This window comes from Neofelis nebulosa, chromosome 6 (genome assembly GCF_028018385.1).
Source record: "Neofelis nebulosa isolate mNeoNeb1 chromosome 6, mNeoNeb1.pri, whole genome shotgun sequence".
NCBI classification, from domain to species: domain Eukaryota; kingdom Metazoa; phylum Chordata; class Mammalia; order Carnivora; family Felidae; genus Neofelis; species Neofelis nebulosa.
Genome location: NC_080787.1, coordinates 82,571,718 through 82,643,806, shown reverse-complemented (window position 1 = coordinate 82,643,806; position 72,089 = coordinate 82,571,718). Strand labels below are relative to the sequence as shown.

General features: G+C 39.3%; 1 protein-coding gene across 3 annotated transcripts; it reads left to right on the top strand.

The window, feature by feature from the left end:
• The first annotated feature begins 36,945 nt into the window (after window positions 1-36,945).
• Window positions 36,946-62,137, top strand: CNR1 (cannabinoid receptor 1). Of its 3 annotated transcripts, none has more exons than XM_058734684.1 (2): window positions 36,946-36,967; window positions 56,620-62,137. In XM_058734684.1, exon 2 carries the CDS (start codon window positions 56,683-56,685, stop codon window positions 58,099-58,101), a length of 1,419 nt encoding a protein of 472 aa, XP_058590667.1. In that variant the 5' UTR covers window positions 36,946-36,967; window positions 56,620-56,682; the 3' UTR covers window positions 58,102-62,137. The 3 variants fall into 3 exon arrangements, with proteins under 3 accessions (XP_058590667.1, XP_058590666.1, XP_058590665.1); XM_058734683.1 differs by lacking the exon at window positions 36,946-36,967 and adding an exon at window positions 37,484-37,591; XM_058734682.1 differs by lacking the exon at window positions 36,946-36,967 and adding an exon at window positions 38,266-38,378.
• Window positions 62,138-72,089: the final 9,952 nt, after the last annotated feature.

The following is a 72,089-nucleotide window of genomic DNA, read 5'->3' as shown; positions in this document are numbered from 1 at the left end:
TTTAAGACCCTCCAGGAAACTTTTCCTGTGTTTCTTTTAAAAAATGTTTATTTGTTCTTGAGAGAGAGAGAGAGAGAGAGAGAGAGACAGAGTGCAAGTAGGGGAGAGGCAGAGAGAGGGAGACAGGGAACATGAAACAGGCTCCAGGTTCTGAGCTGTCAGCACAGAGCTTGACATGGTGCTTGAACCCACAAACTGCAAGATCATGACCTGAGCCCAAGTCGGACGCTCAACTGACTGAGCCACCCAGGTGCCCCTACAGAAAGAATTCTTAAAACTTAACAATAAAAAAATAATTTGATTAAAAAGTTGGCAAAAGACCTTAGCAGACATCTCACCAAAGAAGATATATAGATAGCAAATAATATGAAAAGATGGTTAGCGTCATATGTCATCATATGAGCTGCAAACTTAAATGACAACAAAATACCACTACAGACCTATTAACAAGGCAAAAATCCAAAACACTGACAACACCAAATGTTGATGAGGATGAAGAGCAACAGGAACTCTCAATATTTGTTGATGGGAATGAAAACTGGTACAGCCACTTTGGAAGACAGTTTGGTGGTTTCTTACAAAAGTAAACATACTCTTATCATATGATCCAGCAATTGCTCTCCTTAATACTTCCTAGAATCAGTTGAAAACTTATGTCCTGCACAAAAACCTGCACATGGATATTTATAGTAGTTTTATTCAAAATTTCCAAAAACTCAGGAGCGCCTGGGTGGCTCAGTTGGTTGAGTGTCCAACTTCTGATGATTAGGTCATGATCTCGCAGTTCGTGAGTTTGAGCCCCACGCCGGCTCTGTGCTGACAGCTCAAAGCCTGAGGCCTACTTCAGATTTTGTGTCTCCCTCTCTCCCTGCCCCTCCCTTGCTTGTGCTCTGTCTTGTCTTTCTCTCTCAAAAATAAATAAACGTTAAAAAAAATTTTAATTCCCAAAACTTAGAAGTAACCAAGATGTCTTTTCATAGGTTGAATGGATAAATAAACTGTGATACATTGCTGTGGTAATGGAACATTGTTCAGTGTTAAAAAAATAGATGAGTTGTCAAACCAGAGGAAACATAAGCATATTATTAAGTCAAAGAAGCCACTCTGAAAAGGTACATATTTTACGAGTCCAACTATATGACATTCTGGAAAAGGTAACACTATGGAAACAATAAAAGAATCAGTGCTAGGAGTTAGGGAAGGAAGGGCTGAATAGACAGAGGATTTTTCCATAGAGGATTTTTAGGGCAGTGAAACTACAAGCATACCTGCTTCACTTTATTAAGTTTCACAGATACTGTGTTTTTACAGGCTAAAGGTTCATGGCAGCCCTGTGTTGAGCAAGTCTATTGGCACCATTTTTTCCAACGATATTTGATCACTTTGTGTCTCTGTGTCCTATTTTGATAATTCTCATAATATTTCAAACTTTTTCATTACTATTATATTTGTATGGTTACCTTTGATCAGTGATCTTTTCTTTTTTCTTTTCCTTTTTTTTTTTTTTTTTTTTTTTTTAGAGAGAGAGAGGGTGCGAGTTGGGGAGAGGGCCAGAGAGAGAGAGAGAGAGAGAAACTTACGCAGGCTTCACACTCAGTTCAGGGCTGGATCCTATGACCCTGGGATCGTGGCTTAAGTGGAAATCAAGAGTTGGATGCTCAACTGACTGAGTCACCCAGGCGCCCCTGATCAGATCTTGGATGTTATTATTTTAATTGCTTTGGGGTGCCATGGACTGCTCCCATATATGACAGTGAAGTTAATCAATAAATGTTGTATGTGTTCTGACTGCCTTACCAACCAGCTGGTCTTCATCTCTCTCCCTCTCTTCAGGTCTCCTTATTCCCTGAGATGCAATAATATTGAAATTAGGCCAACTAATAACCCTACAATGGGTTCTAAGTCCCAGGTTTCTCACCTGAAATCAAAAGCTAGAAATGAGTAAACTTAGTGAAGAAGGCATGTGGCAAGCCAAGATAGACCAAGGCATTGCATCAAACATTTAGCCAAGTTATGAATGCTAAGAAAACTTCTTGAAGGACATTAAAAGTGCTACTATAATGAACACATGACTGATAAGAAAGTGAAACAGCCTTATTGCTAATATGGGGAAGTTCTAGTGTTCTGAACAGAAGATCAAACCAGCCACAACATTCTCTTGCCCCAAAGCCCAAACCAGAGCAAGCCCCTAACTCTCTTCAGTTCTATGAAGGCTGAGAGGGCTAAGGAAGCTGCATAGCAAAGGTTCATGAGGTTTAAGGTGAAGCAGCAAATGATGTTGTAGAAGTTGTATCAGGTTATCCATAAGATCTAGCGCAGACTAAACAAAATATTTTCAGTGCAGTTGAAACAGCCTTATTTTGGAAAGATAGGCCCTCTAGGACTTTCATAGCTAAAGAAGAAAAGTCAATGCTTGGCTTCAAACTTCAAAGAGCAGGCTGACTCTTGTTAGGTGGTAATGTAGCTGGTGACTTAAAGTTGAGGCCAATGTTCATTTACTATTCTGAAAATCCTAGAGCCCTCAAGGATGAAAATTATTAAATATACTCTGCCTGTACTCTGTAAATGGAACAACAAAGCCTGGATGACAACACATCTGTTTACAACATGGTTTACTGAATAACCCACTGTTAAGGGATGCTCAGAGAAGAGATTTCCTTCCAAATATTACTGTTCATTAACGGTGCACCTGTGCACACTGACTCTTGATATTGGTTTAGGTCATGATCTCAGTTGTGACATCAAGCTCTGCATCAGGACCAGGCTGGGTCCGGAGCCTGCTTAAGATTCTCTCTCTTTCTCTCTCTCTCTCTCTCACAAAAAATGCACTTGTCACTCAAAAGCTCTGTTAGAGATGTACAATGAAATTCATGTTATTTTCATGCCTGCTAACACAATATCCATCCTGTAACCTATTGATCAAAGAGTAATTTTGACTTTCAAGTGTTATCATTTAAGAAATACATTTTGTAAGGCTATAGCTTCCATAGATAGTGATTCCTCTGATGGATCTGGGAAAAGTAAGTTAAAAACCTTCTGGGGAGGATCCACCATTCTATATGCCATTAAGAACATTCATGACTTATGGGAAGAGGTTCAAATATCAACATTAACAAGAGTTTGGAAGAAACTTTTCCAACCCTCATGGATGACTTTGACAGGTTCAAGACTCCAGAGGAGAAAGTAACTGAAGATGTGGTGGAAATAGCAAGAGAACTAGAATTAGAAGTAGAGCCTGAAGATGTGACTGGATTGCTACCACCTCACGATCAAACTTGAAGGGATGAGGCATTGCTTCCTATGAATGAGCAAAGAGAGTGGTTTCTTGAAATGGAATCTACTCCGGGTGAAGATGCTGTGAATACTGTCAAAATGATAACATAGATTTAGAATACGACATAACCTTAGTTGATGAAGCAGTGGCAAGGTTTCAGAGAATTGACTCCAATTTTTAAAGAAGTTCTACTGCAGGCAAAATGCTATCAAACATCATCCCATGCTACGAAGAAATTGTTTATGTAAGGAAGAGTCACAATGCAGCAAACTTCATTATTGTTTTATTTTAAGAAATTGCCTTGCCACCCAACACCTTCAGCAACCACCAGCCTGATCGGTCAGCTGCCACCAACATCAAGGCAAGACTCTCCACCAGCAAAAGGATTGTGACTCACTAAAAGCTCAGAGGATGGTCAGTATTTTTTAAGTGTATTTATTTATTTTGAGATAGAGAGCTCAAGAGTGAGTTGGGGAGGGAAAGAGAGAGGGAGGCAGAGAGAGAGAATCCCAAGCAGGCTCCCCACTCTCGGGGAGGAACCCAATGCGGGGCCCAAACCCATGAACCACGAGATCATCACCTGAGCCAAAACCAAGAGTTGGAAGCTTAACCAAATAAGGCACCACCCAGGCACCCCAGCAATAAAGCATTTTTTAATTAAAGCATATGCGTTGGGTTTTTTTTTTATATGTAATGCTATTGCATACTGAATAGGCTACAGTACAATGTAAACATAATTTTATGTGTACCTGGAAACCAAAAAATTCACTTGACTCATTTAATTCCAATATTTGCTTATTGTGGTGGTTTGGAACAGAACCTGGAGTATCTTCAAGGTATGCCTGTACTCTGTATAATACTATAATGGTAGATACATGTCATTATACATTTGTCAAAACTCATAGAATGTACAATGCCAAGAGTTAACTGTAATGTAAACTACGAACTTTGGGTAATAATGATGTAGCTTCCTCAATTGTGATAAATGTACCACTGTGGATATTGTTAGAGGGGGAGGCTGTGCTCATATACAGGCAGGTAGTATATGGGAAATTCCTGTTCCTTCTGTTCCATTTTGTTGTGAACATAAAGCTTCTCAAAAAAATAATTTGTGTTAACAAACAAGCCCTAGTCTTCGAGACAAAGATTATTCCTCTAGCAAGGTATTCCTGGCACTTCTTGAGACTGACCTTCATTTATCTCTCCTACTTTATCTTCCACCACATCCCTCCATAGCACCGTTCACCCACCTACATGTCTATAAAATATTTACTTAGGTTCTTTACATGTCAGATTTCTAGGTGCTAAAGCAAAATGGTAAAAAAGCAGACACCGTTATATTTATAACAGCAAATTGTAACCATCGATTTCTTTTTCATTTTAAGACTTTGAATTCCTTGAGGACAGAGATTTTATCTTGTTTACCAAAAGACAGATATGCAAAGAAAGTTTGTGGTTAGATATATGAATAAATAAATACATGAAGTTTCCCTTTCTGACATTTAAAATTTTTGAGTTCAGTTTGCATATTTGCAATTCCTTCTGAAAATTTTCTTCTGAAGTGTATTTTAAAGTAAATGGACACTTATTAAGTATACATACGTTATTAAATTATTGTCCTTACTATTCAGAAACTCCTGAGAAACTACCCAAGGGTGAAAGAGTATGTTTCGTGTCTCATCAGTACAGCTTGCTATTTGCAACAGAGTTTATCCCCCTTTTGGAAAAGTGCAGAAGTGGATACCTTCCCTAACTGTTCCGGTTGACAATGACTGACAGAAGTCTTGGCAGAAGAAGAGTTTCAGAAATAGTTTAGTTTTGACTTTACTAATTAAAACAAGTCAGATTTCTGAGTCATCTCTCTTAGAGATCTTCTTACTTGGTCATGGTTTTCTTTTTACTTCCATCTACCTAGGTTCAAAAAAAAGATATTAGAACAATTTTTAAGAAACTTTAAAAAATACTTGCAGAACTTTTAATTATGGAAAATTTCAAACATATGCAAGAGTAAAGAAAGTAAAATCATGAATCTTCATGGATAAGCACCCGTTTCAACTATCACCAACTCATGGTGGAATGTGTTTCATCTATATCCCCACTCATATCTCCAATCTCTGCTGGCCACCTGGATTGTTTTGAAGCAAAGTTGACCTGTAAATACATAATTCTAAAAGATAAGACCTCTTTTTAAGGAAAGTAATATGTGATGCCATATAATACCTAAACAAATCAATCATAATTCCCAACTATCACCAAATAACCTGTTAGCATTCAAATTTTTGTTTTACCCCCTAATTTTTAAATTTTTCAAATTTTCATTTGAATCAGTATCAAATAAAGACCATTTGCAGCAGTTGGTTGATGTCTCAATACTTGTTTATTTTCCTCTCCTTCTTTTTTCCTTGCAATTTTTTTATTAAAAAGAATTCTGGTTTGTTTGTCCTGTAGAGTTTCTGGATTTTCTAATTGCATTCCACATCCCTGTATTCTATGTATGTCTTAACTTGGTAGCTATAGGTAGAGGGTGATTAGATTCAGGTTCAGTTCATGGCAGGAATACTTCATGGGTGGTGGTGTGGACTTCCATTAGGAGGCACACAATATCTTGTTGTCTCTTGTGTGATATTAGCAGCTCATGGTAATCATTGACCAGATCTATTATTTCATTAGGGATTGTAAAATGATGATATTCTATTATTCCTTCTACAATTATTGGTTGCAATTTTTTAGAAAGAAACTTACCTTCTTCAACAATTTCATTATCCAGTGGTACAGTTTATAGAGGAAAATTAGAATAAATGCTTGACTCCTTCCTTTTATTTACCAGTGCTCAAAAATTATAAATTGCTTCCCTGGTTCTTCTCCAAATTAACCAATGCCATTTTTTCCCCAATGTCATTATGAACTTGAGAATTTAAATATATTTAATGTATTTCTTGTTTACTAGCTCATATACTTGATACTCCAGTCATCCCATGTTTGCATGGGAGTGGAGGCCCCTTCAAGTTGGCCCCTGGCTTTGCAGATATGACCTCAATATACTTTAACAGCTTCCCAGCTCTCACATAGGACACGCCAGGCTCTTCTTGCCCTGGACCTGAAGTCAGCCATTTCTCCACTAAGTCATGGTTCATTTTGTTGGGAAATGATTATCTAGAGAACAAAATCTGGGTACTAGAGGTGTTTATCGCTATTGGGTTTGTCACAGTTTTGAGGTCTTTCCAGTAGATAGAGTTAGTGTACAAAATATATTTATTTAAGAATATAAACAAATATGGTAAATGCTTTTTATCTATTCTACTCAAGCTATCTGATTTTTGGAATGGACTATTTTAACATATACTTTTGGAGTGACATTATTAGAGACTTTCAAACTTCAGACTACAATAGTAGGAGATACTGATGAGAATAGATTCCACTTAAAAAATTGTTCTTCTGATATGAGGTCCCTCCTTTAAATAAACTGTTCAGTTGAAAGGCACTTTCGAAATCTTACCAATGAATTTATGAAGAGTAAAATTGCTTGTAATATAAAATTATTTTAAAATCATCTTGAAGACAAAAACAAATACACAATTATATTTTGTAAAAACATAAAGTAGAGAAAGAGAGTACATACACAGCAAAATGATTTTGGAAAAGCATGATGCCACTGAAAATAAATGTACTTAATTCAATATCCTTTGAAAAAATATAAAATTCCGGAAGTACATTAAGTTTTTCCTATAAATTCTTACCATGTGAAAGATATGTATACATAAAATTCTTGTATCAATTTTCTTCTTTAAAAGTTTGAAAGCTTATTTTAAATAACAGTATTTCCAGAGAGGGGGAAAAAGGCCTCTTTTCCACATTATATACTATATCCTTAGCCTAACTAGTTTTGTTTCCAGAATAACAGGCTGATTAATTTCCAGCTTTATCAAATTTCCTGGTTATATCAGATTTGGATTAAGTAAAATATTTTTTAAACATCCCTGTTCATTTCTCTTATATTCTGTTACATCATGGTACATTAAGATTTCTGGGTTCATAATTTTTCAGCATTTTCATCCATTTTCAAATGGATGAGAGCAGAGAAGAGCAGAAATAGCTTTACCCCAGAGTCAATTTCCCATACATTCTAATTCAGGAGTGTGGAGGAGAGACAAATTATGAAGTCTCTATTTTTGTCACAGCCTTGCTCCCCACCATTACCTTCTCATCTCTGAAAGCTTCTCATCCTATCATTAAAAGGACTGCCAGCAATGTGTGCCTATATTTTGGCATTTAACTCATAACTATTGAGAACACGTACGCATTTCCCCTCCAGCTAGAGGATGAATAAATCCTTAACTGATCTAAAAGGAGCCCAGTCACCAAGTTCAGTGCCCACCATTTCCATTTCTCTGTGGCCTCTGATGCTACTTGCCTGCTGAGAAGGTAGTATGGATCTAAACTTGCACAAAGAGCACTTGTAGATGCCTGGACTGCAAGCTGCCTGGCAAAGCCAACCTGACACGGACAGCAAACGCCGCACTGGGAATGACATCTTGCTCATGTGTGGTACCCAGGGTGTGGACAGAGGGGGAAGGGTCTCTCTCTCTCTTTTTCATATATATATATATATATATATATATATATGAAAAATGAAAGCAAAGATTAAAGAAATGTGGGTAGCGCAGTTTGGCAGGAAAAAGCTGGTTTTTGTTGGCACCACACCTGGTCGAGGGGGCTGAGGATGGAAAGGGGACACAAGGGTTCAAGAATCAATTGAAAGTCCAATTTTTAAGCTATGGACACCCATTTTTTTCTCAGAAGACATGCCTTCATTTCATCCTATCCATTACTCTAACACAGACTCATTTCAAATGCACAATTAAATTTCACTGCAGTGTTGGGGCGCCTGGGTGGCTCAGTCGGTTAAGCGTCCGACTTCGGCTCAGGGCACCATCTCGCGGTCCGTGAGTTCGAGCCCCGCGTCGGGCTCTGTGCTGACTGCTCAGAGCCTGGAGCCTGTTTCAGATTCTGTGTCTCCCTCTCTGTCTCTGACCCTCCCCTGTTCATGCTCTGTCTCTCTCTGTCTCAAAAATAAATAAATGTTAAAAAAAAATTAAAAAAAAATAAATTTCACTGCAGTGTGAAGGAATTTAGTAATAAACAACATAGTTGAGGGGGAGGAGGGGAAATCACAAATATAATCTTGGGTTAATCAAATCCCTTAGCAGAAATCTGAAACAATAAACGCTTTCAGGTGGTCCCTGTTGACATTTCACTTTCAGATCCTAAGAACTCCCTACATAAGTTTCATTGTTTCACTTCTGGGTCCGTGGCTTGTTGTTGTCTTTGTTGTTTTGTTTTGTTTTGTTTTGTTTTACCAGGGAGAAGAGAGGAGGGTGGAGAGGAGTCACCAACTCCTTTTGAGAATCTGATGCCTGCTAAGGATCTGATCTCCCCAGAAAAAAATGCAGACACACACACATTTTTACACACAGTTCAGAAGGCCATGGACCGCTACACCGTTTCATTCCATTTTTACTTCCCAGTCCAATTTATCGTTTTTAGCCCTTTTCTGCTTCTGAGAGAATAAAGCCTTCTCAGACTGAGCCTGGTCTCAGACGGATCCAGTTTGGTTCCTTCCTGTCCCCTTGAATCACGGTCTTTTCATTCCCGTCCTTACCTACCTGGCCAGTGGCCACGGACCTCTGCTCCAGTCACCTGTCTCTCCAGCCCGACCTAGAATGGATTCCCGTGCTCTTCCTAAATTGCTCTCTCCAGAATCCTCAATCCTCAGGGTGGTCCCGCCAGACTCTGCCTGACCAGCTCAACTCTGCAGGAAGCCCCCTGGCACTTAGAGGTTCAGTTCACACTCCCACCCCACCCCCATCTTTGTAATGGCTCCTGTGGGAAGCCACAGTAATGACACCATAATGACAATTCCACAGTCTTTCCTCACAAATTTTAAAGCACTCAAGACTGCCCCATTTACATTTTAACACAAGAATCATTAGTCCCTTGACAGAGAGCGCTCAGCTCTTCAATTCACAGCACTTTTTTTTTTCTTTTTTACCAGTAGGGAACATTTTATCACAAGCCTAGATAAAGAAGATAAAATATGACTTAATGGTTCCCTTCATGCATATGTTTCATTAGAGATTACTCTATTTTCAGAGCCACCAAAAACTCACACTATTTTCATGACTTAAAAATAAGCCAAATCAGCATATTTCTTATCCTACAGTTTATGTTTTCCCACAAAAGTGACAGCAAGTGAGAACTAAGATTCTGTATATTAAACATGGAAACCTCTTGCAGTTTTATTTTTTTTGAGAAACAATATAACAATGATTACAATTACATCGTATAAACATGACTTCATACCTGGCATGCATAGAGTATTTATTATAAATTTAATTATAAATATAATAAAAGTCCTGTTTTTCCATGGGTGAAATAACGTTGAACAGTTCTAATTAATTATTGGCCTGAATTTCAGGTTATATGTAGTTCATTACCAAGTACATTTTTGTGATTACTTGCTTTCTTTGTGCTTTATTAATCTGTATGTCTCTTAAAGAATTGTTAAGAATGTCTACTAAAATTCATGCCAATTTGTGATACACTTTTTATGTAGAATTATTTGAAGAACTCCCAATGTTTTCTTCATTTGAATAAATTTTTTTTTTTAAAAAGATCCTGACAAGACATTCTCTCAGTAACTTTACTTATTCAAATTTCTGGGAAACTTAATGTTAGCTGTAGTACTTCTCTTAAACTGTGATAAATCTTAGTGGTGAAAAGAGAAGAAAAAGTGGAGACAGGAGAGTTAGTAATGCCAACTTGCCGACACACCTTCAAGAATACGATTCATTTCTTTTTTTTAACTTTTTTAAAAATTAAAAAAATTAATATGTATTTATTTTTGAGAGAGAGAGAAACAGAGCGTGAGCAGGGGAGGGGCAGTGAGAGAGGGAGACACAGAATCCGAAGCAGGATACAGGCTCTAAGCTGTCAGCAGAGAGCCTGTTGCAGGGCTTGAACTCACAAACCATGAGATCATGACCTGAGGCGAAGTCAGATGCTTAACCGACTGAGCCACCCAGGCACCCCTAAACTTTTTTAGAGTTTATTTATTTTTGAGAGAGAGAGAGAGAGAGAGAGAGAGGAGAGGGAGGGAGGGAGGAGGGAGGGACAGAGAGGGAAGGAGACAGAGAATCTGAAGTAGGCTCCAGGCTCTGAGCTGTTAGCACAGAGTCTGATGCAGGGCTCGAACTTGTGAACCACGAGATCATGACTTGAGCTGATGTCAAAGTTGGATGCTCAATCAACTGAGTCACCCAGACACGCCAAGAATATGATTCTTATTGACAAGGACAATATTAAAATGAAATTTACCACTTCATTTAGAGTCCCTCTAAACATAACATCATGTTTTGAAGACAAGATGATTTGGGAGCCAAATGCAGCACACTAAATCAAACCTCTTGCCATCTCCTAAGTGAGAAGATGAGGCATCTCTCAGCACCTGCACTTTCCCATGCTGTCCTGAACACACAGCTGTCAACAGACAGCTCTGGTGTTAGGCTTACTGGCTTCCCTCTGGTACTGCTCAAAGGCATGGGATTGTATGTATTTTACTTGTTTACTTGTGTCCCCGGTGACAGCTTTTTAATGGGTGATCAGTAAATCCTTCTTAAATATAGGTATGACATCAGTTCCTGCTGTGGCCTGAATGTTTGTTTTTCCCCAAAATTCATATGTTAAAACCTAAGGCTCCATGTGGTAGTACTAGGGGGTGGAGCCTTTGGGAGGTGATTAGGTCATGAAGGTGGAGTTCTCGGGATTGATATCAGTGTCCTTATAAAAGATACCCCGGAGGGCTAGCTTACCCCTTCCCCCATGTGAGGTGCTAGAGAAAAGATGGCCTTCTAGGGAGTGAGTTCTCACCAGACACCAAATCTGCTGGCGCCATGACCTTGGACTTCCCAGTCTCCAGAACTGTGAGAAATAAATGTTTCTTGTGTACAAACCACCCAGTCTCTGGTATCTTGTTATAACAGTCCACACAGCCTAAGTAGTTACCTATGAAAGTCTTCTTAGGACTTTTAATTAGACTATTTATTTATTGTTTATTTATTTATTTTAACATCTATTCATTTTTGAGAGACAGCGTGAGCAGGGAAGGGGCAGAGAAAGAAGGAGATAATAGACTCTGAAGCAGGTTCCAAGCTGTCAACACAGAGCCTGAGGGGGGACTCAAACCCAGAAACTGCTAGGTCATGACCAGTGTCTAAACCCCACACTTAACCGACTGAGCCACCCAAGCACCCCTAATTAGACGATTTAAATTAACTCTTATATCATGGTTGCTCAATATCTACTGAGTGCCAACCCAGTAGTATTTCTTCTGAGCTGCTTTGCTTCATTAACAGTTACTCCTCTTCCATCTGAACTAAGATCTGAAGTCTCAGCTAAGATCAGGAGCCTCCCTGATAATCCTGGACTAGGTTGGTCCCCACCCCCCCTGCAAGGTGTTCCCATAGTGGCCTGTACTTCTACTTCCATAGCCAAGTGTAGAGACCAACAACCACCAAGATGGTAGTGAGGTTACCTCAAAGTCAATACATCTGAGCTACAGAAGATGTAGAAGGAATTCTTACTGGAACTTCCCTTATCTGACTAGAACAGAGCTTTATGGGAGTCAGCTGCCATAAATCTGCCCCTTGCCCCAGGTCTCCAGTCAGAAAGGCACTCACCTTGAGCAAAAAAAAAAAAAAAAGTTTGTGCAAACAAGTCTCATCAGCACCTTCCACCCTTTGAAACCGGTAAAAGTCACCCACCCCTTCAGCCTTTATTAAGCAGGTATGCTCCAAGGGCTGGAACTCCTTCGTGTGTAATTTTTTTCCCTGTTAATCTTTCTATTTCAGTTAATTTGCAGGCCCTTGTCCAGTCTAAACTAAGTCGGTAGAGAAGTTTTTCCTCCCAGTACATGGCACAGTTTATTACAAATTGATGTTAACATGACTATAAACTCCCTGAAAGCAGAGACTGAGTCTGTCCTGTAGTCACTGAATCCCCCAGAAAGTTCTCTAAGCCGTTGCTTACTTATCCTTGACTATTTTTTTCAATTCATTCACACCTGGACAACAAAGTTACTGGAACTAGAATTCATGTACAACAGTCTCCCCCCCCCTCCCGCCCCCCCCCCCCCCCCGAGCTAACTGGATATTTCTTAATTGAACTAGTTACTTGATCCTTGCTGGATATACCAATTATTCTTCTTACACACATCCGTGTCCTACCCTCTGGATCCACGCCATGTTTTCCACCCTGCAATAACCACTAGGAGACTGACAGTTCTTTTCCACCTATGTTAGCACTCTGGCTGGCTCTTGGTTGAGTTTGGCCAAGGGAGGTACCAGCAGGAGATCAAAGGATAGGAGGGGAGAGAGAGGTCAAAGTTACATTTTCCGCATTCCCCCTGCTCTGGGCAGCTTCTCTGGTAGTCTCGTGCCTGTTTGCAATTTTGGAACCCACACATGGCCCCTCCTTCAAGGTTCCAGCTTATTGGATTCTAACTGCACCCTCTTCCCTTGCGCCTTCAGCCCAAAGGGATATCGACAATTTCCCATTGCTGCTAATCTGTGGGTGTCCAACCTTCCTTTTTTGCACCTTAAACCCTCTCTGTAAGTGATGCCTTTATTAAAGGCTCTTCACTGAACCATCAGAAGTGGTTCCTGTTTCCTGCAGGGATAATAACGACACAGTAAATAATTTGATGGGTTGTTTGTTGGTTTTGTTGTGTATGTGTGGGGGGGGGGGGGGGCGGGGGAAGGGGGATGAGAGTGGGAATGCTAAAAATCCCTAAGATTTTTACCCACCCTTAATAACTGAAAATGGCCAATATTACTGAGTATTGATGTTTAGTTATGACATTTGCCTGGGAGTATTATTCATGCTTTGCAACTTAGATTTTTAGATTGACTTTCTTTGGATCAGCCAATTATTCTTCCACTAACTCTTTGATCTTTGTTTCTGGTCCATGTAGTCCATTTTTTGCTTTGAGAATTCTATATTCCTTAGTTGGATCTCAGTGATCTTTTCCCCATTTTTTAATTGTCTCCTTTATCACTTTAATCTTTTATCCATTTCTTCTGTGTTATGAGAGAGCTTTGCAAATTCATTCTGTTCACTAATTGATTTTTTACAATATTCTCCTTCTATTGGCTGTTTCCATCTCTTTTAAACTTGGCAGTTGTGTTTTTCAAATTCAAGCAATCCTTCATTATTTCAGATTTTCATAATTGTTTATTCAAGTTATATAAATGCAATTCTCTCTTGAATCTTAATGAGAAGAAAAATCAGATATTTTTCAGAGCAGTTTATTGAAAATTGCAGTTCTCTGAGTTGGATTATCCCCCCACTTTTCTTTGGTTTAAAAGTACATTTGCAGGCAACATAATATTTCTCTATTTACCCATCATTCAGAGGGTGCTATATGGTTCCAAAGTTTTGCTTACACTTAAGTAAAACTTGAGTTAGGTTCTATCAGAGATTGGGCTGAGTTTCTGTCCAAACCCTTAATTCAGAGGGGCATCCAGGTCAGGGTTAAAGAAATAAAGGGAAAAAGGCTTCAGAAGATACCAGCAGAATTCTGCAGGGAGTGAGTCAGAAATGACCTGGAGCCTGAGTTGCTGCCAGAAACCACGGTTTATTCTTCTTTGTTTTCCTAACACAATATCTGGTAAAAAAAAAAAAAAAAAAGTGGTTTGATAGATGGATGAACGAATGAATAAGTTCAAAGTTCAAGAGGTTTTAAAGTAGTCACTGAAAGAAATTTCCATATTAAAAAATAATCAAACTTTTAAATATTTATTATTTTAACACACTGTCAACTCAATAAATTGTGGGTTTAAAGAAGAAATTACTTTAGTATTTTTAAGTCCCAAAGTGCCACTTTTATTTAAATACCATTGTTTTCTAAACCCTGAATCAATAGTCTTTCTCTCTGTACTTACAGAGAACAAACATGCAGATGAATCATCTGACTTACAAATAGGCCATACAAGACGCCATGGTGTCAGGAGAAGAGCAAACCCATTTGTGAGAGTAGACCAAAGTTCCATTTCCATATTCCAGCCATCTAACTTGGATGTGTAATTTAAACAAAGTATTGGATTTCTTTTGTCTGAAAATCTGCCTTATTTATCTCAGAAGAAGGGGACAAAAGTGTATTTTAACTGTGAAGTGCTAAGCAAATCTTAGTTGTGGTTATTATAATTTCCTGTACTGTATTGATTGTAAAGAAATATTCTCTGAGTAAAGAATATGAAAAACTTCAAGAGTGGGAGAGAAAAACCCAAATGATCCCTGCCTGCCAAGAAAGTGGAACAAAAGGAAGTGAGTTTTCATAAGAAACAAATTGAGAAAGTAATAGTCCTTGCCTTTCAGAATGACTGAATACCATCATAATCTACCTGAGAAGATCAGAGTAGCTGTCTCTTCCACAAAAACATCAGAAAGAGAATAAAGAGGCCATTCTGTGTTGACCAAAGGGTTACCCGCAGGCCAAATCTGCTTTGTGGATGAACTTTAGTTGACTAACAAATGTTGTTATTGTTGTTCCTTTTTACATTGAATTTCAGTGTCTTTGGGAACATAGTCTGTCATTGTCCTCTCCTTAAACTTTCCGTTGTCTCCTACCCAAATCCTTACTCATTCAAGCTACTGCAGAGCCCTTGAGGCTTTTGAGATTTTGACCTCTGCTGAAGGCAAAGGTCCTAGCTGATACCTTTGCTCCTTCTATTGTTTTCCCCAAAGCATTCTAACAGGTCTCTGTGTCTTCAGCCTATCTGCTCTCACTCCCTCTTCCATATGATGGACCTGATAAATCCTTAAGTCCAAACTTCTTAAGCCCAACATAAATACCTTTTAAGAAAAATTCCCAAACTTCCCTTTTTAGCCTCATCTCCTATCCTTGCTTCCACGCTCCTCTCTTTAGATACTCTAAACCTTCCATTTGGTAGATATGTCATCCTTATGTATATTTCTGAGCCTCATAGATGGTGTTTTCCATGACTAGAATGTCTGTTGAATTGCCTTTTATTCTTCAGGGCCAAAGTCAAATCTCATTCCTGTGTGGGCTTTCCTAATATTCTCCCATTACTCCAAACCTCATTCCAGGAAGAGTTATCCTTTCTTCTGTGTTTCCACAGCACTCTATACCCAATTCTGGGACTTCTATTGCATGTAAGTTAATGTATCCATGTCCATTTTCCTCTGTAAGATCTTCAAGGCCAGGGGCTCTCTCTAATTAATTTTTGGGTCTACTTCAGTTCCTAAAATGATGATTATTTCAAGTTGTAAATGAGTAAAAGATTTGGAAAACACATAATTTTCAATGGACCTCCCCTAAAGAGTGGTTAAGTAAATAAAATAACACTGGAGGAGTGCCCTTTATTTTTCGTTTCTTCTAGAAACAATAAATACTGTTACGTGTACTTTTTTTAAGTTTTATTTTATTTACTTGAGAGAGAGAGCACAAGCTGGGGAGGGCCAGAGAGAGGGAGAGAATCCCAGGCAGGCTCCACACTGTTAGCATAGAGCCCAATGCGGGACTCAATTGCAGGAACTGTGAGAACATGACCTGAGCGAAAATCAGGAGCCGTATACTTATCCCACTGAGCCAGTCAGGCACCCCATCAATGGACATCCCTTAAAAAGTGCTTAAATAAATAAAGTAATGCAGAAAGAATGCCTTTCATTTTCCATTTCTTCTAGAAACAATAAATATTGTTATGTGGACCTTTTTGATTGGGTAAGCGATATTCTGCGGGGTATTTACCTATCATAGGGATGAAGAACCAGTCTTTCAAACATGTATCTTTGACAAAGCAGAGCAACCTGGAACATTGTCAAGCTATCATTCTACTGCTGCTTGCCATCTCCTTGCATACATAAACTGTAAAAAGTACAAGTTATGACATAGGCTGAAGAAAACTTGCCTCACACACTCTAGGGCACAGGAGTCTTGAATGCAGGTGGCAAAGCTGATGGACTAATTTTATCCATATTGCAACATTATCAGTGTCAACAAGCAGAAGGAACACTCCATTTTACACATTGCTTTAGCAGAGAAATAAGAGCAACAGATGTGATGTGCAATATAAAGATGAAAAACAAAGAGATAGATAGATAAAACTCAGTATCAAGAATGAAATGTTGTAAAAGGGATTTCATGATTCCTAGATTATACCCATTTAGAAAAACATGAATAACTCTGAAATATTCTTATGTAATAGTGATCCAGCAGAATACTATTCTTCATGACCAGTAGAGTAGATTAGTAGATTAGGGTTAAACAAGAAGAGTTGTACAAAAATGTTTCTGACCTTTGAAACTTTTGTGTAGTTGTATGGTAAAATAAAAGTAACATCTGTCATATCTCTCTATAATCTCAAAATAAGGAATTAACTCTTTATAGAAAGTATTAACTCGTTAATTCAATAAGTGCTGTTGAGAATTTATTAGGTATTATTCTAGGTGCTAGGATTTAAAAAATGAACAAGATGTATAGAACCCTGCACTCATAGAACTTGAATTTATGGTGGGTGGAGCTGACATTTTAGTGATGATGGCAGATTTCTTAATTCTTTTTTTAAATTTCAAGGTCTTCTGGAAATACTATAGATTGTCAATACTTTGGAGAAAGGATTCTGACATTGTGCAAAATGAAAGTCAGTAAACAGTAATAAATCATTTTAGACAATAAAAGACTGAAAACTATTTAAGTAACTGAGGGGCACATGGGTGGCTCAGTCAGTTAAGCATCCAATTCCTTTTTTTTTTTTTAATTTTTTTAATGTTTATTTATTTTTGAGACAGACAGAGACAGAGCATGAGCAGGGGAGAGGCAGAGAGAGAGGGAGACACAGAATCTGAAACAGGCTCCAGGCTCTGAGCTGTCAGCACAGAGCCCGACGCGGGGCTCGAAATCATGGACCATGAGATCATGACCCGGGCCGAAGTCAGACGCCCAACCGACTGAGTTACCCAGGCGCCCCAAGCATCCAATTCTTGATTTCAGCTCAGATCATGATCACATGGTTCATGAGATTGAGCCCTGCTTGGGGCTCTGCTCTGGCAGTGCAGAGCCTGCTTGAGATTCTCTCTCTCTCTCTCTCTCTCTCTCTCTCTCCATGCCACACTGCTTATGTCCTCTCTCTCTCTCTCTCAAGCTAAATAAATAAAGTTAAAAAAATAGAGTGCAACTAAAGAAAATTTTCATTATGTAATTTAACACAAGAGTCAAATTTATTCTGAAATTATGCAAGTCTGAAGTATGGTTAGCACATTGTATAGCTCAGCTATACCTTGCACTTGCACTCTCCTTCCATACCTAAAACTACAAAAAGCACCAGTTACATAGCATAGGTTGAAAGAAAACACACACATACACATATACACGTATATGACATACACATACCTGAGATTATACATTTATATCTGAAGACTGAGCCTGAGACATCCTGTTAGGTGAGAAGGCAGTACCCAAGATTTTCATATGAAGCAAGGACCTTAGAAGAGGATTAAGTAGATATAGATCAGTAGCTTCCCTGGTTTCCAGCAAAAGCAAATCCTCTCTGAAAGAAACCATCTTTAATTTACGTACTGAGGATTTCCTCAGATTAAGTTCTACCAAATATAAGTTCTTCATTAAAAATCACCAAACCATAAGAAACAAAGTACAATGAGTAAAAGTGAGCAAAAACAATACGCAAAAGATGATCAACCATCAAAAACTAATATATTAGAATTATTAGGTAACCGATATAAAATAATTACAATTAATTTGTTTAAGTAATGGAAATGGAATAAAAAATGAGCAAAGATCAAGAGACTGTCCCAAAATCCAGGTACACTTAAAGAACTAAATACAACGTGTAGAAATGAAAATTACAGAGGCACCTGGGTAGCTCAGTCAGTTAAGTGCCGACTTCGGCTCAGGTCATGGTTTTGCGGTTTGTGGGTGTGAGCCCAGCATTGGGCTCTGTGCTGACAATTTGGAGCCTAAAGCCTGCTTCAGATTCTGTGTCTCCCTCTCTCTCCACCTCTCTCCTGCTCACACTCTGTCTCTTTCTGTCTCTCAAAAATAAATAAACGTCAACAAAAAAAAAAGAAATGGAAATTAAAAAAACAAATTTGAATGAGCAAAACATTCAATTAAACACAGCCAAAGAGACCATGAGTGGACACAGTATAGATCTGTGGAGATGACCCAGAATGCAGTACAGAGAAGCAAGGAGCTGGAAAATACAGAAGGGAAGTAGGTAGATTTGGAGGATAGAATAGGTATGCCTAACCTGCTTTTATGTAGACTCTCACACACAGAGAGAGAACAGAGTTCATAGAAGACAGGCAATATTTGAAGTGGCAATGTTGGAGAAACTTCCAGATTTGATGAAAGACACGAATCCACAAAAAGAGAAGGCATGATGGATGGATTGATTGATAAGTAAATCTATACCTAGAAGCACTGTAATAAAAGTATAGCATATTGTGATGATTAATTTTATGTGTCAACGTAACTGGGTTAAAGTATGTCCAGATAACTGGAAAAACATTATTTTTGAGTATATCTGTGAGGATGTTTCCTGAAGAAATTACCATTTGAATTCATGAACTGCGTAAAGCAGATGGCCCTCCTCAGCGTGGTTGGACATCATCCAATCCATTGAAGACGTGAATATATCAAAAAGGTGGAGGAAGGGCTAATCACTCTCTCTATTTGAACTGGGACATCTATTTTCTTCTGTCCTCAGACATTTGTGCTGCTGGTTGTTAAGCCTTCAAATTTGGACCAGGACTTACACCATCACCACTCTCCACCTCCTGGTTCTCAGGCTTTTGGACTCAGACTGAATTACACCACTAGATTTCCTGGTTCTCCAGCTTGCAGATGGCAGACTGTGGGACTTCTCAGCCTCCATAATCATGTGAGCCAATTCCTATTTTGTATCTATATGGTTCTGCATTCTCTGGAAAACTCTAACACAAATATCAAAGAAAAATAGTCTTAAAAGTAACCTGAGAGGAGATAAATAAGAAAAACCATTTAAAAGAAAACGGTAATTAGACAAAGCACTTTTCTTAACAGTAATAATGGAAGCCAGTGATAGTGTAATTTACCTTTAAGGTGAAGTGTGTACTCAACTAAAATATCTCTCAAGAAAACTGTCTTTCAAAAATGAATGGGCAAAAAATATATTTCCAGACAAAAAAAACTAACAGACTTTCAGAAAGGAACTTTTAAACTTCAAAAATATGCTTAACACTTAAATAGCATTCACTATATGTCAGGTTCCTTATACTTATTAGCTAATTGATCCTCAAAATAATCCTATATGGTAGGCACTACATTATCCACATTTTACATAAAGATTAAGGTCCAAGGTCACAGAGCTAGTAAATAACAACTCCAGGGTTTGAACTCAGTCTAAGTAAAAGTCTAAATGAACGTGCATTTCAGGACAAAAGGAAATATTGCCAGAAAGGTCTGAGATTCAAGAATAAGTAATGGACAAAGAAATCCATAAATATATTGGTATGTATAAATTAATTCCCTCTATATAAAATGATAATACTAATAATTATGCTCTTTAATCAGTAGAGTTAAAAATCATATATGCAGATAAAAACTGCATATAAATTCAAAGGGAGTAGTGTTCTAAGTCTATGCTCTAAGTCTAAGTATAAATTGTTCTAACATCTACGTATTTGTCAAGATGATAGTAAGAAATGAATTAACTTTAGACTTTGTTAATGTTAATTTAAGAATAGATGTTAGAGTGGTTTGCGTGATTTCTGAAAAAGGCTGCTGCTTATGACTAAAGACGTATAATGGCTGAGTGGATTTAGAAAAACAAGATCCAACTATATGCTATTTAAAAGAGACTCACTTTAGAAACAAGGACACAAATAGGCTGCAAGTGGAGAGATGGAAAAAATATTCTATGTAAATGGTAGCCAAAAGAGAGCCAGGGTGGCTATACTTATATCAGACAAAATAAACTTTATGTCAAAAATTGTCACAAGAGATAAAGAAGGGCATAACATAGTGATTAAAGGGTCAATTCACCAGGAGAATATAACAATTATGAATATATTTGTACCAAACATCAAACACTTAACATATAAAGCAAACATTGACAGCTCTGAAGGGATAAATAGACAGCAATATAATAATGAAGTAGGAGACTTCAATACCTCATTTTTGATAATGGGGAAAACAACCAGACAGAAAACTAACAAATAAACAGTGAATTTGATCAACAATATATCCCAAATGGACCTAACAGACAAATGCAGAATATTCTACCCAATAGTAGCAGAATATACATTCTTCCCAGGTGCATATAGAACATTCTCCAGGTTAGATACATGTTAGGTCACAAAACAAGTATTAACAAATTTAAGAAGACTGAAATCATTCAAAGTATCTTTTCTAACCATAATGAAATGAAACTAGAAATCCATAGTAGAAAGAAAGCTGGAAAGTGACAAATGTGACATGTGTGGAAATTAAACAATACACTTTTGAACAGCCAGTCGTCAAAGAAGAAATCAGAAGAGAAATGAGAAAATATCTTGAGACAAATAAAAATAAAAACACAACATTTAAAAACTGTTGAGATGCACCATAAAGTCATAAAGGAAGTTTATAGTAATAAATTCCTACATTAAAAAAAAGAAAAATCTAAAATAAATAATGAAACTTTACACCTCAAGGAACTAGATAAAAAAGAATAAGCCTAAAGTGAGCAGAAGGAAGGAAATAATGAAGATTAGAGCAGAAATAAATAGAGAACAAAATATATTTGTTTAAATCAACAAAACTAGGAGTTGTTTTTTTGAAAAGATAAAATCAATAAACCTTTAGACTAAGAAAAAATAAGACTCAAACAGATACAATCAGAAATGAAAAAGGAGACATTACAACAGATGCCACAGAAACCAAAAGGATCATAAGAAACTACAATAAACAATTATATGCTAACTGAATAACATAGAAGAAATGGATGAATTTCTAAAAACATATAGCCTGTCAAAGCCGAATGAAGAATCCAGAAGCCAGAACAGACCAATAACAAGGAAATTGAATAAGTAAACACAAATCTCCTAACAAACACAAGCCTCAAACTAGATGCCTTACTGGTGAATTCTACCAAACAAAGAAGAATTAACACCTATCCTTTTCAAACTCTTCCAAAAATTGAAGAGGAAGGAATACTTCGAAAATTATTTTATAAGACCAGAATTACTCTGATACCAAAGCCAGATAAAAATACTACAGGAAAAGAAAACTATAGGCCAATGTCCCTGATGAATAAATATTAGCAAACTAAATTCAACAACACAGTGAAAGGATAACTCACCATGACCAAGCAGGATTTATCCCCGGAACACAAGCCTGTTTCATCATGCAAAAAACAATTAATGTGATAAACCACACTAAGAGATGAAGGGGGGGAAAATCACATAATCATCTCAAAAAAAGTGTTTAATAAAATTCGACACTGTTTATTCATGATACAAATTTTCAAAAAACTAGGGATAAAAGGAAATTGTCTCAACATAGTAAAGTCCATATATGAAAGCCCACAGCTAACATCATACTAAATGGTGAAAAACTGAAAACTTTTCCTCTACTATCAGGAACAAGGCAAGGTTTCCCAGTCTCATCACTTCTGTTCAACATAGTACTGGAAGTCCTACCCATGGCAATTAGGCAGGAAAAAAAAAATGCATCCAAATTAGAAAGAAAGAAGTAAAATTGCCCCTGTTTGGAGATGACATGGTTTTATATATAAGTACACTAAAGACTCCATGCACACACACAAAAACTGTTAGAAGTAATAAATGAATTCAGTAAAATTGCAGGATTCAAAATCAATACACAAAAAGTCAGGTGCATTTCTATATACTAATAATGAATGATCTGAAAAAGGAAATTAGGGAAACAATCTCATTTACAATAGCATCAAAAAGAATAAAATACTTGGGAATAAACTTAACTAAGAATAATTTAATAACTGTGTTATTCTTAATAACGTAAGAATAAAATTTAACTAGTTAAATAAACCAAGTTTATTTTTTATTTAACTAAACTTCAGTGAAAACTACAAAACATGATAAAAGGAATTAAAGAAGATACAAATGGAAAGACGTCTCATGTACACTGATTGGAAGACAGTATTGTTAAGAGGTCCATACTACCCCAAATGATCTATAGATTCAGTGTAATCCCTATCAAAATTCCAACGGTATTCCAATTCTAAAACTCACATGGAACCACAAAGGACCCCAAATAACCAAAACAATTATAAAATGAACAAAGCTGAAGGCAACACACTTCCTGATCACAAAGCTACAGTTAATTAAAATAGTATGTATTGGCATAAAGACAGACATAAAGACCAACGGGAACAGAATGGAGAGCCCAGAAATAAATCCACACATATACAGTCAACTAATTTCAACAATAATGTGAAGAATACACAATGGAGAAATGACATCTCTTCAACAAATGGTATTGGAACTGGATATTCAAATGCAAAAGAATGAAATTGGACCCTTACCCTACACTATACACAAAAGTCAACTCAAAATGGATTATAAGCTTAAATGTAAGACCTGAAACTGTAAAACTCCTAAGAAAATGTAGGGAAAAGCTTCATGACATTGGGCTTGGCAATGGTTTCATGGATATGACAGTGAAAACACATGCAACAAAAGCAAAACTAGACAAGTGAGACCACACCAAATTGAAAAGCTTCTGCACAGCAAAGGAAACAATTGACAGAGTAAAAAGGCAACTTATAGAATGGGAGAAAATATTTGCAAGCCATATATCTAATAACGGGTTAAACTGCAAAATATGTAAGGAACTCCTACAATTCAACAGTGACAAAAAAAGCATTTTAAAAAGAGCTAAGGACCGGAATAGACATTTCTTAAAAGAAGACACACAAATGGCCATCAGTTATATGAAAAGACACTCCATGTCACTAATCATTAGGGAAATGCAAGCTGAAACCACAATGAGATATTGCTTCACACCTGTTGGTAGCTATCATTAAAGAAAAAAAAGGACAGCAAGTGTTGGCAAGAGTGTGAAAAATTGGAATCCTTATACACTGTTGGTGGAAATGAAAAATGGTGTAGCTACATGGAAAATTGTATGAGAGAGGTCCTCAAAAAATTAAAAATAGAACTGTCATGTGATCCAGCAACCCACTTCTGGATATTTATCCAAAATAATTGAAATTAGGATCTCAAAGAGTTAGTAGGACTCTGATGTTCATTGTAGCATCACTGAAGCAATATATATAATATATAATATATATAGTATGTTGTATATACAGTATTAATATTAGTCACCCTTAAAAAGGAAGGAAATCCTGCCATATGTGACAACATGAATGAACAGGGAGAAAACTACATAAGTGGAAAAAGCTAGTCACAGAAGGACAAATACTTCATGATTCCACTTATATGAGGTATCTTAAAGAGTCAAACTAATAGAAGCAGAGAGTGGAAAGATGGTTGCCAAGAGCCTGGGAGGAAAAAGAAATAGGAAGTTGCTAACCAAAAGGAATAAACTTTCAGTTATGTAAGATAAATAAGTTCTAGAGATCTGCTGTGTTAACACTGTGCCTGTAGTTAACAATTAATACTGTATTGTGCACTGAAAAATCTATTAGGAGGCTAGATTTAATATTAAGTGTTCTGAACACAATAAAATAGATTTTTTTTTGAAAGTGAGACAGCTTGGAGGAAAAATTGATAAATCTATCGTCATGGTGAAAATTTCAATACATCCCCCTCAATTATTAACAAGGCAAGCTGACAAAAAATTAGTAAAGCTATGGAAAATTTGGACAACAAAGTTAACAAGCTTGGTCTCTTGGAGTTATATAATACAATGCGTCCATCATTTACTACATTTACAAATGTTGAGTATGTTCTCAGCCACAGGACAAGTTTTAGCAAATTTCAAAGAATTTGCATCACATAATCACATTCTCTGACCACAACACAATTAAGTTAGACATCTAAAACAGAAAGATCAACTTTAAAAAGTCTTCATACATATATTTGGTAAGGAAACAATGTTCTAAAACCTCACAGTACAAAAAGAAAATAAAAATGTAAATTTATTTTAAAGCACATGGAAACAGTAAAAAATGAAAACACAATATATCCATACCTATGGGACTACTGAACATGTATTTCAAAAGACGTGTATAGCTTTAAAAGCTTATATTAGAAACAAAAAATAATAATAAAATAAAGGTTCATTTTAAAAATAAAAGACTGAAAATTAAGAAGTTAAGCATTCACTTTAAAGAAGGTGAAAAACAAAGTCAAATAGATAGGAAGAGATAATACAGATAAGAGCAGACATTAATGAAATTACTCAGATAGACATAAAAATGGAGTTAAAATTGCTGATAAGGAAAAATATTTACGATCTGTTATTAAATAAAAAACATGGTGAAGAATCACATTAATAATTTGATCAAGATTGTGTAAGGAGTAAGATTATAAATCTATGTATGTGTTTAAAAATAAACAAGAGACAACAAATGATGATTGTTTCTAGATATAGTGAGTATGGGACAAGGAAGAAGATTTTAATTTTTCACTTTATACTGCAGAATTTTTTCTATGTTCAATATTTCCTTCACAATGAAAAAAAATGCAAAAATGGTTTTACTCAATAATAAAGATTCCTTTTACATCAAAAAGTGAACAAGAAAAACGAAGAGAAAGAAGAAAGAAAAATAAGAGAAAGAGCAAACAAAAATATAACAGATTTTGTGTTCATAGCATAAGCATATTGCATAATAATAATTTGGTTGACCAGTTGAAAATTCTTGGATAAAAATAACTGCACCAAAGCAAATGTCAATGATTCAGCACATTGATGCTCTGTGGAATTTCTAAAAATTTCTGGCCTCTGACTATCTCTCAAATGAACCTCTTGCAGGAATGATCAAGGAAAAAAGAGATAGGGCACATGTAAATAATGTTAGAAGATAGCAGGCAGACTTAGTAAAATGTAGTAGAAATTTAAAAGATAAAGAGTATATGGAAAGCTTATGCCAATATATTTGGTAATCTGTTTGACAGTGACAATTCTTACAAGAATACAACTTAACCAACCCAAATGGACATGGAATACAAAGTCAGAAATGTCTGTAACCATTAAAGAAATCGAATCAGTAGTTTAAAATCTTCCTCCCTAGGAAACACCAAGCCCAGACAGTTTGGCCTCAAAATGAGGTGCAACTTTATACCTAGTAAGTTAGAAAAAAATAGAAAGTCTGACAGCACCAAAGTTTTCTTTTTGTTTCAGATTCTTTTTTTTTAATGTGAAATTTATTGTCAAATTGGTAAACAGCACCGAGGTTTGATGGCGATGTGAAGCAAGCAGAAGTATGCAACACTGAAGATAGGAGAGTAAAGTGTAGAGGCGTTTTTGGAAGTAACAGCAACCTGAGTCAAAGGTGCCTGTACGTTATGACCTAGCATTTCCGTTCTTAGAAATATTTACCCATGAGAAACTCATATCTCCTATCTAGAGACATGCACAAGAATGTTTATTGCAACAAGCATCCTGCATATATTCACACAAGATAGACCATTTCGAAATGAAAATAAATACAGCTAATAAAAAAAATCCTGAATGAATCTTGTCTACAAAATGCTAAGTGAAATAAGCAACCTACAGTATGATATCATTTTTATAAAAACTGGAAACAATCCTTTGGTGATAAATATTTGATAACATTTATTTAAAAATAAACAAACAAAGCATGATAATACAAGTCTCAGGAGGTCAGTTACTCTGATGGGAGAGATGGTGTATGGGACAAGAGAACAGTATGAATATACATTTTTCAAAGTACTGAAAATTTACCGACTCTTAAGTTAGGTAATTATGTTCATGAGTATTTATTTTATTAATGTTTCATAATTTACTCATATATATTCTTTTTCTGTTACCAGGAAGTGGGGTGACTGAATGAAGCCTGAACAAGAACTGATTCTGTCACTGTGGTTCAGGAGAGAGGTGCCTTTGAGCAGTTGACAGCACTGTTCCACCCCATCAGTAGGTTCTTGTACTGGAGATGGGTGTGTTAGTCTCCCTTAGCTTCATGACAGCTACTGGCAGGGTCATTAGCCTTCCTTCTCATTCTCATGCCTACCAACTACCTTTTATAGTAATTTAACTTCCTAACCACTGAGGGAGATTGTGCTGATGAGAAGAATCAGCACTTACCCTTCATCAGCCTTTCAGCTTATGTACATCAGTCTCTTGTGAGTTTGGTTATTATAAGACAGCATCTCTTAGAAGATCTAGATCAATTAAAGGCCCATTGATAAGATGGTGTTTCTTATCATGCAGAGCTAAGGGTCAGATTATAGCCCATGAGATCTCCATCAAGGTGCTGCTACCCTGAATATCCAGTCTCCTTCCACATCATGTTTTTTTTTTTTTTTTTAAATCTTTCTCTGATGGAATCCTGACAGCGCCATACAATGTGAATTTTCTCAGTCCCACCCCCCAAAAAAGCTTGTTTCTTGTTTGATATAAAAGAAAAAAATATTTCTTTGTGTTCCTATATAATCCATGTAATATCTTATATTTGGAAGTATAGATGAATACATATTTTAATCCATTTACTTTTATTGAGCATCTATCTAGCAAGCTCTATTCTAGACTCTGAGGTTACAGGATTCCTACCATCAAATGAAAGCTTATGTTCTAGTGCAGTATAACAAATAAAAAAGAGTTTTTTCTGCACTACAAATGTGCTATTAGAGAAATTAGAAGAAAATTATGGTTAAATGTTTTTAGAATTATGATGAGCATGAGCTGGACTTTAAGCAATTATAAAGGAAAAAACTAACAGTAGCATAGTAGACTAGTAGCACTGACACATATAATAATATAAATATCCAGTATGTACTTTTAGGTGATGCATTCCCTTTAAAGTGAAATCAGATTATATATATATATATATATATATATATACACACACACATATATATATACACACATATATATATACACACACACACACATATATGCATAATTGTAAAATATACATGCATAATTATGAATATGGGTAGAGTAACCAGTTTAGACAAATACACACAGAATATTAATACTCTTTTCTGGGTAATATGATTATAAGTACTTTTCATTTTATTATTCATTCTTCTCTACATTCTAAATTTTTACAATAGGCATTTGTTACTTTTATAATAAGAAAAAAATCTATAGCAGTATTTCCAGTTGAAAATAGTAACTGTAGCAACAATGTTCTCTGCTTATATGTGAAGATCTTACCCCCGACCTACTTACAGTAGTGGGGAGAATTTTTACCAAACGATGTAGCTTCTTGTCCCCTGGGTGACCAGTGATACACATTTTCTAGATACTTGGCAGGCCTCAGGGAAGTGAGTATCTTCATGTTTTCCTTTCATTCTTTTTTTTTTTTTTTAAATCTTTACTTATTTATTATTTTTTTTTAATTTTTTTTCAACGTTTTTAATTTATTTTTGGACAGAGAGAGACAGAGCATGAACGGGGGAGGGGCAGAGAGAGAGGGAGACACAGAATCGGAAACAGGCTCCAGGCTCTGAGCCATCAGCCCAGAGCCTGACGCGGGGCTCGAACTCACGGACCGCGAGATCGTGACCTGGCTGAAGTCGGATGCTTAACCGACTGCGCCACCCAGGCGCCCCTTTACTTATTTATTTTGAGAGAGAGAGAGAGCATGTGCAGGGGAGGAGCAGAGACAGAGAGGAAGAGGGAGAATCCCAAGCAGGCTCTGTACTGTCTGTGGAGCCTGACACAGGATTCCCTCTCACTAACCTTGAGATCATGACCTGAGCTGAAGTCAAGAGTCCGACGCTTACCCACTGAGGCACCCAGGCACCTCTTCAAGTTTTTATTTTTCATCAGTGTGCTTCAGTCACTAGGTTAACCAGTCTGTTTTCTCCTTGGAATAGAAAGAAGCACTTTCATCCACAAATTGTCTGTCCCTTTGGTGAACACTGGACAAAATTGCCCTGACAGGACTGGTTCTCCGGAACTGCTGTGTAAGATTGGAGTAACACTCTGTCTGTAGGTTCTGGGACCTGGGGGGTGAAGAAAGGATCCCAGAGCCTGAGCAACCCAAGAGAAGTCTGAGAACTGGAAGCCACAAAAGCCAGCATGACCCGTTTCAATCAGGGAATATGAACGTTCCCTAGAACAGTGGGCTTCACCCTTATCAAACACAAATGCCTTTTTAAAAGAACAAATGTTTTGTACTATAACCTTCACTAAAGTGAAATAAAATTCATAAATAATGTAATTTTCTACACACATGCTTTTTGAAAAAAAAAACTAACATCACACCCTAAATAAAATACAAAAGAAACCAAAAGGAAAGCAATTCATGTAATATACATACTTATCATTCTGTCTAAGCTTGGGCATAGTGGTGGCATAGTCAGATTATACACAGAATCACCATGAATGCACTCGTTATACATAGAGAGCAATAAAGATATGTTGATCTAGGACTTAAACGCCACAGTGATACAATTTTTCAAAATGTTTAACTCTCCTTTCACATGGTGGTGGTATTCCTGGAAAATTCAATGTGTATTAAAAACATGACAATGAAAAATATAACAAAGAACTTTGGGTGGATTTACACATAAAATGTAGTTAGGCTCTGGGCCCAGAATAATAAAGATTCTTCACTAACAAGAACACCCACTAAACATTTGTAAATTGTATAAGACTCAGACAATTTTTAATTGTGCGAGACTGCCCTATGAAATGCAGCATGTCTAGCCTCCCAGTCCCTAGTCCATCCTCCCAACCATGGTGACAACAGAGTGCCCCTTCTCCAATGACTTTCCAAAGCCCCTGGGAGGGCAGTACTGGTGTACCATCTTTGAGCTAGCCCAGTGCCGTCTTAGAGATGGGGCCAGACTGTGTTTTCACTTCGCTCTAGCCGTGGGTTTATATAGATTGATCATGTCCATTTAAAGGGCTCAATGTGCAACTGGCATTTTCTGTCAATGTTCGAAACACACAAAAATTACAGTCCAAAATTCCATTTCTGGCACTTTGTCCTTTAATTCTTTCAACCAACTATATACACAAACAATGTATACAAAAGTATACATCACACTGAACAGCAAATCCCTCTGGGTAAAGGGTTGAGAGATGGGGGTAAGAGGAGGAGCCTTTGACTTTTTACTTTTTTTCAACCACACAGTTTTTCATTATGATGGGCATGTTTTAGTTTTATTAAAACAGTAGTTTTTAAGTGCTTTTTTTTACTCAAAAATAATAAAGCCTGAAAATAAAATGATCAACTTGAGTGTTGAACTCATGGTTTGCTTCAGTGACTCAATCAATTGAGCACATTAGCCCCAATGTATTATTGTGATGTCACTAAAAATTGTCATCTTGACATTATATGATCTTTGAATCATTTTTAAATAAAATTAAATATCCACACTTTGTCTCAAGGTGCTCTTTCAGGGTAATTCTTAGACCAGTTCATTTCTGTGAGGTTTTTTAGAGGAGAAATGAATTAGTAGGGAGCTACCCTCTCTGAATATGCCAGCAATTCTCCAAAGTCAGACCCCAGGGGCTGCCTCTGAAAGCTGAGCTTTGTATGTTAGGCAAAGTGTCAGATCACAAATGTCACATATCATTTCCAGCTTCTCATGTTTAGTATTTAAGGGACTCTAAAAGGTACAGATATTCTGGAGAAATCTTTCTTATTTTCTACTTTCCTCCTGTTTCTTTTTTCCTTCTGCTTCTTTTTCCTTTTCCATATCTCCTATCCCACCCATCCAATGGGTTCCTTATTAACAAAAACATCTGTTAAATGGAGAAAGAACTACAGAAAAGAAAAAGAAAGGCCTTCCTCAAAAAGGTGACAGGAGAGAATATTTCAGACCACTGGAGGCATGGTCTTGACATTAGGATTCTCCTCGTAACAGATTATGACAGAAAATTTGAGAACTGAAGTTATTAAACATTTTTTTTTATTTTAGAAAGAGAGTGTGTGAGTGAGTGGGGGAGAGGGGCTGTGCGGGGGGGGGGGGGGGCGGGGGGAAGAGAGAGAGAGAGAGAGAGAGAGAGAGAGAGAGAGAGAGAATCCCAAGCAGGCTCCATGCTCAACTCAGAGCCTGACATGGGGATCAATCCCACAACCCTGGGATCATGACCTGAGCCAAAATCAAGAGTCGGATGCTCAATTGACTGAACCATCCAGGTGCCCCAGAACTGAAGTTGTTTTAAAATGACATTTACTGATGATTCATTTCCTCCCTATATATTCTTTAATAATTTTGACACTACAAAATTGTCACATGATTTCTTTTTCTAGACTATTGTGCTGAGTTGACACATGAGATCACATGTGACAAATAACAGCTCCTCAATGAGCTTTTAGAATGATATTTCTACCCTTACAGTTGTTCCTCTGACACTTGAGAACCATACACGACACAGAGATGAAGTCCCCCTTATTTTATGTAATACCTACTGTACGGAAAATAGGAGTTGTTCAGTCTTAACACTCAGCAACATTTTGAGGGAAATGATATAATTTTTTAGTTTTGAAAAAAATTTTTTTTAATGTTTATTTATGAGAGACAGAGACAGAGAGAGACAGAGTGCAAGTGGGGGAGGGGCAGAGAGAGAGGGAGACACAGAATCCAAAGCAGGCTGCAGGCTCCGAGCTGTCAGCACAGAGCCTGACACGGGGCTTGAACCCACAACTACGAGATCGTGACCTGAGCTGACGTCAGATGCTTAACCAACATAGCCACCGACACAGGTTTAATGGGTTTTTTTGTTGTTGTTTTTTAGCATTTATTTATTTTTGAGAGACAGAGAGAGACAGAGTGTGAGTGGAGAAGAGGCAGAGGGAGAGGGAGACACAGAATCCCAAGCAGGGTCCAGGCTCTGAGCTGTCAGCACAGAGCCCGACGCAGGGCTCAAACCGCTTAGCCGTGAGATCATGACCTGAGCCGAAGTCGGACACTCAACTGACTGAGCCACCCAGGTGCCCCGAGACAAATGATATTTTTAAAGAAAAAATAAATAGCACGTTTTCCAGATTTTTATGTATAGGGAAACGGTCTTCTTGAGTTGCAAAAGTAACCCCCAGTGGGCAAGAATTTGTAGCATGCAGTAGCAAGAACCACAGGTGGATCAGCCAATCTACCATCTCAGGGAGACATACCATCAGGTCACAGACTGAAATTCCTTTATCTACATAGTCATCTATTACATACATCCAGTATTCTTGCTTAGGAGCCTTCAGCTTGGTGATTAGCATACTACATGCTCTTTCCTGGGCCTTGGATACAAAGTCAACGCTTTCGAAGCTCGAAGATTCATAACTTATTTTACTTTTTATTTTTTAATTTTCTCTCTTGAAATGAGCAGAATAATTAAAATATTCTATGTAATTTGATACAACTGAGAAATCAGTGCACCATTACATTGGATAAATTATTAATGGTAATAAAATCCTTCATCGAATTTTTCTTAAAGTTTTTTCCAATGTGTTTCTACTTTTACTATCTTATTAGACATTCTCAAAGACTGTATAAAAAACAGTTAGGGGCGCCTGGGTGGCTCAGTCGGTAAAGCATCCAACTTCAGGCTCAGGTCATGATCTCACAGTTTGTGAGTTTGCCCTTCTCTTCCCCCCCCCCCCCCCCCACGAGTTCTGTGCTGACACCTTGGAGCCTGGAGCCTGCTTCCGATTCTGTGTCTCTGTCTCTCTCTGCCCCTGCCCCACTCCTACTCTCTCTTTTTCTCAAAAACAAATAAACATTAACAACAACAACAACAACACAACAACAAAAAACGTTAGACAAACTGGTGTTTTTCCCATATCACAAAACAGAAAAGTAAGGTCTAGAAATGGTAAGTTACGTCCTGGGTCATCAGTGCCAGAGTTGCAGTTACAATCAATATCCCCAGATGTTCTGCTCCCAAGTCTCACCTATATTCTGTGTAAATCGATAGTTCTTTAAACAGGAATTCGAAAACAATATGATACTTTCAACTCTTCAGTGCTGTTGAAACCATAAAGTCTGAGCTCTGTTTCCCTAACATGTTTTGGATACAGCAGACAAGGCAAGGAAGCCACAGACTAATCATATACCCCATTGGCTTTTGCCAATTCTCATTTTTACTGGCAGCTGCATTTCAAGGGAAAGCTAGTGAACTGCAGGGAGTAGATAATGGGGTTGTCTCAAGGTATCAGTACATCCAGGCCACTGTGTAAAGCAGATAATCGGCAGCATCTGTTTAGAATGGGAGCCACAGCAAAGAAGTCACAGCTGAGCCCCAAGAAACCCTCAGAATGTGAGCGTTCTGTTTACAAATCAGCGGCCCACCCACTGGTTTAAGAATGAAAGATCCTGTAGCCATACTGTGGTCCTATCTAGATATTTGATACAGATGTAGCTACAGTGTAGCAGTAGGAGAAATAAAAACAACTCTCAATTATTGAAAGCTTAAATTCCAGGCACCAGGCTGGGAGTTTTGTGTTTATTATTTCACTTAATCTTTATAAGCCAAGACAGGTAGACATTTCCCTTGTTAAGTTCCTACCCGAATTTGCGAAAACCATGAAGAACACCAGGAAGAGAGTTTGCTCAGAAGGCAGGCCCAGTGACCATTTAAGAAGTACCTCTCTTTTTAGCAACATTTTTTTCATTATTCGCCATATTTTGATATTATAATACTGCTGCTTGCCCTATTTTTTTTTTAATGAAACATTTAGACATAGAATGTTGGTAGCCTTTTTAATTACAGAGTTTTGATGACTATTTTGCAAGAGTTAAATCAAGGGGGAACAAAAGCTGAATTAACCTGTTTCCTCACTCCCCTTATTTGCACTACGTGCTTGTTTATTGTCTGTTAGGATATACTCCTCACATGGTTGGAAATGAAAGGATGATCCATCTCCTCATTACCGATCCTCTGCTTGGTGATGAAAAACAAAACAAAACATATGAACAAAGGAAAAACGCCTTCCTGTCATTTCTCAGCCTCCTTGGCTGCTGCTCAGCTGGGATGTTAAAGAGTGGGGTTTAATGAAAGAAGGTGAGAAGGTGAAAAAAACCGCCCTAATGAGCATGTGTTTAGTTACATGGGAAGATCACTGAGAAGCGGCAGTGAGTTTCTTTGTGCCCGACATAAGGCAGTGGCCCCCAAGGTCAAGGAAGCCCATCATCCTTCCTTCCCCATCCATTCATTCCCTGCCCTGGCAACCAGCTTCTCCACCTAGACCAGATTTCATTTTTGATGGTAGAGTAAAAAAGAACGTTATTTTTCTTCTCCAGCTTGTAGCTCTTGAGAAACATGCAGAAGTGGTGCAGGAGGTTCTTTAGGCTCCTTGCATCACTGCTAGAGCATCTCGTGAGCAAGCACTTCAGATCTCAAGCGTGGGATGACAGAGCCCCAGCCCGGTCTGCGGACTTGCTGACACTTACCCTTTAGAGCGGGCAGGGGGAAGCTAAGTTCCCATCTAGCAATGCGGAGCCACAGAAAAACAAAATGCTTTAATGCTTCAAAGGACAGCCAATAATAGCTGTCGAAACTCTAAAGCAATGCTCCGAATTAGAATGAAATCGTGCAGTCATAATATCATTCCAAAAATGTCTTTAATCAGTGAGCGTTCCAGCCCTGTGGTGTGAGCGTCACACTGAAAATACCAAAGAAAACATGAGGGTCAAACTTGGACAGAACTCTCAAAACTCTAAGAGAGAGTGATGTTTTTGCTTTGCCAGTTCCCAAACCAGGAAATCATTACTCATCAGTCCCAACAGACCACTCTGTGGGGAGTGGGAGAGAGGCACGACCAACCGGAAGTTAAAAAAAGAAACCTCAAAGTATGGCTTCTTTAGGATCAACAGCTATCTCAGGGAGGCAGGACATGCTTCTCTAATGTTCTACGTCCAGTGAAACTATTAACATTTTGGCAGAAATAAATTGAGAGCTTTCTTTGAAGTTGAAATATGCAGTCTTAACTGTGTTCTCATCCTCTACATTTCACTGAGTGAATAACCTAAATTACACAGAACGGCAGTAAATTGGCTCATCATAGCCCTGTTCTAATTTTAAAAGGATAAAGAACTAAAAAAATGAGACAGGCTCACATGTAGCAGTGCAGGGACCAGTGAACTCTGTTAAAGGGCTGCCAGAGTCTTTCCCCAGGAGGTCATGGGTTCAAATTCAACCTGGGTTTGTGGTGACCAGAACCATTCAATGTCTTGCGTTGAATGTATGCGTGTCCTCAACATAATATTCCTAATAGGGGTGCTGACAGTTTGCCTTTGCCACTCTTGCTGACTTTCTCAGGAGTATAGAGGCTGGCCAACCACATGTGGAAACTGAGTCATTTCCTCCCATTTAAAGGTGATCCTTGCAAAAGGTGAACTTTGAGGCATGAAAAACCATCTTCCTTTCATGCTGTTTCCTGTCTGCTCCTCTTCTAGCTCTGAGGAAAAAAGATAGCTGCTCTTTGACTGGAGGGGGTGGGGAGGGTGTCTAACATCCTGATGGGCCCAGGACAGATTGTAAATTTGAAACGCATACAGGCATGCCCACAAACACTGCATTTTTCAAGCAACAAAATAACTCTCAGTTTCCACAAAGCATTCAGTTGTAGTGATAAAATGCCAGGTCACAAGTCAAATTTTGACTCCATTACTGAGCATTATCCTTGAGCTCTAAATGGAAAGTCAGTACAATTCACCAGCTGTCAGGCTGAAGCCTTCCCCCTCACCCTGAACAACAACAGAATAACAGGCAAAATAGTCATAGCTGTTGGAATCACTACTTGATTAGATTCTTAATGACTGGCTCTGTCCACAGGTCACTTCAGCCAGCCACTCAACAAATAGACTTCAAGCTATTTGGATCCCAGGTTTCTGCTTGGAATTTCATAGAATTCAGTGGAAAAAAAAAATCCACCCTCAATCAAAAGAGATTCAGGATGACTCAGAGACCCTTAAGGTAATTAGATTGTTCCTCTTTATGAAAAAGCAAAATTCTGTGTGAATGAATTGAGACATTTCCAGGGAGTACCTTTCATAGGTTGTAAATGGTTTCCACCTGCAGATTTGATGTTGAATGCCAAGGGGTAGGTTGATGAGCAGGAGAATATCCCATAAGAGGTACTCCCGGGGATGTGTCAGAATTGTGTGTGTGAGGGATCGTAAAATCTGGGCTGCCCCAAGAGCACAGATCACCAGTCTGCAGGGCAGAGTGGCAGCACCCTGTGCAAGCCTTCCATGAGTTCTCCAGTTCTATAGATGTGCTCATCACAGCAAGAAGATCTACCTAGATCCTTTCTTTTAAGGGCTGGCAATCATTTGAACGTGGGCTGCCTGGAAGTGGCAACACTTTGAAGCTGGTGTCAAGTCACCAACTCACTTGGGAAATTAGAGGCTGGGAGTCACAAAATGGGGAAAACTGTGAATATTTCCTCCTGCCAAGGGTGTAGGTGAATATAAAAAACAACCGTGACCCCTAAAAGGAAAAGAAAAAGCAACAGATGCTGAAGCGTCCTTCCTTGCCTCTTACAGCTGTCTCCCCAGTGGAGGTAGGCTGAAGACATTTCCTCTGCTGTGGGTAAGGCCTCACGAGGCATCAAGGTTGATGCCCACAGATCATCTCACATCTACCCACATATCAGTTATTCCTACATCTGTTGATCTTTGTTGATAACCTATTCCATCTACCTACCTAGTAGAAATGGATAGTTTCAGCTGTGGACTTTTAAATGGCCATTTCCCTGATGGAGAAATGCGAAATACTCTTTCTAACCTAAAGCAATCTGGGGGAATTTTCAAAGACTGAACTAGCACTCTGCAGGAAACCTAAGATTGGCCTAATGTCTCCAAAAGGCACTTACTTGCCTCCAGGGTTCTGAGCCACCAACCTTGGGCTTCCTCCCCACCAATTTCCCTTCTTCCTTGCCACATAGCCCAATTATGGGGCCCAGATGTTACGACTGCTATTGGGCTCTGGCCTGGGGCTAGAGGAAAGTGGAAGTTGCCACCAGAGGGCTTGCGGGATGAGGACTGGGGCAGAATTTGCTGGATCTCTGGCGAGTGTCACAAAATGAACGCTGAGGCAGCCACCGAGAGAAGGGCTGGGAATCGAACCAAGTGCCTTCGGTGGGGCTCTTGGGAAGCAGAGTGACGTGGCTCCCTCCATCAGGTGGAAACCGTGCAGTTCTCCCTCGACCCAACTCACGAGAGATAAAGATGTCTAAATAACCACCAGCGCCGCCGCCACAACTCTGCCTGGGCCCCGGAGGGAGGAGGAGCGCCTTTTCTGCTGAAGCAGCGACTAGGGCTTGTTTGTAGGTTCGCAATTCACCATGATAAATGTAAAGACCAATTAAGGTTTGATCCGTGCACACGGGAGGCAGACGGCGGCTGATAGTGGAACCAATTAACGAGCATGTACCCTAATTCCTGTCGCGGCCACCGGGCGCACCGCGGATCCCCAGGCGCCTGCGGCGGCTGCCCCCGAACCCCGCGCGCCCCCCCGCCCGGCCCTGGAGGGGGGCGTCCTCCTCGTGCGGGAAGGTGCGAGGAGCGGGGTCCCCAAGGGGCTGGGGAGGGGGCGCGCCGGGCGGGGATGCGGAGAGCCAGCCGCCTACGGAGCCCAACTGTTTGTAGCCGGGGCGTGCGGGTGGGGCGCGCCGGAGTGGTCCTCGCGGGGCGGGGGCGGCGGGGGCTGGACAAGGCGACTAGCGCGAAGCCAGCCGGTGCCCCGAGGGCGGAGGACAGGTGGCCGCGCAGCCGCCGCCAGGTAGCAAACTGCTCCGGGGCTGCGCGGCGCGGTCCCAAGGCTTCGTTCGCCCCCGGGCCTGGCTCTCAAGTGGCCCGCCGCGGGGGCGACCTGGGGAAGGCGGAACGGGCAGGTGGCCGCACCCCCGGCCGGGCGCGCCTCGGCCTCTCCCCTCCTGCCCCCTCTCCCTTCTGGCTCGGCCCGCTGCCCCAGACGTGACCCCCGAGCAAGGTGTTGGCGCTGCGCGCAATCGGGGCGCGCGTGATTAATGGCCCCGAGGTCGGGGGCGGCGCAGGCACAAGCCCCTTCTTGGCTCGGCCGGAGTGTGAGGGTATCTGGGAGGAGAGCCAGGTCCTGGCCGTGGGAGCCCCCGGGACCGCGGCTGCAGCGGCGGCGCAGGAGAAGGAGGAGGAGGAGAAGTAGGTGACGCGGACTGGAGAGGCTTGTCCCCTCTGGCCCCGGGGCCGGCGCCACCGCAGGTCCCCCGCGCCAGGAAAGTTTGGAGCCACGGGCGCCGCGCTGGGCGGCGCGCGGGTCCCTCCCCGCGCAGTTCCCTCGGTGGGGTCTGTGCCGCCGCCGCTGCCAGGGCAGGACAAAGGCTCATTAACACGTGATGGGACCGCGCTTCATAAATGGGACTGGAGCGAGAGGGAGTCAGAGCCAGAGCGCCAGCGGAGGCAGAGGCTGGGACCGCACGAGTGTGGCGAGGCGACGGGCGCCCGGGCTGGCGGAGACCTGCGGCCCCACGCCGAGCCAGGCGGGGCGAGCGGGAGGACCCATTGAAGAGCCCGAGGAAGGGGCGAGGCTAGCGGGCGGCGGGAGCGGAGGGGTCGCCAGTCCCGGTCGTTGTCGCGGGCGGGCGCTGGAGGCAGGGGACGCCGGCGCGCGGGCAGTGTGGACCGACTGACTTACTGACCGACCGACGGAGGCACACCCCGCTCCACCCCACCCCACCCAGCCTCGCCCGCATCCCCGCGCCGGCGCCGCCTCCCTCGGCCACCCCTTCCTTCTGCACTTCTTTTCCGCCTCCGCCTCTTCTTGGCTCCCGCGGCGCCAGTGCCTTCCCCTGGCCCGGGCGGGGCGCCTCGGCTCCCGGCAGAGCTCCGTGGAGTCGGGCGGAACGTTCCGTTCTAGCAGAGAAGCAGCCCCAGCGCTGGGCGAGAGGTGCCGAGGGAGCTTCTCCCCGAGGACCGGGGGATGCGAAGGGTAAGACCTGGCAGGGTTGCGTTTGGAAATACTTTTTTCCGCCTCCCGCCCCTTCGGGTACTGACCGGTGTGGTCCCCAAGTGTCCTTCGTGGAGTTCTCATTCCGTGTGAGCGAATCGTGCGTCGATGTTTACTTAGCTGTGTAGCCCCAGCTTGCAAACTGTGGTCTGTGCTACTTCTGGAGGTTTCTTCCATTTACTAGTTATTGAATGTGTGTGCACTAACGTGTTTGTAAAAAACGTGTAATTGTGCATGTTTGAGAAATAGGCGCTTGAGTTGGTGCTGAATGTCTGCAAACCATACCAGCAACTACGTCCTCCCAGAGAAATCCATCGATCTCTGCACCAAACCTAAAAACTGTCTAAAATATTAAATGCCATATGAAGAAATGTATGTCAAATAATAAACTTTTGGTATAGAAAATATAGCTGCAGGAGCCACTCTGCTTTAAGGAAAACTAAATGTACATTTAATATCTAGATTTGAATGTTGATGGAACCATTTAACTCCGAACTAGCCATTAGATGAAAAAAGTTGCTGTGTTTTTTGAAGACATTTCTTGGTAAGGCTCACAATCATAAACGGCTCACCTCTCCAATGCAAATGTTTGCAGTGATAAACACCATAAGCCGTCATTTGGTCATTTGAAAGTTTGAAAGCAACATGCATGTTTCTAATTTTAGTTTTAAATTAAACAAATGAGAAAAAAATTAGTAATCTATTAATCATTTTGCCTCCCATCTTTTTTATTTCCCTTTAAATTAAATGCGATTCTTGTCTTTGTTGTTGCTTTCATGATATATTAAGCATCCTTGGACATTTAATAAGAGATTAGAACAGATTTACTGTTTTTAAAGGTGTTGAAAGATCTCTATGGGTCCCATAACTTCTCCTCATTTTTTATTACCAAGTTAATATCTTTTCAACAAAGGGGGAAATGCAATTTCTTAGCAGAAACTCAGTGGACATTGAGTATCAGTGGGGTGACCACTGCCATCAATCTATTTTGCAGAATATTGAGAAGCTCAGAGCAACTAACCTTTAAGGTTCCCATAGGACTTTATCTGATTTAAAGTGTTGCTTTTCTAATCCCACCCTACTGACAGTTTGCAAGGGAAGATACACTGATTGATTTTTCTCTGTCCCTTTTTCTCCCCTTGGTAGTCCTTCTAGCTCCCCCCATCTCTAACCCAGTTACAAGCAATTTTATCAAAATAAAAGGCCATGCATAGTTTCTTAAGTGAGACCAATAATTTTCTGATTATATCCATACATGAACAGAATCCACGCACCTCCAGAATTTTAAATGTTGCCTGCTGCAAGCAGTTACTTATGGGCACAATAGCAGTGGCTGTAGTTGGGCAAGAGGCAAGAGGATGGACATGGTTTTCAAAAAACTAATCCATATGAGGTTATCAAGAGAACTTACTGTAAACAGACTCTTTTTGTTCCAAAGATGTCTCCCACTCCAGGCAAGGAGCAATCCTGGCTGAGGTAAGTATCAAGTGTCTGATGGGGAGAGGTCTCATTGTGTTCCTAAGTCTCTGTGGGGGTAAAGTGATACCACAGGGCGGAAATGCTCAGCACTGACCTTTCTAAAATAAAATTACTATGCTTGCATACTCCTTGTCAGGAAGGCAGATTAGATATTCACGCCCCCCCCCCCACAATTTAATAGGTAGCCTCCACATATACGCATACAAAAAGAATGTTGTGGCTAGTCCCTTCAATAAACCATAGGTGATATTATTTAATTTGGTGTGTAAAGTTTTACATTTTGGTGAAAATCCGATTTTACGTTGGAGTAGTGCTGGGCTTTGTTTGTTATCCACTGTTTTCTGTCTTTTTCTGTTACCCTTTTCCCAGTGGACTGTGTGCCTCCCTGTCGCCTGTGAGATCGTTCTTCTCTAATAAGCCTAGCTGCAGGATCAGTGTGTTCTTTTTGGCATTTCAAAATGTTAAAATAGTGAAATTTGTTAAATGTTACCAAGATGAAACTGCTGGGAATGAAATTCTCTGGGAGAACCACTCTATCTGTGGCATATTATAGTCTATTCCAAAAGAAAACTCCTCGCATCGGTTTACCTATTTTTTCAAGAAAGAAGCAGCCCCATTGATTGTGTTGATAAGTGTTTAGTATGCAGTGTCAGCTTATTAATTACTAAGGCAAAGCCTGAAAAACTCTTTCAAAACAATCTTGTGACATTCTTCTTTGCTTTGACTCAGAATTAACATGAACCACCAGGAAATTTAGACAGGCTCCTGGGTTGCCTTGCATATTAGTGTTTGGAATTAGAATTGGAATACTTGGCTGTTTAAGACTAAAACTATTATGAAATGGAACTTATAATAGCAGTTTATAGTTCACCACGCTTACCAAATGTTTCTTCCCAGAAAACAGTTGGCCTAATAAGAAAAGGGATTATTTCCCATAATTAGCTCTCCAGGAATGCTGCAAAAAAAAAAAAAAAAAGAGTAATACATTGAATTTGGAGATACCTAACAACACATGATGAGTAAAATGAGATTTGGTTAGAGCATCTTGAATTTGGTTAGGAAGATGGAGCCTGTCCTTGAGGTAGCTGCCTGTTCTTCTTGGGGTAATTACGTTAGCTCAGTTGCCTAAAGGACACAGAGTAGAGCTTTCTCTCCTGCAAAAAAAGAAAGAAAGAGAAAGAAAAAGAAAAGGATGCCGTGTCTTCACCAGTGTGATCTGTCTCTTCTGTTTTTGTATTCATCATTTTCTAATTGAACTGACAAATTAGTTAGAGGGAATCCAGCCTTTGGGTTTAAATTATTTATAATTCTGCTTTTGCCTCTGAAAAGACCTGGTCCCAACATTGTTTGAAAAACTGCTGGGGCTGAGTTTATATATTGCACGTCTTTATTTTGAGGGACTGCAAGGTCTGCTCGTTTTTCTTTTCTTGACCAAAGAGTGATAGAGAAGTTAAAGAATAAGAGGAAATCAAAACCAATTGATGTACTTCATATTGGCAAAATTTTAACTTCATCCCCCTCCCCCATCTTTGGCTCTTTCTCAATCCTGTCCTCATAACAATGTTAACTTTCTGTTACATCTGCATAAATGCTGTTTCTGAGGGGTTGGGAGATAGGACACTTTGCCACTGAATTGTTGTCTAGTGTTCTGATAATCATTTAATTCACTAATCTGTATCTTCTTAGATTACATTGGGTTAACTGTAGAACATAGATCAACTCCAATTTCTTCCAGATATTTTCTGGACTAAAAGAAGCAATAAATGTCATCCAGAATATATATAACATGAAATTATATACTACATAATTAAAAAAATTTTTTTAATGTTTATTTATTTTTGAGAGAGAGACAAAGTTTGAGTGGGGGAGGGGCAGAGAGAGAGAGAGAGAGAGAGAGACACAGAATCTGATGCAGGCTCCAGGCTCTGAGCTGTCAGCACAGAGCCTGACGCAGGGCTGGAACTCATGCACCCAGGAGATCATGACCTGAGCTGAAATCAGATGCTTAACTGACTGAGCCACCCAGGCACCCCTGTACTGCATAATTTTATATGATTGGGATGTATAATTACACTTGTATACATATATGTGAACAAACTTTTTCATAGATGTGTATCATGACCAACACAAAAGTTTAGACCCATTGCCTTTATATATTTGAATATATAATTCAGATTTTAAATAAATACCACAAATTTGGGTGAAATGTCCAAAATTAAGGCAGCTGTGCAGATGGACACAGAAGACTCAGGCAAAAGGAGTATCCACCTTGAATCTAAACAAGGAAGGCTGTTCTGATTTTCCAGGATAGTGGAAATCTGCTCCAATCTCACGTGATCTAAGAATCTTGTAAAGATGCCAGGATGGGCATAACTACCTTTGATTATGGTTTTCTCATCAACACTGACTGATGTGTTTAATACAGTTTTCACCAGTCTTGCTAGTTGTTTATTATTTTTAGAAAATGAAGTTGGGAGAAAAAGTACAAGGTTATTACTCTGTCACAAAATGCACATCAATATCGTTATATTTGTAACATATAGCACATTGTCGTGCTATCACAAAAACCTTAAAACTATAGGAAATATTAGAGGGGGCAGGGAAGGGAAGGTTGTTTTTAGTGGTTTTCCAGGGCCTCTCTTGGTCCTACTCAAAGAGTTTGATGTTAGAAGAACTTCTATCTTAAACAGGCCTGAACGGATAATAGGTATGTTTATGACCTATCAGTGATAATAGATCACAGCCATTACATAAAGTAATCAGTGCGATTACCTCTAGTTCTTAACAGAAAATATTGAGTAAAAGGTTTCCTGGGTCATATATCTTCACTGAACAGGGTGCCTCGTGGAAAATAAAGCACATTTCATTATAATAGTTTTTCTAGTACACTTGCCATTGCAAATACATTCTTGAGCTAGTTTTCATTGATATTTTCCATATATTTGAGGCATTTTTCCATATGGCATACTGACGAATCACTTCAGCATATCCTTTAATTTAAAGTTTCATTTGGCCAGGTTAATGTCATAATTTAGTGAGCATGAGGTTCATAGTTGTGTTTGGATGGGTTTTCGAAGGAAGAATTGTTTACTAGCCAGACCTGAGCAAATGGGCCTGGCGGAGTCATAGCAGTCGTTCTGGAATACTACAAATTCTGTTTTAGCCCCCGCTGGAGAAATTTTCACACCTGCACTTAAGGAAAGCTTTCAAAGTTTTTCTTTGTTTGTTTGTTTTCTTTTCTTTTGTTTTTGAATATATGAGTTGAGACTGGTTAGTGGGAATCAGTGTCTCCTAGCCAACTCTTTTTTTAACCTATGGTGCTGTTGCATTATATCCTGTATTTTTGAATAAGCTTATTAAGGTAGGTTTTGCATTTTGTTAATGCAACAAGGGATTTAAGTTCCCATTTCTCCTAACCTAGATGGCAAATAGTTTTTCCCTACAAGCACAATATTTTATTATCTGACTCTTATCCTTCCACTGGAGTTTGGATTCTTAATTGCGTAGAGTTTGGATTCATTGAGTAGAAATTTGATATCTTTGGCTTGATTCTTTACCATCATTATCAACTCTGAAAAGCATTTAAAATTTGTTTTTGACTTCAGGAGATAAAGTGCAGTATAGTTTCCTAAATCTGACAATGTAATATCTATTTTTTTATTCCTACTAGCAAATTCCATGCTATTGCTTTTTAAGGAAAGGCAGAGGCATTTTTCAAAGATGTGCCAGGCAATCTGTTGTGGTAGTTGAATATACTGGCAAATGCTTTCACAAACTGTGTATGTCAGTAGTATATTTAAATATAATTAAAATAAAATATAATTAGGAAATAATGTTTTTCAAAGTTTATGTTTAAATGGGAGGGTTCCCTTCTTCCCTCATTATTTCTTCATCTGTTCTTTTAGACCATATATTCAGAGAAGAATGTTGGAATATGAGTTCTATAAATTGAGTTAAGTTACAAGGAGCTTTACATTTAAATTGGTGATAAATTCCAGTGTGCTTTTTAAAAAACAAATTTCTCCTTGCACATATGGACATTCATACTATAGGAAATTTTAGAGCACTGACTTCTGTTGGTCAAGAGGCTAAACAAGATGTTTGTAATATAGCAAGTAAAGTGATATCGTGTAGTGTGCCTTTGTCACTCATTTCCTTTTAACTCAGCTATATTTAAAAATCATCAACTTGATTTATCCTTTAGAAAAGAGACTTAATTTAATGCCACTATGATCTGTGTATGTTGGTTTATTCCAGTGTGGCTTGTTCAGTGGACCAGATTTTCAACTCATTTCGATGCACTGCTACCAGAATTTGTAAATGTTTTCTCTAGCATTTGTACAAGTTGTGGTGAGCAAGTGATATGCATGTGGAGAAGGAAAGCTGAAGAATTTAATACAGAACCAAAGTAAGCAAAAGATTGTCCCAAGAGTCCTGTGTCTTTGCATACATGGGGATTTGACTTCAGAAGATAGACAACTACTTTTGGAAATTATATCAAACTTCTTACAAACAACAGCCAGAAAAGGGAAAACCTTTGAATGATTTTAGTCCTCAGCTAAGGAAATGAAGGATGAGTAATCTATGATCCATTTTTATTGATGAAATAATTAAAGAGGAAACAGTCTGCCCAAAGTCAGATATTTAAGTACTTTGGGATACATTTCCATGTATTTATAGCTTTTAGGTATTTTTGCAAGATATATGCCAGCTATAAGCAGTATGAATTGCATAATCTAATTCTGTAAGTTAATTTGCAGCCGGTCTGCATTACTTAGACCTCCTGCAAGATTTCAATTTTAGTTTGTTGTTTTCTGGGTTCATCTCCTGCGATACATTATTTTACAGTTTGGGGAAGAGAAGAACAGAAACAGAAACATTTCCAGCTTAAAAAAAAATAAGCTGAAATGTTACCTACTTTTACTGGTTTCCCTTCTTTTATTCTCAGCCATCCTTCCCAGGGGCGTCGAAAGGAATGGCTACCAGTTCTAGAGAACTTTGCACATATAGACTTTGTAAATAGAATTAGGAGAAAATTGTGTGGAGTTCTTAATTTATGCCTCAGTGCTGGGTAAGTACATATTATATCTTGAAGCCACATTGCTTTGTTGGACAAAAATATAACAATAAGTTTGCTGAAGAAGTGCAGAGAAGCCCAAATTGTACACTGAAAAACCTTGAGAGGTTCCCCACTCATTATATTTATTTTCAGGCGAGACCACATTATTCTATTTCAGTCACATAGAAATATCTTGGTTTTAAACGTCTTTTAGAGACTACTTTGTCATGAGTGGGCTCCCTTAGCAATCCATTTCAATGATCTAAAAGCCTATACTAGAATATTCCTTGTTCCTGTCTAACCTCAATTCTTCTTAAAGGTTAGTTTTTATTTCTCCCCCTCATTTAGTGTTTCTCATGGGCCTCCGTAATCTTTAACAGTAGCTTTTAAACTTTAGAGTGTGTTAGAATCTCCCAGAGGCCTTGTGCCCCAAATTCTAAGGTTTCTGACTCGGTAGGTCTCAAGTGAACCTGAGAATTTGCAGTTTTTTTAAGTACGGCTGGTGGGGAGACGACCCCTTACGAACCTCCGACCTGTAAAAGAACTGTGTGCACTCACAGACCACTGTGTGACTTCTCACACTGTTCTTTGAGATGTGTCCTAGATGTCCAGCCCATTCTTACCTATCTTACTTCCTAATTCTTCACCTTCACGTCACTTTTTCTGAATACCTGCAGTTCCTCAGCTCTGTGCATAATCGCAAAATTGCATCACACAAATCTCAGGAAGAGTTTGACCTTGAATGAGTACAATAAAATTACCTTATGGTTTCAGTGACATAAAAATCTTATACTTGCATCCAATTTGCACACTTACTTCTTAATCGGAACTACATTTTCAAAGCATATTCTCCATCTTTACTGAAACCTAGTTCAGTTCTGTTTGTATACAATTATTTGCATCTTTTATTGTATCTTTTTCTTGAGAGACAGAGAGAAAACACGCAGAGAAGGGGCAGAGAGAGAGAGAGAATCCCAAGCAGGCTCCCTGCTGTCAGCACAGAACCTAATGTAGGGCTCGAACTGACAAACCGTGAGATTGTGACCAGAGTCGGGCGCTTAGCCAACTGAGCCACCCAGGCACCCCTATAATTATTTGCATCTTGAAAACATATTTTTATGTTTGTATCTTGCATGTTAGTACACACTTAATTTTTTTTAACATTTCAGCTAAAGAAAGTGGCACATAAGTACCTAGTTTCTAAAATCATGGTTGAAGGGAACCCTGGCTTTATACAATAAGAACTTATTTAAAATTATTCCAGTGAAAAAATGATAGGAAGGAAATTGAACTATTTAGAAAGCTACCATATCTTGATTTGTATGAGTACTTGAACAAATATTCACTTACCTTGTGAAATATTCCATTTTAGCCCCTGTAATGATAAATACTTTTCTGTTCTTTTTTATCACATAATTATGGCCTGTGTTGGTGATTTTGTATCTGCAAATTTGAGAGCCAAATGTTTTGTAAAATAGAAATGAGTTGGGTTTGTTATTAGAATTGATTTTGGGCTCCTGAGATATCCCCATCTTACATTTAGCATCTGTTGGCATAAACATATAATTTGTTTTTAGTAGAACTACTTTCCTTTTCTCATCTTTAATTACTTTCTTGAGGCAGAATTCCAAATATTCACAATTAATTTTTATCAATATATTAAATTTTCTCAATGCCCTTTTGCCCCAGAAAAGCAATTAAAAATTTAGTTTTTGTATGGAGTAGTAATAACCCATTTTAATCCTCCATAACATATTTTCTTATTTATGTTTTAATTAATTCAGTTGTAAGATACATGAAATGTTGTAGCAGGAAGAGAAGTTGCTCAACCAAAGCAAGAACTATGTCCACTGAATAGAATAACAAATTGATTCCTGAGGGTTTATAAAAGCCATTCCATCTAGTTGTTGAATTTTCACATAAACTTCTCTTGACAAGTTGTTTTCAAAACATACTTGCACATGGGGAAACCCATTTGGGAAAGATTAATGCATAATAACATGTATTTGAGATAGGGAAAAAGTTCATTATCATCATCATTTCATACATTGTCTTTAAAGGCCTATCAATAGCATGTAAGTAGGATTCATTCAAGGTTGTGCACATCACAGAAATCTCTCTGTATATCATGGCTGTGTGCCTCAACATTGAGGTTCATGACACACACCGGGGTAACTAAGGATAAGAATGAAAGGTAGATACCTGTTCTTTTGCCTCTAGCTTCCACTTGCCATCAACATAACTTCTGTTTAATAGTGGGATAAAAGATCCTGGGGTAAATAATTGTTGATGCCTTTTATATAACCTTTACATTTGGGGAGTTTTTTTTTTCCAGGTAACTCTTTCGTGTATTAGACCAAAACTCAGTTTTAATTCCCTAACATAACCAGCTGACTTTATGCCAAGGAAAACTATCCACAGTTAAACACCATTCTGCTAAGATAGATCTGCCATGCTGCTGATGAGCACCAGTAAGCATTTAGGTATTGAGTACCTGCCCTGTGCCAGGCAGAGGGCATGCGAGGCATATAAGACAGGTCCCTATTCTCAAGGCGTTCATGATTTGAAGGGTTCAGCAGTGCCCAGCCTCTGTCCTGGGAGAAAACCTCAAAGCAAATATAGGAAGGGGATTACACAACCCAATTATTGAGATGCACAACCCCAATATTGTTTGATGATGAAATATCATATGCCTATTACATGTTTTCATATCCTACTGTATTCTGTCCTCTGTGGGAGGAGAAGGACAGATGGGTGGCTTTTATTTGATGGAGTGGAGTGGGGTGGAAAATCATTCCTCTTGCTTCCTTGACCCATATCTATTACACGGGTATAATACATGGATATGTATTTAATGTCTACATTGCTAGGCACAGATATGTGCCCAATAAAAATGTGTTACATGAAGCATGCGAGGGCCTGTAACTTTGTATCCATCAGCCACACTGCTGTAGTAACACCGCTTTGTGATCTTTGGGCACCAGAGATCTGTCACAAGCACTCCCTTGTTGGAGCCTAAGGTTTACAAAATTTCTTTTTCCTTGATTCCAGCCACCATCCTAGGAACAGGCCACAGAGAGTCACCTGTCTGAGCCGACCAAAACTATTCTGCTCATGGTGGGAAGTTGAGTGATTTCAGGGAGTTTGAATTTGTCCATATGGGAATGAATATTTCAAACTTTTGTTCACTAACAACCATCATGTCTCATTCAGACCTAGAGAAATTGTCCTCTCTCTTCCTCGCTGGTATTGTGGAAACTGTCATTATTGTCCACATTCCTTACAATTAATTGAAGGGGAAAAAATCTGTCTAATTTTTTAAAAATAGTGAAAAGACAAGTTACATTTTATTTATTATTTGCCAACAGTCACTGAAAATAAGGTGCTAATCCAGGGTTAGGATTTATTGCTTATAGTTAATTATCATACTTGTCCCTGGAGACCACAGGGCAAGAATGATTTGCAAGTGCTGTGGGCAATCTTTTGCTGTCAACAGATCTTCCTTGAGATTTTAGTTGTTTATTGTGTAAAGTGATCACGTACTGTCTAGTACCTCCTTTTCCCAAAATCAATTCTTCCCCCTTCCGTAGAAACAAAGAAAAGTGTCTTATTAAATGGTCCCTGGACTTCAAAGTTAAGTGCAGGGACTTGAAGTTACACAGACTTGGGTTGAGTTTAGCTCTGCCCTCTAGGTAGAGACCTTGGGCAAAGCATTTTACCACTCTAAGCCTCAGGTTTTTCATATGTAGAATGGGGATTATAATAGCACCTAATTCATGTAAATATATATATATATATATATAGCACACAAATATTCTAATTTTTCTTATTAAAACATTTGGGAATTGGAATTTTCTCTATTGTGCATTTAATCACCCAGATCACCCAATCACTCTGAGATCTGAACCTGGAGAAACAGGACTTGATTTTTCATTGGACTTAATTTGTATGCTCATGGATTCAAAGAGAATGTATTCTTTTGTTGAAAGATGAAGGAAGAAGCTGAAAGGTATGCTGCACCATTGGACAAAAAGTAGCATGCTTTAAACTACTTCTGTCTTTGGTAATGAACTGTCAGATAATCTATCTGCTGGGTTCTACATATTTTATGGGCTGGAATAATACATCACTTTTGACTTTTAATGGCCAAACTTCACATGCAAGATAAAGACAGTCTTAAGGAGTATTTGTATATGGACCATGGCTTCAATTGAACTGAAAATTTTGCATGTTCTCTTTTAAGGGAAAGCTGCATCAATTATGCTTGATCACTTCCTTTACAGATATGTAGAAAAAGTAGCTCTCTCTAAAAAAAGATATAGGCACTTAGAGGAAATATCAAAATAGCAGAACAGGGGTGCCTGGGTGGCTCAGTTGGTTAAGCAACCAACTCTTGATTTTGGCTCAGGTCATCATCTCATGGCTCTTGAGATCAAGAACCCATGTTTGGCTCTGTGCTGATAGCAGGAAGCCTGCTTGGGATTCTCCTTCTCCCTCTCTCTCTCCGCCCCTCCCCCACTCATACTCGCTCTCTCTCTCTCTCTCTCTGTCTCAAAATAAATAAACTAAAATAGATAAATAAACTAACTTTAAAAATAGTAGAACAAAATTAAATGGAAAATGGATAAATAGAATTGGCTGTAAAGCCAACAAATCATTTCATTTATATCATTAATTTGCTTTTGTGATAGGCTTTTCTTATGGAATCATCACCTCATAGTGAATGTTTAATCTGATGTAGTTTTAAAGGTATTAATTCTTAAGCCCTAAAATTCTTTAAATTTTAATAAACCTTAAATGTTAAATAATAAACCTTTAAATGTTAAATAATTTATAGCCTTATAAATGCCTTAATGTCTATTTAGTTCATATTAATTGATGTATTTTTATGAAATATATTTTTTTACTAACAAAGACCAGAGAAAATGGTGCATTTAATAACTTCTATTCCACATTAGAAAATATATGAAAAGCTAAAGCTTTGAGAACCAACCAAGCATTACCTACATAATGGAATTTTCTTTTATATATGGGAAAAGGAGCTGACATTAATACAAAGAAGAAGGATTATGTATTTTTGCCTGAATTATCAGGATAATTAAGTCAATCCTTTATTTCTCTTTGCTAGAAGATAATGCAAAAAGTGACCAAACTACTTGAATAATTCCCAAACTCTGGTGGTTATGTAAGAGTTAGAAAAGACTCAGTTGCCCATTCAACCATAGCAGAAGCATCATAGAGTGACAATGTTGGCCCGTGAGATTTGCCATGAATATTGAGGACATGTCTTAGACATAATGCAATTATAAGGGTCAACTAAAATTTTCCTACCAACTTTAGAGAAATATATTATCAAGTAATTTTTTCTTAATCAAATTAGTAGAAACCAGACTTGTTCCTAGAAATGAATGGAGAATAATAAATACATCCACTGGCACCTTCATTCTCTTGAACCTTCACAAGGCTCTTTTACAGGGCTAGCTGAGCAGAACACAAAGCCAACAAAGAAATTAGGGAGAACGATAGGGTTAAGCAAGGGCCTGGGACTCATGCATTTGACATTTTGGACTCTTATCAGCCTAGAAACTATGAGATTGGCATTGTCTCCTTAAAGCATTTATAAACGTAGGATATTAGAGAAGGATCCCGGCGGGGGGGTGGGGGGGGTGCTGATACAGTCTATATCAGGAGCACTGGTCCTTCTGATGTGTCTAGAGGGTTTTCTGCCCAACTAGACGTGACATCCTGCAGGGAGCAAATGTTGCCTCCTGCCTGTTTCCTCAGAGATGCCGCATAGGCCAGAACTGCAAAGATTTGGACTCCAGATAGAACAGCAATAAATATCTAAATTATTAAAATGTCTCTTTAAAACAAAGAAAGTCTTCAGCAGGGCAACAAAGACTAAAATAGCCTGCTATTAATTATATTGATATAGAAAAGACTCTATTTGAAGTCTTGTTTTGTTATTCAGTGCTCACCTTAATGAGGACACGGATATTTTATACCCTTAAGGGTTATAGAAACAAAGATGTGACTCTAGGTAGACTTTAGAAAACTTTATGCTGCCGGTGTACCCAGAAAATTTCTTTGATGATACCACAGCCTGCCAGTTAATGCAGAAGTTTGGGGGTGGTAGATGGAAAACAAGTGTGCGTGTAGTGAGGTGGACAAACACAACAGGTGATGTCATTCTAAAAACTTGAGTCGTTTCTTTTTTTAAATAATAGATTCAACACATGGAAATATTTTTCATTTTTATAAAAGCATAATTTATAGCTTAAATTACTAGAACAAGTTGATTGTATTTTTAAAAACAGAATCCTAGGAAAATCCCCTTAAATGTCATTCAATCATTGTTTTACTATAACAGTAATAAAAACCAACTGCTTCTTTAATAGGTGCATCTATGCACCTTGCTAGAAATTTCCAATTATGATTTTCCCAGTCGCACACAAAAACACAATTAATGGCAGCTGCATCCCCCAAAGCCTAAACTATATTACTAGTGAACTCTCAAAGAAAATTCTCAATGCGAAAGATAATCAGGTGAAAATTACTGTAATAATCCAAATGTAGAAATAAAGGGAAGAATTACTGAAATGCAGAGGACCACTTTCCCATCGTGATCCCATTAACTGTTAAAATAGCCTGTGCACAGTGGTACTTTGACATTACTGAGATCCTTGAACTGCAGAAAATCCGTGTATACTTTAGAACTGTATTCCTTAATTAAGGTTGCCTGATACTGGACAGAAATTACTCTATATTTCATAACCACACCATGCTCTGGCTCAAATGTAACAAGTTAGTTTGTTTTAATGAAAGTCCTTGGTTGCATTAACGTGGAAAATGTGAGCACATATGTGGTGATCTTAATACAGAGTAAGTCACAGGCACACATGTTCTGCATTGCTGAAGAAAGATCTGTGATCTTTTGTTCATCACTGAAGAAGCTTTATAGCTCTTCCAGATACTAAAATTTTAATCCTCCAGGTCATGCCAGTAGGCAGATTTACCTAGATGGGCTGGCATAGGAAATAATGACTTAGTAGGAGGTAGTCTTAATTACTATTGACAAAATGCCTTAATTTGAGTTTGTAAGAAGCTAGAAGACTTGAATATGATACAGAAAGCAAAATGGCTTTATTCTGGTTACTGTTAGTGCTTAAAACAGTGCATAAAGTCCAAAAGCAAAAATTCTGGGGTCTGACAGACACGGGTTCCACTACAAACTCTTCGTCTTCCGGACAATTTGCTTAACATTAACAACTAATGATTTCCATTCCTTTATGTGAAATGGTGATTATAAATAAGCACCTGATAGACTTGTCATGACAATTTAATGGTAGAATATGCATAAAGTCTTTGGAATACCTGGGGTATAATAGAGTTCCAAATAAAGTTTCCTCCTCCCTCACCCCTGTGTGCATCTGCTATTTCCTTCATGCTTTAAGTGCTGAGACAAAAATGAAAACTGAATAAGCAGCCTGTGATCTAACAAAGCAATGTGTTATCTTGAGATAATAATTTATGGTAAGAGTCATAGTACTAAGTAATGATAACAATTAATATTTATTGAAGATTTATGTTTTGTGCCAGGCAGTATGTTAAGTGCTTTACCTGCCTTTTTAAAATTTAATTTCTATGGGGCGCCTGGATGGCTCAGTCTGTTAAGCGTCCAACTTCAGCTCAGGTCACGGTCTCGCGGTCCGTGAGTTCGAGCCCCGTGTCGGGCTCTGGGCTGATGGCTCGGAGCCTGGAGCCTGCTTCCGATTCTGTGTCTCCCTCTCTCTCTCTGCCCCTCCCCGTTCATGCTCTGTCTCAAAAATAAATAAACGTTAAAAAAAATTTTTTTTAAATAAAATAAAATTTAATTTCTAGGACAATTCTGTGATTTAGGCAATATCATCATCAAACTCATCCCCATTTTGTAGATGAAATGCTGAGGCTTAGAGAGATTAACTACTCGCCCAAGTACAAGTCTCACAGTAATCTTGGTCTTCTAACTCCTAATTCAGTGTTTTCTTCATTACTAGTGTTTTGACTGGTTGGAATTAGTGGGGAAAAGAAGGGATATAGTAGCGACCCTGGCTTCGGTTAAAGGGATGATGGTTCATCAAGGCTAAAAGCAGCTCTAGACATACTGTCTAATATGGTAACCAGTAGCCACGTGTGGCTATTAAGAACTTCAAACATGGCTGGTACCACATGTTGAAGTGATAATATTTTGGATCCACTGGGTTAAATAAGGTATCAAAATTATTTTCACCTTTTACCATTTCCTTTTTTACCTAGATAGTGGAAACTTTGATATTGTATATGTGGCTCACATTACATGTTTATTAGACAGCACTGTTCTAGAACCAGAACATCTGGGTTCATTCTGGCTCTACCACCTACTGGCTGTGTGAATGGCGAGTTACTTACCCTCTCTGTGCCTTTCATCTGTGAAATGGGGATAAGAACGGCACCCACCTCATAGGGTCATTGTGAATGATAAGCAGTTTGAATACTTACCTGGCAGGGGAAATATCCTGATCACGATAAGCAATTTGATACACATAAGAAGGTCAGGATGCCACCTACACATAAGCTCTCCAGAAGTGCTTAAAAAGGGAAAATCAGCAAGATTTAGTAGTCTTCTTATTATAAAGGCCAAGAAAGAAGAGGAGTCCATGGTAAGTTCAAGGTATGAGCTTGGGCAACTTAATACAGTTATTCATAATTCCATAAGAAATGTGAAGAGACATGACTGGAGGCCATTTGCTACAGCAGTATCTGTAACAACAAGAAGTGATAACCTAAACCTTCATCAGAAGGAGGCTGGTCATGTTCATTTAGTGGATACGTGAGGCACCTGCTAAATGGAGGGGGGGTTCGTGGACCAATGTGCAACTGTCTTCACGTATACTTGTAAATGGAAAAGCAAGCAGCGGAACAGTATGTATAGCATCTTAGTATCTGTTAAAAATAAAGCAAAGAGGAAATGAATTTATATATCTGCTTGAATATGCATGCACAGTATCTTTGGAAAGAGTAACAAGGACCTTCTTGCCACTGAGGAGGAAAACTGGGTGGCTGGGACATGGGGACGAGAGAGCCTGGCTTTGCTGTATATCCTTCTGTGCTTTTGAATTTGGAATCGTATGAATGTAATATATACATATAAATGATCAAAATTTCAAATAAATTCGTTTTTAATTGGGCAGCGTGAAGGACGAGTAGTTACTTGACATAGGAGGACTTAGGGGTTGGAGTTACTGGACTGGCTCCCAGGAGGAGATGTTGGGCTCAAGTTTTGATTTTCAGGCCAAATATCCATTGAATTCATTACCTTTCTCTCCTCTAATTTTAAGAAAAGACAAAGAAGTAGTATTAAATCACTGCTTTAATGCACCAGTTAATAAAATTCAACTGCCACTATTAGGTTCACATGAACATTTCTAAGGGAGACCGGCCCTCTCTTTCTCATCTGCTATTGTGCATCAGGCTGGTGAAACACATAAGAAAAAAGACACCACTCCTGTGCTTGGAAGCCATTTTCTAGTTATGGAAATAAATATGTAAGCTCATGATTAAGTGATATGGTGGGGCCTGTAATAGAGGGAAAGCCTGGGGGAACTAGTTCTGCCTGGTGGGGAGGGCTAGCCAAAGAGATGTCAGAAATGGAGGTAACTTAATGTAACGGAGAGCTTGGAAATGGGTATTTCGGACAGAGGGAGGCTGAGAGGAAAGAAGGAAGGTGTGCAGGTGTGATCCAAAGAGCTGCATGCCTTCCAGGGCCAGAAAGCGCTGTGTTTTAGTACGGGTGGGAGTTGAGAGACAAAAGTCAGATATGAGGATATGCCAGGACCATTCACAGCTCTCTCACAAATTGTGGCCATTTTCTGAATCCCTCAGATTGCAGGTGAAAATTTTCATTTGTAAATGGAGTTGTTTAGCAAAGGGAGGTTTGCAAAGAGCAGAGTTGATTCAAGAGACAGCCTGGACTCAGGTGTGGCAGAATGTGGGGAGGTGGGCCACATTTAGCCACTGTCCCTGGTTCAAATTACTGTATAAACGGAACAACCCCCCCCCCCCCCACATCGTGATACTGAAGGTATTCATTTAAATTTTTTTTTCTTTGCCTCCATATTCTGTTTCCACTCACACTAATCCTACATACTCTTGGCATAAGCATCCTTTCCTTGGGGAAGCCTCCTTCAACCCCCTAGACTGGCTGCTCCCACAGCATCTTGCATATCACCAGTCACAGCTGCCACCACACTTCATCATAATTACGGGGTCAGCTGTCTGTCCTCTGCCACACAGTATACTTCATGTGACAGGGACTCTTTCTCGATACTCTTAGCCTCTCTATGCCTACCTACCACAGTGCCTGGCACATAGTGGGTGCTTCATAATTTGTCAAAGGGGTGAATAAATGAATCATTAATTCAGATAGGTAGGATCTCTGTGTTTTAGCAGGAGGACTCAGATCCTTTTAATTTGTTCCAAGGTAGTAACTATCTCCCTCTCCAATACAGTGTGATATGTTTTTAAAAAAGAAAAATACAATTAGGAAGTAAAATGCTGGTTTTTATGATTACTTTAAAATTATTATAGGTATCACTCAGTCCTTCTAATATCTTTATAAGCAAAAGAGCCTAATAGCCACGTTTTAAATAAACATTTATAAATAGTGAAATCAATTCTCTGGATGTTTATTTTGAAACAAAAACAAATTGCTTCGCTTAGAATTGAAGAACCCTTAAAATTTGGCCTCCTTTTCTCAGTCGTCCTCATTTCTGGTGCCATCTACCTGGAAAGACTGGGACTCCATAAAGGCCTGTTTCCTGTCTCCCAGCATGCTTGTGTCACTGCACCACTCATGGGGGACACTGTCAGGAAGCACTCTCCCATCATCACCGCTTTCCAGGGTTAAAGATCTTGGTCTTCCCATGAGCCTCAGTGCAAGTTTGCCCTTCATGACATTTGTCTTGGTTGGTGTGGACATTTTTGAAATTCACCTCAGCCATAGCTTGGTCCACATGTCTCCTCTGGGAGAGGAAACTTGCCTAACAGAGACAGGCCAGAATCCAGATCTTTTCCCATGGAAGGATCCTTTGGTTCTAAACCTCTCTTCCTCCTCCTTCGCACTCAGCACACAGGCCGTGCAACACAGTTCCTGATTCCGCACCATCTTGCTTTGGGGTTGTGCTGTATGTTCAGTCTTACCTGTACGACAAGATGGTGAGTCTTCAAGAGCAGACGTTGTGTGACGTGTCGCTCTCCCCCATCCCCACCAGCGTTAGGACACTGCGTGTATGTGACAGTAGAAGCCGGGTGGTAAACACTTCCTAATGCGACCATGAGGTGCATGCCATGCCCAAGGCACATTTCCTTTAGCTTGACAATCAGGAAGTCTGTACAGGATCACACAGTGACTTAAATCCAGGCAGCTTAAATAATGAAAGAGATATTTTTTGGTGGGTGCCACCAACATCACCAACTTCGGGTGGCTTTTCTCTGACTGACTGACTCATTTTGTTGATTAAATCTGACAAGAATTTCATTTAGGCTCAGAGACAGGAATGAAGTAATGTGATGGTACACATTTGGGATATTTACAGTAGGTTTTAAAAAAATTATTGTTATTCTCCCAGTCTTCTCACCATTCAGCTTATTTGTTTTCCCTCCTGTTAGGATTCCCTGCTGCGGGTCTCCTCCTCAGTCATTTTGAGTTTGGCCTAATCCAAGACGGAGGTTATGAAGTCTATCCTAGATGGCCTTGCTGATACCACCTTCCGCACCATCACAACAGACCTCCTCTACGTGGGCTCCAATGACATTCAGTACGAAGATATCAAAGGTGACATGGCATCCAAATTAGGGTACTTCCCACAGAAATTTCCTTTAACTTCCTTTAGGGGAAGTCCCTTCCAAGAAAAGATGACTGCAGGAGACAACTCCCAGTTAGTCCCGGCAGACCAGGTGAACATCACCGAATTTTACAACAAATCCCTTTCATCCTACAAGGAGAATGAGGAGAACATCCAGTGTGGGGAGAACTTCATGGACATGGAGTGCTTCATGATTCTGAACCCCAGCCAGCAGCTGGCCATCGCCGTCTTGTCCCTCACACTGGGCACCTTTACGGTTCTGGAGAACCTGCTGGTGCTGTGTGTCATCCTTCACTCCCGTAGCCTTCGCTGCCGGCCCTCTTACCACTTCATCGGCAGCCTGGCAGTGGCCGACCTCCTGGGCAGCGTCATTTTTGTCTACAGCTTTGTTGACTTCCACGTGTTCCACCGCAAAGATAGCCCCAATGTGTTTCTTTTCAAACTCGGTGGGGTCACCGCCTCCTTCACGGCCTCAGTAGGCAGCCTGTTCCTCACGGCCATTGACAGGTACATATCTATTCACAGGCCCCTGGCTTATAAGAGGATTGTCACCAGGCCCAAGGCCGTGGTGGCATTTTGCCTGATGTGGACCATAGCAATTGTGATTGCTGTGCTGCCTCTCCTGGGCTGGAACTGCAAGAAGCTGCAGTCTGTTTGCTCAGACATTTTCCCGCTCATTGATGAAACCTACCTGATGTTCTGGATCGGGGTCACCAGTGTGCTGCTGCTGTTTATCGTGTACGCATACATGTATATTCTCTGGAAGGCTCACAGCCACGCGGTCCGCATGATTCAGCGCGGCACCCAGAAGAGCATCATCATCCACACGTCAGAGGACGGCAAGGTGCAGGTGACACGGCCCGACCAAGCCCGCATGGACATCAGGTTGGCCAAGACCCTGGTTCTGATCCTTGTGGTTTTAATCATCTGCTGGGGCCCTCTGCTTGCGATTATGGTGTATGATGTCTTTGGGAAGATGAACAAGCTCATTAAGACGGTGTTTGCCTTCTGCAGTATGCTGTGCCTGTTGAATTCCACCGTGAACCCCATCATCTACGCTCTGAGGAGCAAGGACCTGAGACATGCTTTCCGGAGTATGTTCCCCTCGTGTGAAGGCACCGCACAGCCTCTTGATAACAGCATGGGGGACTCGGACTGCCTGCACAAGCACGCCAACAACACAGCCAGTGTTCACAGGGCCGCGGAGAGCTGCATCAAGAGCACGGTCAAGATTGCCAAGGTGACCATGTCTGTGTCCACAGACACGTCTGCCGAGGCTCTGTGAGCCTGACGCCTTCCTGGCAGCCCAGGAAAAGAAGTTCATTTTTTTTTAAAGCTTAAAATCTAGAAAAGTCTGTCGTCTCATCGGTTATATTTTTTTAAGTTTACCATGCTCAGTGAAAGGTGATTGTCACCAGGATCAGTTATCAGTTCTCTAGCATTTCAATAGCATAGGTACTGAAACTCAGTTCTTCAGGAGTTTACAGTGAAGAAAGCCTGCTGCTTATGTGACCGAAGCTTCTTCAGAGTCTCAGTGAAACGGGAGAGAAACCTGTGGCTACACAGTTTGAAGTCTAAGTAACCACAGGGAAACACCATCAAATGAGTAATGCCTTTGTAACCACAACTTTCATTATAATGTGAAATGTATTTGTCCATAAGTATCAGAGATGTCCATTTTTACAAGTTACAGAGTACTAAAGTAGAGCTATTTTGTAAAAATGTATTGTGTCATGTGAGATGTGTATCCGTGTTTACTGTGTGTTATTTATATTTGTCTAGTTCAGCAAAACTGAAAGGTAGACTTTCATGAGAACAGTGGAACACAAGCAGCAGATACGTGCCAGTGAGATCACTTTTTAAAAAATTATTGCCCGTGACTTTTAGACACCTTAACATTTTTTTCCAATCTATTCAAATTTGACATTGAAATAACCATAAAGGTTTATTTTTTGTTAATGCAACGGGAAGAATTTGAAGACTATCCAGAATATTGAGCAGAATTCATTGACACTTAAAAATTTGTTAGCCCTGCATTTTCATACGTGGACATTTATTATCTTCTGGACTATAGCTGTTCTGTTGGGTGATGGATTACAATCAGAATGGAAGAGAGAAGGCATATTGACTTTTCTGGCTGACATCTCTGACTTTCTTTAGTCTTTAGCTATTACTAGACCTCTTAAGACAGCATGTGTCAATCTTAATGTATATTGTTATCACTGTGCAATTGCTGTTTACTTGAAGGGTACTGCATTCTTATATTCCAGGTTTAAGTAGATTTCATGCCTGGGTGGCCAAATGAGTCTTCATTTTTTCTTAATTGAAAAGAAGTATTGTCTGGATCAGTAAAATTATACCGTGTGTGAGTGTGAATATAAATGTGTGTGTGTGTGTATCTATCCCGTAACTGTTACAGTAATGTCGTAAAGTGAGAAAACTGTGACCAAGTATAAACCGTATCACTCGCTGCATTCTTGCACATGAAGTCAGTTTCTAAAATTGAGTTCTTCCAGAAACATTGTTGATAAAAATACTCACCATAAACGTTCAGGAAATTCTCCTCCCTTCCCCCCACCTTGAGAGATTGGGTCAAGTGCTACTAAATTGACCTTTAGATATTTCAAAAGACCAGTGTCTGGCAAGGAATCATCAATGACAGACGCAAGTGAAGGTCTGTATTTACCATGTCAGTGTTGGGAAATGAGTATCTTGGTTTCTGAGCACCTAATGTCGACCAAGTCCACGGATCATCAGAAGGGAAGTGGTTCTAAATAAAGCCCCCGTGGTAACATTTTTCCATTGAGTGTGTAGTGATATGACCCTGTTTAACTAGCACTGTACTCCTCTTGCTGAAGTAGGACACCAGGTCTGGTCCATGTGGCGAAGGAGACCAGTCAGACAGTGGGCAAGACAGAGAAAGTGAGGAGCCGACACGCTTGTGACTGAAGCTTGGATGACATGTGACTCTTTCTATGCTTCATCCAGATGCCCTTGGTGACACAACCCTGGACCCAGCTTTGACTGGATAGGTTTGGGCTAAGGAGTAGACCTCTCCCCTGCTCCTCGTTAGCAAGATCTGCTGGAGTATAAAGATGAGCACGGCTTGCTGTCTTTTTATGCCCCGGTCTCATATTCTTCAATGGTGCCATGGGTGCTCAGAATTAGGCCCTTCCCTAGTTAGCATTAATATTGCTTCAGAGGCCACTTGACCCTGACAAATTACTTATAAACAGTCTCCTCCTTAAACAGATAAAGCGTGGCTCCTTGCAGGACCCAGAGGCCTGGGTAGCATGGATTGAAGTGGAGAGGTAGCATTCATCGGGTGATTTCTAGCTCTCTAGATAGATGAGCAGCCTACTGGGGCTATCTTTTGTGCAGTGTATGGTCTACAGCTGAATGTGGGCTGTGGGCCAAGCTGGGATGCATTTAACCATCTGCCTATACAGCTCAAATGTGCCTGTTGGTTGCTTCACTTTACCTCTCTGTGATATGCGGGGGAGGGCTCAGGGTGCTGGAGGATGAATAAGGTCTCTTTAGAAAAAAGAGAAAAGATTATTTACAAACACTCACCAGGGTCTGGTTCCTCGTTTGTCCGCATTATCCTTAATATCAATCCATGTGTCTCAGAGCTCACCAGGCAGGACCAACTTTCCTCTCACAGCTACGAAGACCTGGTGAAGATGAAATTCTTGTTACTTGTGAAAAATTCCAGGATTCATTTTCGAAACTGTATCTGTGTATATGTGATGTAGATTTTATAGTGTGCTGTGCTTTCAAGATATAAATCATATATAATAAATTAAGGGACAATGGGGCTGACGGCACTAAACTTGGTGCTTATTGATATTCTAAGAAATATCTGTGAAATATCATCACATACGTGTTACACTACCTTCATTTTAAAACATTTCAGTTACTTTGAGTCACTTTGACACTTTTAATATCATTTCCTAACCCAAGAGACTCCAATGTCCTCCCTAATGAATATACTCATTAAAATTACCATTCATTAGTATCCCTTAATTAGGCCCATTAACTTAAATATAATTTAAATTTCAATAAGTTTTATAAGGTCCAACCTCAGACTTACCTACATACCTCTGAGGATAACATACTTGTCCTGACCATGCATTTCACAATCACATGTGTCTTAAAAAGGGCCAAATTCCCAACCTGTTCAATTTCTTCAGAGTAATGATGGATCTTTCAGCCCTAGACCAATAGTTTCATTTAGATAAGGAGGGCTGTTTCCAAGAACCTCTAATTTTCCATTACTTATGAAATTTATATAAAAGAAACGTGGATCTGGGAGGAGCTGCAGACATATGCCTACACTTGAGATGATTCCCACACCTTCCCGTCATGTTGAGTCAGGTCTAACTGGCATTAAGTGTCAAGGAATTTGGGCTGCCTGAACCTACACTGCAGGGAATAAGTCCAACCAGCAGATGAGAATTAGGCCCTGGATGAGTAGCACTCTAATTACCGTCCTGTTGATTCATTTTTGCCATTCCACATCTGTAAAAGAGACCACCAATATCATGCGCAGAATTAGATTTCTCACAATCTAACTGTATATTTGTATGATATTTTAAAATCTCCTAAATGCTGGGCAATGGCTATTAACAATTGTCTTGCATTGGCCTTCTGATGAAATGTTAACAATGCCTATTGTAATATAGACAAAACATTTTATCTACTGATTTGGGCTGAATGTATGTAAATAGGTTTTAAAAAAAGTCAGATGTTTAAGCAGTGGCCTACAAATCAGTAATTTTCAGATAGAAGAGTTTCTTTACATTGCTGTGGCATCCTAAAACCTATCTTCACGTAAACTTAGTGTACTAGCTTGCTGGGGATCAGAGTCCCCAAGAAAGGAAACTTTTTCTTGTGATAGTATGAACCAAGATACCAGGCTATCTGGATTCTTATTTCCAATGTTTCAACTGGGAAACATAACTCTTTATTGTCTGTAAATCTAACATTATTACTTTTCCTCTTAGAAGAATATCGTATCGTTAGATGTTCGTTGAGCTGGTAACACCCTTGCAACTGCGGCAATATCTTCGTTAGTAATCTGTATAATACTTTGTACACAAGTACTAGTAAGATTGTTATTCAATGTAGCTTCAGTCATTAAATTACTATAGCAAAGTAGTACTTTCGTAATATTTACAGTGTATTAAGCCCACACTATATTTTATTTCAGTGATATAATTAAATTGTTATTTATTCGAAGAGAAAACATCCCATCATGTCTGTTGTCCAAAGTTACTTGGAATCAAATAAAAATTCTAGATTATCATGAAGAACACAAACGCCTTTGAATTCTGCCTTATTTCACAGTCTAGCATTAAAACACTCAGGACTTAAGTTCTAAAAGATTGCTGAACAACTGATTTGTTCCCAAAAAGCACTCATGACTTTATCTGAGAAATGAGGACAGATTGGATTAATGTAGTCATTTTTAACATAGGAAAAACATGCATAAAACCATCATTTACATAATAAAGAGCAAAAGCCTGCCATACCTTTAGAAGCATTATTTCATTAAAGGGTTTAGTGATTTTGCAGTAAATTAAAATAAATGTACTGTTCATAATATGTAAATGAAATTGGAACTTAGCAGATTTAGCAAATTATATAAATCTGAACAATTTATAAACACATAGTCTGAACCATGTGTAAGAGATAATTACTTTTTAACATAACTTATAAAAACATAATTTTATTTGTACAATAAGGAAAACTAGTTTGAAAATTTTATGATGAAGTAAAAAAAGCATTATAATGAAGTTTTTACATTATTATTATCCAAAAGTATGTTTCCAGTTGATTTTGAAAGAAAGTATTATTCAAATGATAAACTGGCAAATATTTAAAAATAGATTATATTTTGATGACAAAATAAAAATTTATTATTCTGCCTATTTTAGTAAACACTGTAAACTGCATAAGCTGAATGCTTCTAACAGAAAGCAAATGACATGTGTTCTTTGTTCTTAAATTTTACATTGGTACTTGAGGGGAACAAGATACTTATTTCAGTGTCTTCATGTAGCAAAATTAAACACTGATCCCCCATCATTAGTGTTACTATCTATAGTGAAATATACATTTAGAACGATATAGAAACAGGAAACTAATTGAGGTATGTAAGAAGCTCCACCGTGTCCCCCAGAGATGGTTCTCTTAAAAAAAATTCCACCGTTACCTCTAAAATATTCTAGAAGAGTTTCTTTTGGATTAAAGGTGATACAGGTGAAGTTTTGGGTTCCATACTGGAACATGGAGAGTGAACAATACACATTATCATTGTTCTTCAGCTCCCTGTCCCTGACTGCTGGTGAGGGAAATTTGGAGTGTACATATCTGATTAGTTTAGGAGGTGATGAAATGTGAAGAATGGGTAAGTCTCTGAACATTTAGAAGTACAGGTCATTGGGCTACTGTCTTAAGTTCTTCAGAAGTTTCTGGTAATATTAAGGAGTGACTATATAGGATTATAGGATACATAGTTCCCTGTAACATATCCTAAGGGGAAAAAAAATGATAGGAAGGAATGGAATGGGGTGAGGAATTAATTAAAATAATACAAATGTAGTCTTGGGTTAATAGAAAAATGAGATTCTGGGATTCCCCAGTATTTTTTAAAAAATGTTTCTTTATGTTTGAGAGAGACAGAGAGAGAGAGAGAGCAAGCAGGGGAGGAACAGAGAGAGAGAGAGATGGAGACACAGAATCAGAAGCAGGCTCCAGGCTCTGAGCTGTCAGCACAAGAGTCCGATGTGGGGCTTGAACCCATGAACCGTGAAATCATGACCTGAGCAGAAGTCAGATGCCTAATGGACTGAGCCACCCAGGTGCCCCTGGGACTCCCCAGTATTAACTGCAGTAGCTTGTTCATTGCTTTGAACATGGGTGCTCAAATATTTGTAGAGCAAATGAGTAACTTTTTTCTTAGTGCTAAGAAACAGATGGCTAATGCAGCGCTTAAGTTTATTTTAATAATAATAATGTGAGAATTCCTAACATCTTTAGGTAAGTCTGATCCTTTCAAAAATGTTCAAATGTTCCTTACCAGTATGCAATCTTTTTTGACCAATATCAGAATCATGGCAAGTCTCTAAGACACCCAGCTTTGACTGACAGATGAGAAGAAATTATTAGACCCAGAATGTAGCTCTGGATCAGTCACTGTCTAGTTGTTTGGCCTCGGACAAGCTACCACATCTGATTTGGTTTTCTCATCAGTGGCCAGCTCTGAACATATCAGTAGTGTCAGATGATATCGGATGTTCTGAAGAGACTTGTAAAGTACTTGAATTAGTCCATGTTCATATAATTCATTTTGTCTCAGTTATTCAGTTAATGTCTACACCCATCCTTTAACTAATAATCAGGAATAAAGAAGCTACACTGTGCCAGCACTTTACATTGGCACTTTATATATATTTTATTTAATCCTGAAGCAACTCTATGAGGTATATATTCTTAGCCTTTATATTGTAGGTCAGATAAAAGCTGAATGAGGTAAACACCACATAGTTAAGTTTAGAATCCATGCCTTCTTTTAAAAAAAAAAAATATTTATTTATTTTGAGGGGGGTGCAGAGGCAGAGAGAGAGGAGGAGAGAATCCCAAGCAGGATCTGTGCTATCAGCGTAGGGCTCCATCCCATGAACTCTGAGATCATGACCTGAGCCAAAAACAAGAGTCAGACACCTAACCAACTGAGCCACCTAGGTGCCCCAGAACGCAGGCCTTCTTAGTTCCAAATCCCATAGTATTTTTTATTAAATCACAGTGACTCCAGTCATCCATTTATTATTCATTTAAAACCGTACAGTCCACAAGTATTTATTGCAAACTTGCCATGCTCTAGGAAATGAAAACTTTAAAAACATCACCATTGGTTACCAGGATGCCTAGTAAAAATAACGCCCAAAGTTCTATTGTTTTGCAGTACATTTTCACACATGTAGCACCAGGAAGTCAAGTATCTTGCCAAGTTCATATCAGTAGTTTGTAGTAAGTTGAATCTCTGGAGCTCAATCCTGGGTCCTTTAGTTCTAAACTCTGGATCTTCCTGTCTCATCACTTTGCAAGGGAGCATGGGATGTGAGGAGGTATGTGGCTCTAACCAGGACTTGCATTTTCCTTCCTTCCTTCTCCAAATGGTAGGAATTACAGAACTTGATCAAATCTATTCTGGATGTTAAAATAAATTTGTATTCTTTATTATTTGCCTAGGAAGATTCATCCCTCACTTTGGGTAGCTGAAACAGAGGCTGAGGAGAAGTTTGATATTTTATCCTCAGAGCTGGGTGCTACAAATATAATCGTGATCCCACCTACAATAGCGACTTTTTTCCAGCTCTTTGGCCACTTCCTAGACCAAAGTTTTCACTTTAGTTCCTTTAATTAAAAAAAAAAAAAAAAAAAAAAAAAAACCTTGCTTTATTTTTAACTTGTACATAGTATAAGGCAGCTAGGAAATAATTCTCTAGCGGTCAATGAAATGTGACATGTTAAAATTGTAAAATACAATTTAATAAATATTTACTGAGAACCTACCTTGTACTTGGCACTAACAATAATGGTCAGCATTTATCTCATTTATTATGAGATGCATCATCTCATTTAAACCTCTCAACCAGGCTGTGAAGTATTATCATTCCCATTTGACAGATAGTAACCTGCACAAGGTCACACAAGTAGTAAGTGGTAGAGTTTGAATTTGCTCTTAGCTACTGCATCACTGAGTTGATAGCCACAAGCCATTACCATTTAGCAAACTGTGCTGTACATTTATTCTGTTCAATTCAAGCAACATTTATTGAATATCTACCATAGTAAATCATCGAATTACTTAACATCTAATGAAAGAAGGTGAACACTTAAACAGGTAATCTCAGTGCAATGCAATCTGTCTAAAATAGAGGAAGTTACCGGAAACCAGAAAGGGCACAAGTAACTGAGTAAGGAATATTGAATATTAAAGCTGAATATTGAAGAGCAAGTAGGAGCTTATTCAGGAAAAGAAGAAAGGGAAGATAAAGAATGTTATAGAGGAGATGGAGATAAAGAATATTATAGGGAGAGAAATTATGGTGGGGAGGGGAGGCAGGTGAGAGACTGAACAGAGCATGATATGTCCAGAGAATTAAACATAGTCTCATGTGGCTGGGACATGGTACCCAGAGGAGAGTAATGAGGACGAGGGCCAGGAGCTAGATCACCAAGGGCCATAGATACTAAAGAGATTTATTTTTCTTGATACACTCCACTGTGATTTATAGAGGCCTGAGCAGATTTATAATATTAGGCAAAAAAGGTCAAAGTTTAGGGAGCCTTTTCTGCAGTTCTGCTAATTCAAAGAGATTTTTACAAAGCATTGTATACATATGTAAGAGTATCTCTTCCCACTTGGCCCAGTAGAGCACCAGGAGGTGGGGGTGGGGGTTCCATATCCTGTTTCCCTATTAGCTGGCCACCTATTTTCCTTCCTGATGACATTACTGTCACTGCTAGAAAGAGCATTATTCACTAGGAACTGAGGGACATCAATTAGCTCCTGAAACAGAGCAGTCATCAGTCACAAAGTGTTCCTGGTCATTATTCACCTGGGCGGGGGCAAACCCTCTGATCTCAGGATGACAGGGATGGTATTGAACACCAGCCCTTGAGGCCTCCAACCCTCTGCCCTCCTGCCCCCTTTGTAAATAAGATTATTGCTGCTGCTTCTGCCTGGTTTGCCCAAAGAGATACAGAAATCCTTCAGGGGACAAATAGATAAGGACTAAGAGGGAGAATCTTTTAAAACCTTCCAAAGCAACCCAACCCTACACCTGACCCAAGTGTAATTATTTCATTCATATTGAATAACACAGACTACTCTTCAATTAAGAATTTGAGGTTATTAAGGGAAGGAAACAGCTAAAAACATTTTTTAAGTTACGCTGTGGACAGGGGAGTAAAGCTTTAAAATATTCTGTCATGAATCCTTTCCCAATTTAATTGCCTATTTCACAGTTTTTGTGAAGATTTTACTATACATATATTCACAAAGTCTACACAAAGAAAATTTGTGTATTTGAAGGGGGTGGGGTTGGGGGTTGCCATACTTTTTCCTTTCCTTTTTTCTTTCTTTCTTTCTTTCTTTCTTTCTTTCTTTCTTTCTTTCTTTCTTTCTTTCTTTCTTTTTTCTTTCTTTTGATAGATTTTATTACTTGCATTTACAAACCTAACAACAATTTTTCTGGTTTGTGCCTCATTCAGATTTCTGATTAGCTTAGATAGGAATGGAGGCCATTTAGCCATTCAATTCAGCCTCTGATTGCTTGTCTTGTTAAATCTCAATCTTTCTAACCTGGGTGACTATGAGCAAATTGTCTTACTCGGTCATCCAATGTAAGTATTTTCAAGTATCTCTTCCTATTGATTGAGGAATTAGAGAAAAGCCTTACAGAATGCCCTTAGTTTCCTAACAGAAGGAAAACCCCTATGAATTTTAGCATTATTCACTGAAATGAGATCAATCCAAATATCTCTTTGAATGACCCAGGAAGAGAGGAGCTAGACAGACAACAAGATAACGTGGCTGTGACAGCAGATATGGATTAACATAGACCTTGGTACAAGTTGGCCCTTCCAGTGGCACCTCAAGAAGATGGGGGCACATTTGCTTCCCGAGAGCCCCAGTCGCAAGCCTGCTTGGTTGAGGTCCCTGGCTCTCACAGACATTGCAATGCCCAAGTGGAAGAGGAAGAGCAGAATTCACATGTGGGAGGAGGACTGTTGGACAGTGTTTTCTTTAGCAACAATTCTGATAAGTCCCAAAGCATGAGAGCTCTTTGTTCTAATCACATTATGTCCAAGCAAAGGGAAATAGGAAAAGAAATATTGATTCTGAGAAACTGATTATGAAATTAAATTCTTTAACAAGGTGGCCTCAGGAGATGCTTGCAGTAGAACAGAAAATTCTTGAGGCTTGGTGAGCATGTTAACAGACTGCCCCTGGTAGTTTGAATCTAGAAACAAATAACTCTATGGTTAAAATGCGGTGCCCACCCATGGAATCAGCTTCTACGGCTCTCCTCTTCTAAGAGGCATACAGCTATCCTTCTTAACGATGAAGAGCCAGGTCTGCTTCTAAGGAGATTAGCAGGTAACCAAGATTTTATTTCTCATCTTAGGTGGAAGGATAAGAATACCAAAGTGAGGGAACAGTCATGAACCAAGGGCCTTGGTGAGGCTCAATGCCATTATTCTTATTGCTATCATCCCTGACAGTAAATACCACAGTCAGTCTAAAAAGAAAGTTTTTGCCTTTGTGTCCAGGGCTAGAATATTCGGAGTGAACCAAATGGATGTCAGGCAGTAGGCCAAGAGAAACTAAAAGTTTAGGAAAAATCAGCTTTCCTAAACACTTGAAAGTTTGGGGGCTTACTTGTCATGGCACTATATATTTGTGCTGGAAATCTGAAGCCATCTGCACAAATGACAGCAAAGACAGAGACAGCGCAGTCATCTCGAAAATGGGAACTAGAAACACTAGCTTTTGTCTAGGGATGGAAGAGCAGGGATGAGGTATAAACCGCAGAAGAGTACGAAATTTGCAAATGAAAATGAGCTCAGTCCAACTGGCTGGGTCTGAACAAAAATTCTGTAGGCGACTGATTCAAGTGTTTGCAAAGATATTAGATTTAGAAACTTAAAGTAAAGACAAATACACCCAAATATACAAAAACACAATAACCAATAGATTTAACATTACATAAAGCAGAAGCTTCTAAACCTGGCTGTATGAACTGGTCTATTTGCTTTTCTCCTATATACAGAGAATGAGTATTCAAGAAATGTAGGGACCTAATCAGGTGTGGCCGAATAAAAACCTATGTCCAATTTACAATCAGCACTTCTGGGCTTGAGGATAAGTCTGTTCGTCTACCAGGTAATCAATGAAAAGCATCTTGGCAGACTTAGCTAGGCAGGTGTTTTAAGACAACTTGATATATTCAGATGCAAGTTCATAAAAAAGACAAATGGGGAGGGAATTATTTCCTCACAAAAATACTTTGCACCTGCGAAAGAGCTCGTAGCAGGGTACGCTTTGAGTTGTCAACTCCTCTGGTGGATTTAAAATGCAACTAAATGTTTATAAATCCAATTTATAAGAACTTTTCAGATACAGCTCTATTGTTCAAAGTGAGATGTTCCTACAGTTTAACACGTCTCCGCCCATCCTACCTTCTAATTCCACACAAGTGTTTCTTGCATCCTTTTGTATTCGCTAACCCACAACTGTTTGCCGTGAAGAGACTGACGAACTGAACGTATTTGGTTCTTCAGGGCACAGGACCCCGCCACAAATTTGACATTGTGTTAGGGATATAGGCGAGCCCCAGCTCTTCACAGTAATAGTGAGTGGAATAAAGTGAGTAATGAAATCCATAAATAATCCCCAGATGTCCAAATCCTCGATAGCCAAATATGAAACATTCTGTAAAGATTGTTCCACTGATGCTGACAAGTGGGAGAGGAGGCCTATTAAAGTCTCATGCCCTCTCTCACTGACCTCGGTCTGCTGACAAAAATAGCAGGCAGGCAAGTGGTCAGAGGGCGGGCAGCACCAGGCCTGGGAGCAGAGACACTGGGCAGGCTGCCTAATTAGCTCCTAAATAACAAGGGAAGACCATAAACAAGGCGGAAGCAAGCCAGAGGGGATTTTGCTTCCATTTAGCAATGAATTTGTCCATGTCCACTGGATGCCAAGTGGACTAAGCGCTTGGCCACTGGACTAAGCGCTTGGGCCTAGCATGGTAGCCCGGACCCTCACCTAAGGCTATCGGGGACGGCCCTGGCCACTGACCGTCTCCTGCCGCAGTGGCTCCTTACACCTACAGGGGCTCGGCGAGGCTGCCGTGCTGCGGTGGAAAGGGTGCAAGCCCCGGCTCAAGGCCTGACGCAAGAGCAGCCTCTGCGCTTGGCTGTACTTCTTCCCTGCCCCGGAGATGAGGCCCCTGCAGTCCTCGTGGCTGCTTGGGGGGCCACCTGGCCCAAACTGCGATGAAGTGGTATCGCTGCCGTAGCTCTACCTTAAGTCCGCGAAGTGCGGTCTTGACGGAAGGTTTTCTTGGGGAGGGTTTAGAAAATGAGCGAGCAGTGCCAGTGATGTCAGATGCGCTGTGTCTTTCCACCAGCGTCCGATAGGCCCGATCCTTTTGTTCTGTTCCACCTCCCCCCTAAGCTACCTCCAAGGGCGCTGACAGCCTGAAGGGGAGTGCGGTGTGTGCAGCCAACACTGAGGAGAAAAGTGGCAAACCTCTGCCACATAGCTGCCCTGCTGGGACGATTCTTTTTAAAATATGGTTCTGTCTTCTGTGATCAAATTCAGTGTCACCTCACTGTCTCTGGAGCCTCCCGGGTGACTCAGTAGCAATCAGTCCGTGCATAGAATTCATAGATGGAGTCAAACTCTTTGCTATAGATGTTCTATTTTTCCAGGGTTCATATATATACAAAAAATTGAAGGCATTGAAATAAAAAACAAACAAACAGATGCTTCTCAGGAGATTTAGCGTCATACTTGAAACTTTTCCATGTCACTGATGCTAGTGTTTATGTCAGTACCAATTTTACTTCACTTTTGGAAACATAGATTGAAAAACTTGTGCCTTTGACTTCCCCAAACAGAACTGCACCATGATTCTCAGCTCTCAAATATCACATTGTGATGCTTTGGTACAATTGCTTTTTGCTACATTGTTCTTAACTGTTTAGCTGGGCTAAAGCGCTGCACAGACCAGATTGTTTTACTCCATTTCTTATCAATAGTTGTCATGAACCAGAATTTGATTATTTGTTGATTTATATGTTATTCACTCAACAAACACTTGTGCCAATCTATCCCTATCCTAGGAAAATAAAAGCCCTTAGGAGGTTCTATGGTTCTGCGATAATTGATAGTGCACATGCAGTCCTCTGCAGTCATGGATCTAGGATTCCTCGATTTAGAATATCTATTACATTTTTGTCAACATTCACTTCTCCCTCCAAAAATGACTATTTTTACCAAGCCCCAGGAGATAGGAAGTCACCTGTTAGGTGTTAGGATAGAGAAGTGTAAGTGCCACAAGACTTCCTGCTAAGAAACAGTATTGATTCTGTGCATTTCACACTGCACGGGACTGGTTTGCAAGGCAGGGAAAGGTGGAGGCTGTTAACCTCACAGATGGGGGCAATGAGCGGTTGCTAGGGGAGGAGAAGCTGTGGTTTCTCCATTAGAAATGAGTTCAGATGAACAAGATCTTTTATTGCAAGATTGCAAATGTCCTCGTGACATATTGAACTTCTCAGTCATTCATACCTTAGTATACATGTTTTAAATAATAGCTTCGATTATATGTATTTTTAAATAAGCATTTTTACTTCACTTACTATATGTACTGTAGTAGATGACCTCATAATGAGAGCATCTTTCTGCAATACTCAGGACAGTTCTTCCCCAGCTTAAAAAAAATGTCACCTCATGCATAGAAAGTATTTGTGTATCAATTACGTGAGAGTCGATTGCTGCAGCTGCTCATGGCTAGAAACCACTGCCCTGAAACCCTACCCAGCCACCCTAAGGACTGTGCAATGTACCTGTAACCTATTTCTGGCACATTGGCTGTAAATGTCTGACTTAAGGAAGCTGATTTAATTGGGAAATGATATAGGATAGGGAATTTTGGAGCTTGAAATATTTGGAGGCTGTTGAAAGGCTTTGAACAACCAAAGGGTAGCAAGAAGTCTTCAATTCTTTTAATCTGTCTGAATAGGAAACGAGAGGGGTTTTCTTTATCAATTGTTAGGATGTCACTAGTAAGGTTTAAAAGCCATATGGTTCTGGTGCTTAGTGGGGAGAGCCTTATAACCTATGACACTATATAAAGCCTAAGCTTTAAATAACATATGTCTACTGTATACATTCTGATATATTGTCAACTTCCTCTTCAGATCAGACATCGACTCTTCTGGTAATTCTCCTGGGAACATCTTGATATCGTATGTGAGAAAGCCAGGAGGCTGCTTGCACCGCCTCAGTCTATTGCCTTTTAGGCTTCCAGAGTTCCTGCAATGGAATAAGTGCTTAGTCTGCACTGGGAATTTCAATTTCTAAATAAACATTGTAGTAAGTCATTGTTTCTGAATAAAAATGGTTGAAAGACAGTTTTGATGCACTGCAATGTGAGAAGTCCTATATTCTTTTAAAGTTAGTAATAA

What these genes read in the sequence shown, in the direction of transcription:
- CNR1 (XM_058734684.1), top strand. Translation starts at nt 56,683, where the DNA reads ATGAAGTCTATCCTAGATGGCCTTGCTGATACCACCTTCCGCACCATC.